Source organism: Drosophila subobscura, chromosome U, assembly GCF_008121235.1.
Source record: "Drosophila subobscura isolate 14011-0131.10 chromosome U, UCBerk_Dsub_1.0, whole genome shotgun sequence".
NCBI lineage: Eukaryota > Metazoa > Arthropoda > Insecta > Diptera > Drosophilidae > Drosophila > Drosophila subobscura.
This window is the reverse complement of record NC_048534.1, coordinates 436,059-500,419: the sequence shown is the minus strand read 5'-3', so window position 1 is coordinate 500,419 and position 64,361 is coordinate 436,059. Positions and strand designations below refer to the sequence as shown.

The following is a 64,361-nucleotide window of genomic DNA, read 5'->3' as shown; positions in this document are numbered from 1 at the left end:
TGACATCATTATACAAGGTCGGGTTTAGAGACTTTACTTTAAGTAGTTCTCTGACTGTGAGAATTTTAGCTCTGTGTTTGGGAGGTAAAATACCAGCCAGAGCAAAAATCAGATGCGTAGATGTTTTTGGAGGCACACCCACGCAACGGCGAAGGCAGTCCGTCTGTGCAGTGTTAAGAGACTTGCTGTTGCTAATGTTAAGGTTCGAAAAACTAGTAATGGCATGTTCCTGCTGAGATCTGATGAAGGATTTGAAGATGTTGGATGAAACCTTGGGTTTGAGTCCCGCTTTGATGGTAGTAACAGCATGCAACAAAAGCTCACTTTTGTCTGATTTGTCCCTAATTTTTGTAATGTGCAATTTGTCTGACATGTTGGCACTAATGACCCTGCCTAGGAAGGTAATTGACTCCTTTATTGGGAAAGTGATATTATTACATGTAACTGCGATATTATCACGTCTTCCCCTACTGCAAAACATAACTGAGGATTTGCTGGGGTTGAAATTGAGGCCTAGATCTTGACAGAGAAGGTGAAAGTCGTTGATCTTTAACTGTAAGTTTTGCTAGCATCATTTATGTTGTTACCTGTTGAGATGATGACAAAGTCATCAGCAAATTGAATAATGGACGTATGTGAATCATTAATTTGATGCAGTCTTTTGGTGTATAGATTGAAGAGTAGAGGTGAGAGACAGGAGCCTTGCGGCAACCCACCATTGATTTCTTTAATGAAGTTACCCAGTTTTAGGAATCTAGACGAAAAGAAATTTACAATCCAGTGAGTATATTGCGTGGGAATGTGTTCATAATCCATTAGCATTTGTAGAGTTTGTAGATTAACGCAGTTACATATATGCATTATCGATGTCTACTACTACAATTGCAACGAATTTTCCCCTTTTCTTCTCACAGGCCATGGTATTGATGAGATCATTTATGCACATGGCTGCTGATTTACCCTTTTGGTAGGCATAAGATTGTCTGGGCATGGTGTTACGTTTTTCTAAGAACATGTCTATGCGACTCTTGATCATAAGATTAAGAGTTTTAGCCAATACCGAGATGAGTGAGATAGGTCGATAGTTTTGATAGATATGGAGATCCTTACCCCTCTTTGGGATGGGAATGACTTTGATTGTACGCCATTGATCAGGGACTCTACATTCTGTAAATAACCTATTGTATTCTTGTAAAAGATTACTCCGTGCTGGGCTCCTGAGGGCTCTTATCATGTCATATGTGATTCTATCTATTCCTCCCGCAGTGTTTCTGCCCCTATTGAGAACAGCAGACAGATCACTTAAGTTAAAGGGATCCATGTTGAGTGAAGCTGGCCTGACAGAGAAGGTATGAACTTTCGCCAACACAGAGACTTGGCTTTTAAGAAAGTCAAGGTAAGGCTGGGACCATTCCGCATTAAAGCTGGAATTAACGGGATCATTAAAGGACTTAATGTTCCTCAAGAAAAGCCAGGCTTTCCTTGAGTTTGGCTTTTGATTAAGTGCATCGATCTTGCGGGCGTAAGCGTTTCTTTTCGCAATTATTACTGCCTTCTTCCATTCTACTCTCAAGTTAACTGCTTTTATGTAGCTTGACAGACTTGGAACTCTTTGTGCCTGAATCTGTGCTTCGGTATATTTAGAATACAACAGTTGCAGTTCTGGATTCCACCAAGTCTTGGGGCATCTATTGCTGCTCAAGGAGTAGGTGGAGGCCCTAATGTTGTTTGTGAAGCTTTCTGTGATGTTTGAAATGTCTCCTGATGGCATAGCACCTGTTAGCCTTCGAAGCAGTCTATTCTTAGCGAGAAAGAACTTGGGCTTCTCTATGCACTCCGGAATTTCTATGGAAATAGGATGATGGTGGCTGCCTCCAACAAAAATTGAATTGCAGCTCCAGGTGACATTATCGGTGCAGTTTGAAAAGGTCAAATCCAACACAGAGCCACTTTGACTGTCGATGTGACGTCTAAAGGTGCACCTTCCATCGTTCAAACAATTATAACCGGAGTTACTCATGTAGTTCTCTAGGAATCTACCCTTGGCATTGGTGACATTGTCACCAAAGCAAGTGTTTCTGGCGTTAAAATCCCCAGCAAAAATCACATTGCTCCTGCCGTCCATTTTTTCAAGTATGGTTTGAATAGCATCTTGAAAGGTGTTAGTCTTCATGGAGGGTTCAAAGTATACTGAGACAATGGTGATATTTTTATTAAGGTTGCATGTCTTGGCTATGATAACTTCGTGCTCTGAACTAAAGGCTTCCTTTTTAAGCTTGATGCCTTTTTTTTTTTAACAGCAATGGCTACACCTCCGTAGCCATCATCTCTATGTTTTTCCAATAGATCGTAGTTGATTAAATTTCTGTATGACATGTCATGGGAGAAAACTTCTGAGAAGATGGCTATGCCATATCCACCAGAGTTCAAGGTGTATTCTATGTCATTTTTGTTGTTTTTGAGTGATTGTACATTAAGCTGTAAAATCTTAGTGGACATATTAGTGGATGAGATTTGTATTGTTACCAACATCATGTTTTCTATGTTTCGAACTGCTCTGTAGGAATTTTCCTTTGATGTTTTGAATTATGTTTGTTCCATTAGCTGACTTAAGCAGTATGGGAGTGACTAATTCAAGAATTTCCTGAACTATGCTGCTACTGACACTGCTAATAGTGTCATGGTTTTCTTTTCTTGGGAATTCATATGCATGATCACTAGAGTCATTTGTGTATGACTCCAGTGAGTAGTGCGGTTTTGCTTCTCAAAGCCTACAGTGCGTTGAATCACTCTGCTGCTATATGAATGTTTTTTTTAATACCTGGTTTGCTTTTTCATTATTGCTTATAACTTGCGGTATTTGCTCACATGCATTTTTTTGTTGTTGTTGTTGTTGTTATTTTTTATTTGTCATTTGAGGAAAGTTTTTGTCATAGTCTCGAATCTGATCATAGTTTTGTTGAAAGGAAAACTGCTTTAGAGCTTCCTTTCTTGCCAGTTTCTTAATGGCCATGATTTTATTTATGTCACCTTCTCTGGCCCACACCTGACACTTGTTCCTTTCAAATGCATTGTGCCCATCACCTTGACATAAGATGCACTTGTTTGTGTTACAATTTTCGTTGCAAGTGTTATTGCCACATTTCTTGCATCGCTTTTGTGACTTACAGCGCGCTGCTGTATGACCCAAGCGACCACAGTTATAACACTGCCTAATCGCAGGAATGTAGTGGGTTACCTTTAAAGAGCAAATACCATAAATCTGAACGGCCGATGGAATTTCGGTACCCGCAAAAGCAATTTTGACTGTCTCAGTTGGGACGAGCACAGATTCATTCATTTCGTTTTTCGTTTTCCTAAAAATTCTTTCCACTGTGTTTATCTTAATAATTGAATCGAGATTGTCCAGCAGTTTCGTATCTGAGATATTTGGTGGGATACCCTTATAACACCCACAGACTCAGTGTAATTCTTTGGGATAAATACGTCGATGTTTAATTTCTTAAATTCCTCACTTAGGACCATTTCATTTGCTTCAAAAGGACCACCGAAATAAAGTTTGTACAGAGTGGCAGCTAGCGGGGTTATGCGTTTAAGACCAAGAAGATTGATGTGTCTAATTTTTTCAAAAAGGTATAGATCACTTAATATTTTTGTTTTTGAACAAATTGCTTCTCTTGGTCGATAGGAGCACACTGGCTTCTCCTTTAAATGAGTGCTCATACAAATTTATATCCCTTTGTTTTTTATCGACTGTGTTATGCACATCTCTAGCGATATTTGCATTGGTATTTGTGCTGTTGACGGGGACATGAACATTCTTGTCCAGATCGTCCTCCATTGTGTTTGTACGTAGAATTTTATTTTCACCTTTCGCATCATTATTAGATTCTGCCAGAAATCTTTTTGAAGCAATTTTCTTGTCTGAACCGGACTCAGACAAACGCTTAACGCCTGACACCGACTGCTCGGCGTCAGCCATCTTCACTGGTGGTTTCACCAGCCTGCCAACGACTTACCCTCTTCGTTTATTTAAAAATAGCTATGGTCGCGCACAAAAAGAAAATATATCAAAAAGCCCTTTAATACAAGAGCAATAGCTCACAAACAAAAACCCGGATGGAAGGAGTGGAAACGAACACTGAAAGGGTGCCCCCTGATAGGTCTGTCACACGCGGTTGCCAAAACGGAAGTGGTGATTGTGATTTGATTTTGCTGTCTGAGTTATAAAATGACTTAAAATTTACTCAAATATACATATTTTTCAACCACAACAGTCTGGCAACTCTGGACAGAGCGTCACATTGAACATTTCAGGAATGGATTTGGGCGTCATTTGAGACAGACTGTCATTTAATTTAATAAACATACACTTTCTTAATAAATATTTATTGAACATTTCTGAAATTTCAATTGCGCAAAGCATCGAGTCACCAAGATGTCCAAGGAAAGTGAAAACTTGTTTAATAAATTCGTGTATGTATTAACTGGAAAGTGTTTCCATAATTTTGCATGCAGTTCAAGTGTTTTTTTTTTTACAGTTCAGCGGCACCAAAAAAGCAATTCAGTGTTCCGCCAATAACTCCAAAGAACCATGAAATAAATGGCAAAATATTCAAAAATACAAATAAAGGTAAAAATTAAGTTTGATTCTGTAAGAAAATGATTGCTTAAAGCTTAAACATTTTAGGGAAAAACATTTTGAAGGGGACGGTGGCTGCTGACAATATTGTCGCTCACCGAGATGATATTGAAATTGGCAAATTATGGCTAATGGCTGCGCCCCCCGAAAGGCAAACGCGCAGCAACAAAGCCATGGATACATTTGATTGTGTAGCAGTTAAGATGGCGCACGTCCAGGCAGAGATACAGCCGCAATTCAGGAACATTGAAAAGACACAACAGGCAGCCTCTAAGGATTTCAATCAGCATCATAAATGTGCACAGATGGAGGCCGCATTCTGCGATTCGGAGGGGCTCATCCGTTCCGCACCTGACTTTCTCACCAAGAAGAAGGAAGCTGTACTGGAATCACAGAAAGCTGTGCCTAAAAGCGTTGTTATTGAGCAGTCTATTGAGTGTTCCGAAGATTCAAAGGATTGCCCTGAGTTCAACCAGCAGCAGCAAGAGAATGCCAATTTTCTGAAAGAAAAAGTTGAAAGCTATGAAAGTGTGCAGGTTCCAAACGAAGATATCAAACAGTTGCCATCAAAGAAGAATCTTCCAGAGGCTTCGGGAATTGAGGAAAATGAATCCGCTGATTTCAATAAAGGGTTAAATGATGGGCTTACGGAGAAAGTTAATCAAGTAAAAGAACAAGCTACTGCTGAAACGATTGCACTGGTAGAAGGCGCAGTCGGTAGAGATTCGGAGCCAACAAAAAAGTCTAAACAGAAACAAAAACCACAGCCAATCGGTGACTGCGCAGAAGTCAAAGTTAGTAGAGATTCGGATAAATCGAAGCCATCAAACAATTTGAAGCAGGAAGAACATCAACTGCAAATAAGTGACTGCGAAGAAGGCGCAGCTGGCAGAGGTTTTGAACAATCGAAGATATCAAAAAAGTTGAATCAGAAAGAAAAACCACAGTCAATCGGTGACCGCGAAGAAGGTGAAGTTCCCAGCGATGATGATTCTCTCTGCAAACCCGACAAAGGGAACGATGCGAAGGGCAACAACTGCTATCAGATGTTCGAGAAGAGACAGCTGACAAAGACTGTCCCCAGAGGCGCCTCAGGTGCGTAAACGTCCTTCCTCACTCATTCTGTTATTTTTTATACCCGGTACTCGAAGAGTAAATAGAGTATATTGTATTTGTGCACAGAAGGAAACGTTTCCGGCCCCGTAAAGTCTATCTTCCATCTATCTATCTATATATATAAAAGAAAGTCGTATTTGGTTCAACACTTATAACTCGAGAACGGCTGGACCGATTGGCATGGTTTTTGATTTGTTGGATTTGTTTCCGTCGCGAGTAGCAGAATACATCTTATGGCCTGTTTGTTGCGGCCTTAAAGCCAAAACTTTATCTTTTTCTGAAGACATCATGTGTGTGTTCAGAAATTTTTCTAAAAAATTCATTTGTTCATTTGTTGTTCATTTGTATTTTTTTAATCATATTTAATATTTATTAAATAGGGTATATTGTATTTGTGCACAAAGTGAATGTACATACATATGTAACGCACAGAAGGAAACGTCTCCGACCCCATAAAGTATATATATTCTTGATCAGCATCAATAGCCGAGTCGATTGAGCCATGTCTGTCTGTCCGTCCGTCCGTCTGTCCGTCTTGTTTGTCGGCTAGTTTTTAGAGACTATAAGAGCTAGAGCCACCAAATTTTGGCTCCAGACTGCTGTGTGCTCACACTGAAACCAGTGTATTTCAACACATATTTTTACCCTTCCGCCTCCGCAAAAGGGCGAAAACCTCCCAAATCTACAATTTTGAAGATAAAAGAAAACTAACGAGAAGGGACGTGTGAGACGCTTCTTACGCGTCACAACTTTTATACCCGGCACTCAGTACTACATCTGCAACTTAGCGGTTATTTGTCAAATTTTACATTTTTTCTTCATCTGTCATCTACATCAACAACACTACTCACGCCAACACGCTCCTTTAGCTCGCCACCCTCCCCTAGAGCAACACACTGCAGACTCACGGCAGAGGCAGAGCCAAAGAGGCGTTGGCGAAATGTGAAGAAAAAATTTAAAATTTGACAAATAACCGCTAATGTACAGATGTAGTACTGAGTGCCGGGTATAAAAGTTGTGACGCGTAAGAAGCGTCTCACACGTCCCTTCTCGTTTTATTTATTTGTTTCATTTTGTATTAATCATTTTAATAACAATGCCGCGTCCTAGAAGATCTAATCTTTCCCAGCGAAGCCGTAATGCAATTAGGCAACGGAATATCGCAAGTCAATTAGCTGATGCAGAAGATATTTTACATCGAATTCGCGTCAGCTCAAGAAATTACGATCTTGAGGTGAATGAGGAGATCCATAACCAGACTTTGCTCTTGATCGAAGATATGTGTTACCTCATGTGCGGCAATTTGTTAGTTAGGTTAGGAATGCCAGCGCCAGATCGCGGAATGAATGACGCATTTTATAGAGAATTGGAACGTGAACGTGAATATGATCCACATGAACTAATCCAATCAGTTCAAACGAACGTACCTCTGTTGAATCCAATGCAGAGGGAACCTATGATACACTGATTAATGCAATTGATGATGGAAATGGAGGCTTATTTTTTGTGGATGCCCCCGGTGGAACTGGGAAGACATTCCTCAGCGGCCACATTGTTAGACGGATGCCGTACGGCTCACTCAGCGTTAAAGTTGCCATTAAACCTTCAAACTACTGAACAACCGACATGTAACATTTCGAAACACTCCGCAATGTCCAAAGTTTTAGTAGCATCAAAAATCATCATATGGGACGAATGCACAATGGCGCACAAACGCGCATTGGAAGCACTAGACCGAACATTAAAAGATCTGCGCAATGACTCGAGATGTTTTGGTGGTGCAATGATTTTATTATCTGGCGATTTCCGACAAACACTACCAGTCATTCCAAGATCTACTGCTGCCGACGAAATAAACGCTTGCCTCAAAGCATCAAATCTGTGGCGATATGTAAAGAAACTTCAACTGTCTGTAAATATGAGAGTTGCATTGTTGAACGATCTTGTACATATCTGCTGATGATTTCTCGAAGCAATTGCTGACTATCGGTAATGGCCGTGTTCCTGTTGACAAATCGAGCGGTTTGATTTCATTTCCTCCAAATTTTTGCAATTTCGTAGATGTATATGACCTCAATCTTAGATTTCAAAATCAAATCGTAGGTACTCTGTATTCATTCAAATCTATCGACTGTGTAACAAACGAAGAAGAAGCTACTAATAATCCAACTGAATTTTTAAACTCCTTGGATGTGCCTGGTTTACCACCGCACAATTTTAAACTTAAAGTTGGCTCGGTAGTCATCATGCTTAGAAATTTAAACCAACCAAAACTGTGTAATGGAACGCGTTTGGTGATAAGAAAACTGATGAGCAATGTGATTCACGCGTCGATACTTAAAGGAAAATTTAAAAATGAGGAAGTTTATATTCCAAGGTTTCCAATGATCCCAACGGATATGCCCTTTGAGTTTATACGAATTCAATTCCCGATTCGTCTTGCCTTCGCCATGACGATCAACAAATCACAGGGCCAATCCTTGACTATTTGTGGCCTCAATCTAGAAAATGCATGTTTTTCTCATGGTCAAAGATCGTAGCATGCTCACGTGTCGGCAAACCATCCGCTTTATTTGTTCTTGCGCCTGACCAAAAAACAAAGAATGTCGTTTACCACAAAGTGCTTGAATGAAAATCCTATTACCATCGCATTGGATCATTGCAACATATAGAAGATGCACAGCATAAATTCTTGCAAATATACTTCATGGGCAATATGGAAGAACAACTTGACAGGCGTCAAGGGATCAACACAGCTACGAAGAGAGCAATTCTCCAAGATCTGCAGCAAATGCTTCATGAACATCATGCATTGGTCAGGCTGTTCAAGACTGCTTTAGAGCGCATGCCAAATGATTGCAATTCGGTCAAGTCAATTAAATACATTTGCAAATATGTCACGAAAGGGAACGACATGGCGGTTTTTGGTATCCAAACATCCAATACCAACGATGAAATCACGCGCTATCAAGTTGGCACTTTTTTTGTTTCTATCTATATAAACATATTATTTTGTATCATTGTCTTACGTTCATCAAAGCCTAAATTAGTTCAGCTAAAAAGTAACACGACATTCATTGACTGTTAGGCGGTGCGAAGTTCGCCGGGTCAGCTAGTATGTACATATATTCTAGCCGATTCTATGTCTGTCTGTCCGTCTGGCCAACTATCCGTCTTGTTTGACGCCTGTTTCTCAGAGACTATAAGAGCTAGAGTCACTAAATTTTGGGTGAAAGCTCATGTGATATCACACTGAATCAATGAAACCCAATTCCTCAGGGAACGGCCATATCAATCAGATTCGCGATAAGATCGGCTCAGATCATTATTATATCCATAATGAACAAATGCATTTGCAGTGGCTACCCCCACCCCGTACAGCAGCTTTGCTTATGCTTGTTGGTAAAGGGTTTCGAGCTAAAAGGGCGTGAATTATTTGAATTATTTCAGTTTCTGGCAATTATTTTCTGGGACTTGTGCCACCTGCATTAATTCCTGCCATCCACTACGAGAAATCGGCAGCAGAGCCGTTCTTCCCACAGCACAGGCCACTTATGAGGATTGGTACGCTGCTGCGGACTCCATTGTTCATTAAGGCATTGCCCTTTGTAATGGAAGAGGTTAAGCAGCGGCAGGAGTTGGTCACCCACCGGACCACTAACACGGTTGGCACTTCAATCACATGGAAAAGCAACAGCAATTCATTCTCCCCTACCAAGGAGAGAGACTTGTCTCGCAGGAATAGCCACAAGGAGACCCACTCCGGTGGCTCTTCCCCAGTTAATCGAATGAAAACCCATTCGCAGCCAGTCCCTGGAAATAAAACCCAATCGCCGGCAGTCACTGCAAAGATGACTCACTCACCGCCAGCTACTTTGCAGAAACCCGACTCGTTGCCAGTCACTTTGAAGAGATCTGGCACCAGATCCGGACTGTCACCCAGTGTATCTCCTCCTAGATATACCAGACACCTTGGCTCATTGAAGGCCGTCACAAAGCGCCGTCGTTCTCGCAGTTCCAGTCGTGATTGTCGAGCCGAAAATCAACGCGCCACTAGGCCGAGTCCAAGACCAGCACATTCGACAAGGAGAATTTCGGATAGACGACTCAGGTACCTGATAGGATCGCCGCATTCAAGTAACCGTCGGTCGGCGGCCCGTCGATCGCTTTGTCGTTCGCCCATAAATCGTCGATCGCCCAGTCGTCCGCCAATGCGATCGCCCAATCGTCCGCCCGTGAGCCGTCGCTCCCCTAGTCCTCCTAAGAGACGTCGATCGCCCAGTCGTTCGTCCATGCGCCTTCGATCGCCAAGTTCTTCCATGCGCCGATCGATCGCCAAGTCGTCATCCCGTGTCGACCGTAGTCGACCCATACAGCCTCGCTGTCCTAGTCCGCCCATACGTCATCGTACGTACAATGCGCCCAAACAATTTTCAGCTATCCGTCGTTCAAAACCACAGATGAATGGGATAGTAGAGCGACGTTTACGAAGTGTATCCCCTATGCTACCACGAAAGCGCAAGTTGAGTGCCTCATCGTCCAGTTCAAATGACACCACCCTAAAAGGATCACCTCCAGAGGTAAGACCCACTCAAAAAATGCCTCGCAAGCTCGTTTTGCAACTGAAACTGGCGCGCTTGAATAAACAAATTGGGGAACCGAAAAGGCTGCGACTGTTAAAGATGAAATTAGCAGCTAAAATGAAGGCTAAATACTGAAGCTAAAACCCAACAAACAACCAAGAAAGATTTTTGTAGCTTTATAAAGGAGAGCTAGAATTCTGCCAAAGAATAAAATCCATAGCGATGCAAACACCCATGTAAAACTAGCCCAGGCGGCAGTGGAAACATTCCCTTAAACCACACAACGGACGAGGGGGGAACAGCAACCACGGGTGGGATTGGTGGTGGCACATAGCAGGCGGGGTGGATGGGTGTTGCCATCAGGCAAGGTGGCGGTGCACAAACAAAACAGGAACAACCATAAGCAGGAGCGCATCTGTAGCTCCGCTCGCCCCCTCTCTCTCTCTCTCTCTCTCTCTGTGCTCTGCTAATATTCTTGTTAATATTATTAAACATTATTTATGGATTTGTTTAATTTGTATTTAGTAACGCTTCGTGACTCCCAACTCTCTGGCTGCAAAGCAAAACTTAAGATCTGCGGTCGTCTGGGTTGCCGAGCAGCCGGGTTTGTCGAGCTGCCGAGTTGCATTGCTGCCAGCTGAGCCACATCCACATCCTGGCTTGTGCTCCTGTTTGCCATAGTCCTTGTTGTCGCTGTCGTCGTCGCCCTGGTGGAACAATTACATGGTTTTTGCCTAATGAATTTATCTGCTCATCAGCATCTCCACAGAGTTGCATGCCACCTCACAGGGGCAGGTCAATGGAGCGGAGTGTGTGTGTGTGTCTGGGTAGGTGGTTTCATAGTAAGTATTATGTAGCTTTTCCCCCCACACGAGTTATGTTCATTTGCCGGCATCTTGCATGTGCTGCCTGTTGTTTCATGTGCCTAAGCGGAGTTTAATATAAAGGGAAACAACTCCACGACACCCCCCAATCTCCCTGTTTTGTATGTGTAAATTAGTGACGGCTAAGAGCTCGATTTTATTGTAATAAAACGAGAAAGAAAAAGAGAAGGGACGTGTGAGACGCTTCTTATGCGTCACAACTTTTATACCCGGTACTCAGTACTACATCTGTACCTTAGCGGTTTCTATCAAACCACAAACACGGTTCTTTAGCTCGCCCTTCCACTGAAGCCGCACACTACACGAAGCAGACGGGGTGGACGGGGTGGGTGGGTTTAGCCACTGAAAATTAATTTGTTCATTCTGGCTATAATAATGATCCAACTTGATCCCAATATGATGGCGATAGTCCTGATCACCGATAGATAGTGATAGATATAGTCCTTCCCAACGGAATTGCGTATTTAGTTTTCTTTTATCTTCAAAATTGTGGCTCTGGGATATTTTCGACCTTTGTGGGGGCGGAAGAAAGCGGGGCTAATTTTAACAGTGCACAATGGGTAAAAAGCCCGTTTTTTTTGGGATTTATCCAAAAAATAGAGCTAGAGCTCTACAAATTGGCATTGAATGTTAGAAGAATTTCGGAAAAAAAAATTTAGTCATTTGGACCCCGCCTACCTCCCGCCACCATACGAACTAGATCCCATTTACGTCGTATTTATTATAAAAAAAGGTATTCAAAAGATAAATTATGAGAAAACATTCTATAAAACATTTTAGAACTTACAAAAAATAGTTTTAATTTACTGATTGAATGATTGTTTGGATAAAGGTAATTTGATTGCAATCGCTCCAACGTACAATTGAATTCCGCTTGGTACTTGTTTAACTAAGCAATAAATTGGATAATTTTCGTTTGAATTGTAATAGTTTCATCTTTAGTTAGTCAGTTTTTGTCAATACTCTTTAAATTACAACATTTTATTGCGTCTGCTTCACGATTGTTGTTAGTCCAGACCTCCAGCAGCGCTGCATCCGTGAACTCATAAGCATCTGCAAAATTTAAATGTTTTCGAAAAGGCGCAAAAACGGGCCAAAAGCATTAACACCACGTGATTCTATAATATTTGGTTAATAACATGTAACTTGAACCTCTGTGCAGTGGTGTGCTGTGCAAAAGTAATATTCCACAGAAAATACGTGTAATTGTTAGTACCAAGCTAAAAAGACACACAAACAAAACATTGGACAATTAAATAACTACACACAACTATACAAAAACAATTATTAACAATTAATTTAAAAACCTCGACCTGTTATTTCCATATTTTTACTTGTACATATATAAACTTTGTAATCGAGCTACAATTAGAGCTCCAAGTTGCTCAATTTTTCCAGCACTTTTTCACAAGTCAAAGCAGCTCAAAATCAGCCGACTTTGAAAGCGCGCAAAACACATATGGTACTAGGTAAAAATCTTCTAAAACCAGTTTTGTTCTATTTGGATATTTTGGAATCAGAAAAGTTAAGTCGCATTCAAATATTTTAAACAAACAAAATTACATAAATGCCAAATATTCGGACATAGTGCATTGTGGCTATAATAATGATCCAATCGGATCCCAATTCTGAGATCTGATAGATAAGATCATTCCCTTAGGAATGAGGCTTTACAATTTCGTTTATCTTCAAAACTGTGGATACCGCAGATTTCCGCGATTTGCGGGGGCGGAAGGGGGCGGGGCGATATATTGAAATACACATGTAGCAGTGAGAGCAAACTGCCATCGGGATACTAAATTCGGTGGCTCTAAATTTTTTAGTCTCTGAGAATCAGGCGCTCAACAAGACGGGCGGACGGATGGACGGACAGACGGACGGACAGACGGACGGACAGACGGACGGACAGATGGACGGCCATACAGACATGGCTAAATCGACTTGGCTATTGATGCTGATCAAGAATAAATATACTTTATATCCACTTTGTGCACAAATACAATATACCCTATTTACTCTTCGAGTACCGGGTATAAAAATGGTCAGCAGTCGTAATTTTTGTTGAAATATAAATGGTTACTGCGGATTTTCAGCATGAATAAGCAAAATTAAAAAATTTAAATGTTATTATAGCTTTTGAGCATTAATTGTGGCAATTTTTCGTAAGGGTTAAAGTTGTAGACAGATGAAACACAGTTTGTTGACTCCCCAAAAATCCCCAAAAATATTTTTTTAATCTTATCCTAAAATATAAATAACTTTTCGGGCACCCAACTCTGTTATTCTGTGATAACGATCTACTAAAAAAAAACATGAAAAAACAATTTGGTGACCCCGAACATAATAGTAAAAGTTTCCCTCACAACTTAATATCTCCTACAACTATTTGTTGCAGTGTGCACACTTCACGCTTTGCTGTTCACAATTCGTCACATTCCGATGGACAGATAAAGGCCTCCCAAATCGAAAGGTAGCTTAGCTTTGTTTCAGCTTTAAGTCCAGTTCTGTTTTTAGCTCGAAATGAATAAGTCACGTGTGCTGAGGGCCACAAATATTGTGCTGATGCTGTCTGGCTATCAGATTTATTGGATGGACTCAAAGACCCAACGATTCCGGTTGTCCCTGCCTGCCATTGTTAATATCCTGGTACTGGGATGCATTTATGCAGTCTGCTTTGCACAGCATTTTGATGCGTCCTCATCGATGCTAACAATACTAAAGAACGTCTCCACATTTCTGTTTGGATTGACAAGATTGCAATTGCTGCTGGGTGTCAAAGCGTGTGTCTATGCGGTATACTCATCCGTGAGAGCGGTGGGAGTAATCAACCCATTGCTGGAGTCTCTAGCTGGAAAGGGAAGCTCATTTCGTAAAGAAGAAGCCGTGGCCTATGCTCTGTTGGTGTCTACTTTTGGGATTCTGCTCTGCTTTGGTTTCTACATTGCCTACGAAATGAAATTCGAGTTGCCACAATTGCAGGATGCCATGATCGGAGCGGCTCTCTTTATGCCACATGTCTGTCTTGCCGGATCGCTGAGATTGTACAATATTTTGGCCTGGATAATGCGTGGAAAGTTGCAGGAGATCAAAACGAATGTGAAGGAGGTCCTCAGTGCCAACTTGAAGAAAGATGAGGTGGAAATGGCTTCTACATGCTGCACGGTGTCTGTCAGTAATTCCAGTCTTGACAATCTCGAGAGTCTGCGACAACAATTGCAGCTCCTTAGAGCACGTTTCGGTGACTTTTTCGAGGCAATGCAGCACTCTCTTTTGTTTCTGGTGACCATGAATGGAAATTGTCTGCTGTTTGGTGTCTATTCGTATATTTACTATCGAAAAACCTGGCATGTTCTCTTTGAGGATCGCAAACGGAGAATTTTCTATGCAGCCAATGCCTCCATTTATGCCTGCATTGCTTGGGATTATTTGTGTTTATTTTTGGTTCAATTCTTAATTGAAAAAGAGGTCAGAAGTGTAACTGAATATTGTTTTTATGAACCCCTGCTTTAATTCTCACTCTCTTACAGCGTCTTGGATTCCTTAAGAACCTTGAAACCTTTCTATCGAAAAGAAGTTCGTTGTCCAAGCGTTTTCGCTCTGTGGCTAAGGATGTTAAAGGCACTTTACTGAACACTTCCCAGCACAAATTTCTCTCCATTTGGCGCTTTGATGTTCTGCATTTCATTTTGGTATAGTTTTGCACGGTGATAAGATATTTTCCCATATTTCTAAACAATTTTTCCTTACAGCTGCTATTCTTTCAATATCTTTTAATTGCCCTCATTGTAATGTATCAATATTTGAATGATGAAATTGCGCAGTTGAAAGAACAATTTGATTCGGCAGATGATGAATAAATAAATTAGCAAAATGCAGTGATTTGTGCTACGTAACTAGCCATTAACTCCATCGGCACTCTCCAGCGTTCTTTGGGGCAACAACTTCTTATAAATTATCTTCATATGCAAAACTTAATCTATAAATTTATCCGTTTGCCTGAGCCCAACAGTTTGGGACAACAAATCACTATTAAGATGATAATAAAATGGGAGATCCGGCTGCCCAATCAAAGTTAAATGTTTGTGGCTTGCGTTAGAGATGAGGAAACTTGGAGGAAATCACGAGAAAACTTGCTAAAATATGAATAATATATGAAATCATTCTATTTCTAGTGTTCGTTCGGCAAACAACTCTTTTTTGAGTTCAAAATTTTTAGTAACATTTGTACCTGGTCAATGCGGACTCATCGTCTGCGACGAATGAATATTTTTGAATAAATTAAATGTACTTAAGGTTGACTTTTATAACTTCATCGTTCAATTACAAGCTTTGTTTATTGTGATGAACATGGACTTTTTGTTTTGTTTGACTATCATGGACTATTTCTTGTTGGATTTATTTTTTGCTGCTAATTAAGACTAAACACTTAAGATGGAGCCACGCACTCTTTACGATGTGAAATATTCTCTTAATCATTAGAATCTGTGAAACCCTAGTCCACGATTAATGCATAAAATATACATATTTTACATGTAAATTATTGTTAAAATACCAGTACATTAAGATAATGGCTTTAAAGTTAACACAATTTGACCAATAGAGAGTTTTCATGAGAGTGACAGATCATCTTTAGGGAGTTGTGCGTTGTGTTTACTTTACTGGCTTCTTTCATTCGAGCTACTCTAGCTTCTTCTCTATCACGTGCACATACTTCTGGATGGCTTCTCCATCTAGCATCCTCAGTGGTTTGTTGTGCTACATAATGGCCACCTCCAGATTTTGTTGTCCCGTGTGAGCCACCTTTAGAAGCGCGCGAACTGCCAACTTGACGACACCCCGCTCGCTGGCCACATTTTCCTCGCGATAATGCTTCTCGAAGAATTCGCGCCTTATCCGGCTTGAGCGACCCGTTGCATTGCCCTTGTTTTCATTGAAAATACCCGAAGGTTCCGTTTGATACCAATGCGGCGTGCCATCGCCGTCAAAGCCGCCAATTAGACAGGAATTACCAAAGGGACGACGACTATTGCTCTGCGTGTACTTCTGCTTTAGCTGGGCAACGTAACGCGCAATGTACTCCAGCGACGGCTCACCCTCGACATTGAGGCGATGGGTCTGGCACTCCACTTGGGTACGATTAATCAGAATACGCGCATCGGCAGTGATACTCGCAAAGGCCATGAGAATATGTCGGTCGAGAAGGCAAATTTTTGGCAGTGTGCGATCCACCTACAGCTTGTCCACCGATCTCTTCTCTGCGGCCAGCAAAACGCAGCTGCCGCCACGCACACCAACCTGGGGGAGGATTTTGTAATTATTTAACCGAATGTTAAAATTTATAAGTTTTAACGCGGTTGATCCCTTGCGTACGGCCTCTTGTGCATATTGCACCTGCAGCAAATGTCCATCGGGGGAGAAAACGGAAACTGCGCGATCGTAACGTGAAGACATCTCTAAGAATGATTATTTACAATTATTTTAAACGTTATTTGACGTTCACCAGAATATTTACAGGCAATGTTTTTTTTTGATATTTAATCGCTACAGCGAAATTGGTTGGTCGCAGAGATGAGTCCGCATTGACCACGTACTTCAGTTTTGTGTTGAATATTATAAAAAAGTTACTGAAAATTTTGAACTCAAAAAAGAGTTGTTTGCCGAACGAGCACTAGAAATAGAATAATGATGTTTTTTCGACAAAAAATCACAAAAAAGTAATTTCACGACACAGAAAAAGTTTTGCTGTATCGAGAACTGCTTCGGTTCGCTCCATTTGCTTTGCGACAACCAACACTGGACTGTTCATTCAGTGTTGATTGCCAGCTGATTTGGATTTATTATACCCGGTACTCGAAGAGTAAATAGGGTAAATTGTTTTTTGTGCACAAAGTGGACGTATGTAACGCACAGAGAAAACGTTTCCGACCCTATAAGGTATACATACATATGTAAGTATATATTCTTGATCAGCATCAATAGCCGAGTCGATTGAACCATGTCTGTCTGTCCGTCTGTCCGTCCGTCTTGTTCAGCGCCTGGATCTCAGAGACTATAAAAGCTATACTGGGTAAAAAGCCCGAATTTTTGGCATTTATGTAATTTTTTTTGGATAAAATATTTGAATGCGACTTAACTTTCCTAATTCCTAAATATCCAGATAGAAAAAATCTGGTTTTAGCAGATTTTTACCTAGTACCGTATGTTTTTTGCGCGCTTTCAAAGTCGGCTGATTTTGAGCTGCTTTGACTTGTGAAAAAGTGCGGCAAAAATTGAGCAACTTGGAGCTCTAATTGTAGCTCGATTACAAAGTTTATATATGTACAAGTAAAAATATGGAAATAACAGGTCGAGGTTTTTAAATTAATTGTTAATAATTGTTTTTGTATAGTTGTGTGTAGTTATTTAATTGTCCAATGTTTTGTTGGTGTGTCTTTTTAGCTTGATACTAACAATTACACGTGTTTTCTGTGGAATATTACTTTTGCACAGCACACCACTGCACAGAGGTTCAAGTTACATGTTATTAACCAAATATTGTAGAATCACGTGGTGTTAATGCTTTTGGCCCGTTTTTGCGCCTTTTCGAAAACATTTAAATTTTGCAGATGCTTATGAGTTCACGGATGCAGCGCTGCTGGAGGTCTGGACTAACAACAATCGTGAAGCAGACGCAATAAAATGTTGTAATTTAAAGAGTATTGACAAAAACTGACTAACTAAAGATGAAACTATTACAATTCAAACGAAAATTATCCAATTTATTGCTTAGTTAAACAAGTACCAAGCGGAATTCAATTGTACGTTGGAGCGATTCCAATCAAATTACTTTTAACCAAACAATCATTTAATCAGTCAATCAAATATATTTTTTGTAAGTTCTAAAATGTTTTATAGAATGTTTTATCATAATTAATCTTTTAAATACCTTTTTTTATACCCGGTACTCGAAGAGTAAATAGGGTATATTGTATTTGTGCACAAAGTGAATGTATGTAACGCACAGAAGGAAACGTCTCCGACCCCATAAAGTATATATATATTCTTGATCAGCATCAATAGCCGAGTCGATTGATCCATGTCTGTCTGTCCGTCCGTCTGTCTTGTTGAGCGCCTGGATCTCAGAGACCATAAAAGCTAGAGCCACCAAATTGTGCATCCATACTTCTGTATGCACACACTGTTACAAGTGTATTTCAAAAATAAGCCCCGCCCCTTCCGCCCCCGCAAAAGGGCGAAAACCTCCCAAATCTACAATTTTGAAGTAGGGAATGACCATATCTATCAGATATACAAATTGGGATCCGATTGGATCATTATTATAGCCACAATGAAGAAATTAATTTGCAGTGGCTAAACCCACCCCGTCCCGCAGCTTATATATGTTTTTTACACATTCTCTCATTCACACTCTGCTTCGCACAGTTTGTGGCCTCTGCCTCTGACACGTCTCTGCTTCTGCCGCGTCTCTGCCCTGACTCTGCAGTTTGTTGCTCTAGGGGAGGGTGGCGAGCTAAAGGAGCGTGTTGGCGTGAGTAGTGTTGTTGATGTAGATGACAGAAGAAGAAAAAATGTTAAATTTGACAAATAACCGCTAAAGTGCAGATGTAGTACTGAGTGCCGGGTATAAAAGTTGTGTCGCGTAAGAAGCGTCTCACACGTCCCTTCTCGTTTATAATAAATACGACGTAATTGGGTTCCAGTTTGTATGGCGGTGGGAGGTAGGCGGGGTCCAATTGACTACATTTTAATTCGAAATTCTACTTTAGTTTAACGAACATTCATGCCAATTTTTAGAGCTCTAGCTCTTTTAGGTTGGTTAATGCCAAAAAACGGGCTTTTTACCCATAGTGCAATGGAGAAATTCATTTGCAGTGGCTAAACCCACCCCGCCCAGCAGCTTTTTTGGATTTTGCACATTCTCTTTACACTCTGCTTCGTGTAGTATGCGGCTTTAGGGGAGGGGGGCGAGCTCATAGAGCTTGTTGGCGTGAGATGTTATATAGATGTAGATGACAGATAAAGAAAAAATCTAAAATTTGATAGAAAACGCTAAGGTACAGATGTCCTACTGAGTACCGGGTCTAAGAGTTGTGACGCGTAAGACGCGTCTCACACGTCCCTTCTCGTTTCATTGTTAAATTAAATCTTCCAAAATCAAACAAAAATTTTAAAACTCACCGCCTTTCGAAAGAGTACAAACTGTTAATTACACAGATATCTTAGAACAAACTACACCCTTCTAAAGAATTTGAAACAATGAAGCCGAAGAGTCTTAAGAAGTTCACCGCTTCACAACGCACCGCACAAGTGCCTGTGTTGGCTACAGCATCGCGTGCCAAGTCAACAGGTTGAGTTAGAAAATTCTAAATTCCCCGAGTTAAATCCATTTAACTTTGTTTGCTTAAAACTTTGTTTAGCTTCATCCCACTCCCACTGCTTACTTGGTTAATTAAAATGTGTCTCTTTGTTCAAAAAACGTGACGGCACCTTAACAAAAGAAATGAAAACTACTCGGTTAAACGGAAGGCATCTCGCAACTATGCACCTACCGGGAATTGGATGGGGGTGTTCAACAGCGAGATAGCGCATAGGACACAATTTCCCATGGAACAGATGTGTGCGTGTGTGGGTGTGTGGGCTTCGTGTCAACATTTGAAATTAGAAACAATTAAAAAGGCAGCGCCGACTCAAATATTTGCACATTTGCACAACTGTGTAAAATCTTAGAGAAATTAAGACAGCAGCTGCTGCTGTTGGTTATGCTGCGCTTCTTTCATCTGCCACCTTGCGGTTGTTGACTTTTGGGGTACACTTTAAATAGAGGACAAACAGTGCGTGAAGCAAATTAAGATCCGATGGAAGCAAGAGATTGCAATGAGATCTTCTAGGGAGAAATTAATAGGAAATGTTCCCTCCCCTCTAACATAATATTTCAGTTTTTATACCCAGTACTCGAAGAGTAAATAGGGTATATTGTATTTTTGCGATTAACGGTTGTATGTAACGCACAGAAGGAAACGTTTCCGACCCCATAATGTATACATACATATTCTTGATCAGCATCAATAGCCGAGTCGATAGTCGAGTCGAGTCTGCCTGTCCGTCTGTCCGTCCTGATGAGCGCCTAGTACTCAGAGACCAAGCTAGAGCCACCAAATTTTGGCTCCAGACTTCTGTATGCTCACACTGTTACAAGTGTATTTCAAAAATAAGCCCCGCCCCCTTCCGCCCCCGCAAAAGGGCGAAAACCTCCCAAACCAACAATTTTGGAGATAAAAGAAAACTAACTATCAGATCATCAAATTCATTATTATAGCCACAATGAAGAAATTAATTTGCAGTGGCTAAACTTACCCCATCCCGCTGCTTATATTTTTTTTGCACATTCGCTCATTCACACTCTGCTTCGCGCAGTGTACGGCCTCTGCCTCTGCCGTTAGTCTGCAGTGTGTGGGTCTAGGCAAGGGGGTCGAGCTAAAGGAGCGTGTTGGTGTGAGAAGTGTTGTAGATGTAGATGACAGATGTAGAAAAAATGTAAAATTTGACAAAACACCGCTAAGGTGCAGATGTACATACATATATAGTACTGAGTGCCGGGTATAAAAGTTGTGACGCGTAAGAAGCGTCTCACACGTCCCCTCTCGCTTAAATTTAAATTCCTAAACAAAGGCATTTACCCATTCTTAATTTTTCACTCCTCCTCCTGCGCATCCTGCTCCAGGTTCTCCATCATTCTTCATGCCCGTATTTCATTTGCAATCCCCGTTTGTTTGTACCTTTTGTGTGGCTCCCTCTCAAGAGTCGTAATTCAATAAATAAATGCACGGCTGACATGTGGACAGGCCGCCAACATATCGCATCGAATGCACTCAAAAATTGTGCACAGGATCTCGCTGCTGCGCCTGCCCTTTTGTCCCCAGAAAAAATGAAGTAAAATTTACGGCCACTTTTTGGCCAAGAAAAAGTACAACAAAGCTGCCGAGCCGATCCGCCATCACTGGAGCATCCTGTGATTATATGCCATTATTTGGTGTGGGTTTGGTGCTCCAGGACACGTTCAGGACACCGTACAGGTATTGAAGCACTGCAAATCTATTAACGCAGCAGTCAGGCTGCAGTTGGGCAGAGACACCCACTTTGGTCATGCTGTTGGCTTTTGATGGGGGCTACCACTGTTACAGCCACTGGTTGGGCATGGCATGTATGTATGTACATATGTACATGCATATGTACATACATGCATATGTACATACATACATACGTCATAAAGTGTGGGGGCATGTTGCATGTAAATGATGCGCATTGGGGTAAGTCAAATGTGATTGTACGGGAATATACATATTTGGGGATTCAATTAAATTTTGAACGATTTTGGGGTAACTAACTCCTTAACTAATTAACACAAAAACACTGGAGAAAATATGCCTTTGAAAGCTTACAAAAATTCCATTTTAATTCCGGAATTCCGACCAAAAACAACTATTGACTAACCCTAATGTGTAGATTTGTCGTTTACGGTCTTTGTTGGATGACTCTTCCTTCTCTTCCTCTGCGTTTTTTTATTACCCATGTGGCTGCTACGCATACCCTGATGATGATGATGATGTGTGTGACGATGATCCAGTTCCAGTTCCACAGCTTCATAGCCTGTGTCCACGAAATTATGATGCATTTTTATGGATTTTCAATGTTTATGCTTTGGTGCAGTTTTTTCCCAACTTGTTGGGGTGGCAAGGATTACGTTTCGTCAATGGGCAGCCCAAAAAGAGCTGAGGGATTTTTTTGTGTGTGTGTGCGGCCTGCTTCCGAGCGGCAGCTACGTGTTTTTGTTGTTGGATTGGCTGCTGCCTCCAAACTGATTTATGCCTCTTGATGGACGTCATGATCGGGCAATGGGCGAGCGGCGATGAAAGCATCGGGAGTGCAACAGAACAACAACAAATAACACAAAAAAAGCAGCGTGCGAAGTTGAGGGCGAATAAAAATTTATGCATTTTCATTGATATGCAAAGCGTTGTTGCAGCAGCAGCAGCAGTAGCAGCAGCAACCAAAGCCTGTGCCAGTGGCAGTGGCACAGTCAAAGATGAATAAGAGAAGAACTTGTGTGCTCGTTTCCGTTTCCGCCGCAATGGGAATCGAGTTTGGTAGGGGAAAGGAAACTGGCATTGGAGGTGGCGGTTATGCGTAGGTCGACATGTTTGGCGTATTGTCGAATTGCATAATATGCACTTTTTCATCGGCCATCCGCCAAAAATGTACAGCCCTACACACATCGATTTATTGCCTGACAATTGTCCCCTTAATCCTCCCAACCAACCAGCAGGCCAACCAACCAACAATGGGAATGCCATCGTCGACCATCGCCCAATGGATTTGTGTCCATGTCCATGAATGTCCTGTCCTGGTGCTGGTCCTGGTCCTGTCCTGGCGCCGAACAGCTCTGAGTTATGAGTCGCAAGCGAATGTTTCTGGCGACCGATTGAATGCGATTTCCCCGCTGCAACTCACAGTTTTCAATTCGTTTCGGATTCCATCAGCGAATTTCAATAAAATTTCAGAGAGACACACATCCTTTGGACACATCAGCGATATGCTTCCGATATCCATTGACGCCAATTCGTGTGAAAAATAATGTTTTTAATATTTGACAAAAACATGAAAAATGTGAAAACAATAATCGTAAATTTTTATTAATAGCAAGAAAAAATCCAAAAACAAACACACAAAAAATGTCACAGTACAAAAAGTAATCACAGTTATGGAATGCATCTCTTTCTCGCTCTTCCCATCAAACCAAATCCCGTTGTTCGTTTTTTGTGCTTTGAAAATAGAGCATAAAAAAGTGCACAAAATATGCAAGAATATATCGAACCTTTTCATGTGAATCGGCTGATTGTTGCGGAAGTGACTCATCAATTGAACGGAAAAAAACGGATGAAAGATGTTTCTATTATATTTACATTGTAGGCACTTATTGGGTTGGGTATTAATTACGCTACCCGACAAAATCTAACTTTTTTTCTGATAGACTGAGAGCTTTAAAGTTTTGTTATACTCGGTACTGGAAGAGTAAATAGGGTATATTGTATTTGTGCACAAAGTGGATGTAAGTAACGCACAGAAGGAAACGTTTCCGACCCCATAAAGTATATCTATTCTTGATCGGCATCAATAGCCGAGTCTACTTCTGTACGTCTGTCTGTCCGTCCGCCCGTCCTTCTGTCCGTCTTGTTTGTCGGCTAGTTCTTAGAAATTATAAGAGCTAGAGCTACCAAATTTTTCTTCCAGACTGCTGAACGCTCACACTGATACCAGTGTATTTCAAAAATTAGCCCCGCCCCCACAAAGTTAGAAAATATGCTGTATCCAAAACGTTGAATATAAGAGAAATTCCGTTGGGAATGACCATATCTATCAGATCACCGAATTGGGATTAGATTAAATCATTATTATAGCCAGAATGAAAAAATTAATTTGGAGTGGATACCCCCACCCCATCCAGCACCTTTTTTATTTTTTGCACATTTTCTCATTCTTTGAACATTCTATCGTGCTGTGTGTGCCTCTGGGGGAGGGGACACCTAAAAGAGCGTGTTGCCGTGAGAAGTGATGTAGATAAAATATGTAGAAAAAATGTACAATGTTAAGAGTAAAATTTAAAAAAACCACTAAGGTACAGACGTTCTACTGAGTTTCGGGTATAAAAGTTGTGTCGCGTAAGAAGCGTCCCAAACGTCCCTCCTCGTTTTTTGTTTTGTGTTTTTGCAGCATCAACTGGCAATTCCAAACAAACGATTGCATTCCAGAGGATCATCTGGCGGAATTCTTTTTGCTTAAAATATATAAAGCTACCCCCAGGGAGACTGTATGCTGGGTGGCGAGTACAGGACATCTTGCAGCTGCCTTTTGGGGTAAGTGTTGCTGCCGCTGTGTTGTTGCTTTGCTGTTCTGTTGGAGATGCGCGCGCGTTCTAGAACACATCATCATCGTAAATCATGGTGGGGCTTTCTCTGGTCGTCGTCTTTTGCTGGGCGAGATGCCTCGGACATATTTCGGACTCGGTTTTCTCTAAAAAAAAGTAAATAAAAGGCTGACAGGGGCTTTCGCGCAGGACCTCGCACTTGGACAAGCCGACTCGACTTCGACTCGTACATATATCTTTTGCTTTTTGTTTTCTGTTTATTTTTTTCGAGTGTTGCACACAAAAAAATTCGCATTCGAGAGGGCTGAGAATTTTTGTTGCAGTCAAGAGTTGGTTGTTGTAAATAATAAACAAGGAGAAAAAGAGAGAGAGAGAGCGGTAAAGCGAGAAAGCGAGGCGCAGCAAAAGGATTTCATAAAATTTGCGCAATTTAAAATGTCACAACATAAATTCTGTTTGCGTTTTCGTTATGCAGGCAGCTGGGGGATGGGTATATGGCTGGCTTGCTTCGGTGGCAACAATACGAACGCCAGGCAGGGCACTATAAGCATTAAATTTTGTTAGAAGGACCTCCTCACAGACAGACACTAAGGGCTGCGAAAATGTCCTTCGAGGGTGGACACCCCTCATCAAATCCATGCTACCCTCCTTAAAGGCCCAACAAGCCTCTCCCTTGCAGAGAAGCTTGCAGAGGCCACCCAAAAGATGGGGCAAAACTTGGCGCTGACGCCGCTGACTGGCTGTCGAGCGACTGAACGAAATGGCAAGCGAGGAAATAAAAGAAATCCAAAATTCACACACACACAGAAACCACGAAAGCTACAGGACACCAGAGCGCACCCAGACAGGACACTCCGTGTGGCAAAACGAATGGCGCAGCGCAATCGCCTATCCAGGAGCTGTTGGGGTTGGAGAAGGGATCCTCCTTTGTTAGGTGGCATGCCTCTGGCTCGGTTCTCTGTGTTTCACGCTCGTCAGTGGAATCATCGTGGGGTTCTCTTCGTTGTCCTGGGTGCTACTGCTACGGCAACTCGCAATGTTCTCGTCGTCGCTGTCGTCATCGTAAGTTTTTGTTTGCTTTTTTTAGTTAATTTCTTTTTTTTTTCATTTTTGTGGCAAAAGAACAAGGAATAGCAAACGGAGTCCTTTTGGGCAGGAAACTTGTTCAGGCTGAGGCATCAACTACAATTTCTATCAGTGAACATTTTGTGCAGTGCTCGTCAGTGACATAAATCTCAGGAAAGTGTTGGTGAATGTCCCCCTCTATGTGTTGGTATGTGTGTGTTCAGCCGACTTGAAGCAAACGCCCATTGTGCAACACTTTCTTTTTTTTTGCGCTCTTTCTCTTTGCTGGCTTTCTTTCATTCCTTTTTGTTTTTTTTTTCTCTTTTGGTTGGCTGTTTTCCCACTTCCCATTTGTCGTGCGAGGAGTGTTGCCTCAACGTTGTTGGGCGCATCTGTGGGTTGCATGCTCCAGCCGCAATCCCCATCCCTCTGTGTGCATCTGGGAGTGTGTTCTGTCTGCTACTACTCCCGCTGGCGTCCTGACACTTCACATTCGAAGCTGGAGTTGTCCTTCTGTTGGCCGTAACTATTTTTGCTCCTGGTTGGACATAATCGTGTCTGCATTATTGGTTGATGTTTGTTGTTGTTTTCCTTGCACACCACCCTACTGCACTTTGCATATAAAGAGAGCACCCCCCATCCACACTCTGCTTTAGTAGGTGTTCTGGTTCCCGTTTTGCTCGGGTGGCACTACGTTTATCGCCTAGCAGCGTGTTGCAAGTTAGGTGGCTTGGAGACATAAATATTTTGTTTGTTCATCCTTTCCCTCCACAGTTGTTCTCCTCTAGCGCTGCGCTGCGTTTCGTTGTTTTCCTTTTTGAAGATTATGTGTGTTTTGTTGCCTGACAGGGATCAGCATAAAATGTTGCAAGCTGAGCATTTTTTTTACTCCCTCAGTATTTCTGGGCAATTGTAGGGTGTCTGGAAGGGTATAAACGGGTTCCAGGGAAGGTTGGAGAGGGAATAGATTTATGATCTGTGTAGATTCTGATAGTTTTATTCATTACTAGATGACCCGGCGAACTTCGTACCGCCTAACAGTCAATGAAAAAAAAAAAAAAATAATAATAATAATTAAGTACTTCAAACTCATGTCAGAAAAAAATGATTGAAAACTATGTTGTGCAGATTGGGAGTCCAAGGAGTTTAAAAATTCAGTTAGATAATTCTTCGTTTGTTACACAGTCGATAGATTTGAATGAATACAGAGTACCTACGATTTGATTTTGAATTATAAGATTGAGGTCATCTACATCTTTATTTTTAGCGGCCAAAATTGCTCGCTCACTTAACCATTTAGTATTTTTGTGGTTAGCAATGATATCCGGGAATACTTTGTTGATAAGCTCGTCTTTTGATGATACGAAACAATTTGGAGGAAATGAAGTCAAACCGCTCGATTTTTCAACAGGAACACGGCCATTACCGATAGTCAGCAATTGCTTCGAGAAATCATCAGCACATACGTACAAGATCGTTCAACAATGCAACTCTCATATTTACAGACAGTTGAAGTTTCTTTACATATCGCCACAGATTTGATGCTTTGAGGCAAGCGTTTATTTCGTCGGTAGCAGTAGATCTTGGAATGAATGGTAGTGTTTGTCGGAAATCGCCAGATAATAAAATCATTGCACCACCAAAACATCTCGAGTCATTGCGCAGATCTTTTAATGTTCGGTCTAGTGCTTCCAATGCGCGTTTGTGCGCCATTGTGCATTCGTCCCATATGATGATTTTTGATGCTACTAAAACTTTGGACATTGCGGAGTGTTTCGAAATGTTACATGTCGGTTGTTCAGTAGTTTGAAGGTTTAATGGCAACTTTAACGCTGAGTGAGCCGTACGGCATCCGTCTAACAATGTGGCCGCTATTCCAGAAGAAACGATTTGTACCGCAATTTCGGATCTCGCACGTACAGTGGCCAAAATCAATGACATGAGGAATGTCTTCCCAGTTCCACCGGGGGCATCCAAAAAAAAATAAGCCTCCAGTTCCATCATCAATTGCATTAATCAGAGTATCATAGGTTCCCTCTGCTTAGGATTCAACAGAGGTACATTCGTTTGAACTGATTGGATTAGTTCATGTGGATCATATTCACGTTCACGTTCCAATTCTCTATTAAATGCGTCATTCATTCCGCGATCTGGCGCTGGCATTCCTAACCTAACTAACAAATTGCCGCACATGAGGTAACACATATCTTCGATCAAGAGCAAAGTCTGGTTATGGATCTCCTCATTCACCTCAATCGTAATTTCTTGAGCTGACGCGAATTCGATGTAAAATATCTTCTGCATCAGCTAATTGACTTGCGATATTCCGTTGCCTAATTGCATTACGGCTTCGCTGGGAAAGATTAGATCTTCTAGGACGCGGCATTGTTATTAAAATGTGCACTCGCATAAAACCACCAAATATAATAACAGTGCCTGAATTAAATAATTAATAAATAATTAATGTCTAAAACAAACAAATACAAATGAAAAACAAATGAACAAATGAACTTTTTAGACCAATTTCTGAACACACACATGACGTCTTCAGAAAAAAATAAAGTTTTGGCTTAAAGGTCGCAACAACCAGGCCATAAGTTGTTTTTAATATGTATTCTGCTATTCGGGACGGAAACAAATCCAACAAATCAAAAACCATGGAAATCGGTAAAGCCGTTCTCGAGTTATACAAGTGTAAGTGTTGTAACAAACACGACTTTCTTTTATATATACAGATATATCGCTATTAAAAATTTCACATTAATCTAATGGCCAAACAGCGGGGTTTCCTAGCCTGGAAACTGCTTTGGCAATCTGTCAAGGGTTTTGCCACTTATAAAATCAATCAAATAGAAATTTGCAACTCAAAAATGCTTTATCTAAGAGGTAACTCCCGAGTCGTTCAAACCCCAAGTATTTTCAACACATTTTTTCTCTCTATATGTTTGCTCTCGCCCCTAAAGGTGTTGCTGTATCTTGTATGTGTGTGTGTGTGGGAGGTATGGAAATTATCCAGCGTATGGCTCGAAGGTGTCCAGTGCCAGGCAAAAACGGGTTAAATGTTGTGGCGAATTTGTAATTAGAAATTGTCGCTTGGCGCAATTCATTCTGTTTGCTTGTTTGTTTGTCTTTCGTTTTCGTTTTAGATTGTACTGCTGCTATTTTTGCGTACGCCAGGCTTTAAATATTTCATTCAAGCTCGTAATTAGGTCTGCCTTCTGGGGAAGATTTCAAGCCAAAAGTAAGTACAGTGAAAGCAATAGCCAGGCCTGTTCCATAATCTGTAATTAATCGAATGATTTACCATGTTCCAGCCACCCACCCCAACAGTCGCTCTTTTTTCTCTCTTAAATCATTTCTGGTAATTTACTTGGGCATTGAACATGTACCCTCAGCGACCTCAATATTTTCATTAAATCATTTACTTTCTGCAACGAAAATATGTAAAAGAAAACGAGAAGGGACGTGTGAGACGCTGTACTAAGTACATCTGCACCTTAGCGATTATATGTCAAATTTTACATTTTTTCTTCATCTGTCAGCTAAATCTGCAACACTTCTCACACCAACACGCTCCTTTAGCTCGCCGCCCTTCCCTAGACCCACACACTGCAGACTCGCGGCAGAGGCAGAGGCCGAAGCAGAGTGTGAATGAGAGAATGTGAAAAAAACAACAAAGGCTGCGTGACAGGGTGGGTTTAGCCACTGCAAAGTAATTTCTTTATTCTGGCTATAATAATGATCCAATCAGATCCCAATTTGGTAATCTGATAGATATGGTCATTCCTTACGAATTCTTTTCTTTTATCTTCAAAATTGTAGCTTTGGGAGGCTTTCGCCCTTTTGCGGGGCGGAGGGGGACGGGGCTCATTTTTTTAAATACATTGGTAACAGTGTGAGCATACAGAAGTCTGGATGGTCTCTGAGATAAAGGCGCTCAACAAGACGGACGGACAGACGGACAGACATACAGACGGACAGACGGACGGACAGACAGACATGGCTCAATCGACTCGGCTATTGATGCTGATCAAGAATATATATACTTTATGGGGTCGGAAATGTTTGCTTCTGTGCGTTACATAAATGCACTTTGTGCACAAATACAATATACCCTATTTACTCTTCGAGTACCGGGTATAAAAAAGTACAGCCGAGCTCCGCTTTATGAATGAAATTTCATAGCATGGCTGGTCTTTTCGCTTAAAAATTTCTGACTTTAATACGCAGATTATAAAGGAGACCAAATTCAGCGGCGACTCTCTCAAAAGAATTTATAACTGGAACGCGACACATTAAATAATGTTGTTCATTTTTATTTTATGCCTTACATATAATGTTAAACTTTACGATCATAGTATATGTCCAAAACGGGTTTTTGATTTACAACGCAAAAACTTTTGTGCTTTCAACGAATGTTACGTAGACCTTTAACAATAAAGGTGGTTTAGTCTTTAGAGATGAGAGCTCAGCGTTAAAGTGGGTTGAAATGAGTCCTCACGGTTAAGGCTGGCAGATTTAGACTTGTGAATCTCTGTGGTACAGACGACTGCTCTCTTGCCACCATTATTTTGCTTCAATAACACTTCTTATATAAGTGTTCTCCCATCATCCCAGCGAGGCATCAAGTGACTGTCCTGACATGCCCAGCAAACTGTTGTATATGGGTGTGGAAAACAACCATTTCAAGAGCTGCATTCCAGGTGCAATATATTACCATCTCAGCACAGCAGCCACCATCCAGCGTTTGTGTGTGTGCGTGAATGCATCTTGAGTCGTCCTTGCAACGACATCGTCATCATCGTCGTCATCATGGGTGCTCCAACGCCAGCTCCAGCGTCAGCTCCATGGGCCACGGGCTGCAGCACCTGCTGTCATGGTATGGGATCTCTCGCTCTGATCTATAGACTAATGGAACGGCAAACCAACCCAACGCTTTCGTGCTCGACTCGCTGGGTGACTGTACCTCTACCACCTTCTCTTGCTGCTTGAGGGCCCGCCTCTGCGCTTCTCCTGCAGCTTTTGGAGTCCTCTTTTGCTGCTCCCACAGCTTGAAATTTATGAGCATCCCACATGGAGCATGGGTGTTGAAGGCAGCAGCCAGCAGCCTGGAAGCCGGGCTTTTGGGGATTTTTCTCTCAGTCGCGTCTCGGTGGCAATGGTAGGCTGCGTACTTTTTCTAGTTATATTTTCGCGACTTATCTTACATGATTTTTTATAATATTTGTTTTAATGATTTTTAAATTAGTTTTAAATGCCGTAGGAATGATCGATCTAGAAACAATTTTTTTGTGTGTTACAATTCTTGCTGTTTCTTAAGAACTTTCTGCAAAATTTTCAAGGTTTCAGGAATTGCTTTATCTATTCCGTTAAAAATTATTCAAAACCCTCCACAAAAGAAAATATTCTTCCAAGGGTATCCCAACCTTCGACTCTCGAATCTTTCGCTGTTTTCCCTATATTTATTTTGTTTACTTTTGTTTTTGTATTTATGGATTTTCATTGGCGCAGCAACCAGCAGTGGTGGTGGTGGTGGGGGGTAGCCCTGGGTGGGGACTGGCGTGTCAAAACGCAAATGATTTATTGAACTGACAGCCAGAGAAGTGAGTTTTGTCGAGTCAAGTCGCACGGACACGGACAACGATGCGGAATCGTCGGTGGAGTCGTCGTCGTCGTCCTCGTCGTTGAATGCGACACCGTTGAGGCAAAAGGACGAGCGAGGCATCTCCTTTGAGTATCCTCTCCCGTACACATCCTTTCGTCCGTACTACCTCCTCCCTGGCCCAGTACTTTCCTAGTTTTGCCGCCATTTCTTGTTTCGATGTTGTGCACTTTTCCTCGTCTCGCTTTTTGTTGCAACTTGCAGGCGAAAGAAAGCGACAGAGAGATGTGGCATAAATGGGAGGAGTTTTCCGCTCAACTCAACTGAAAACTGAAACCGAGCGAACTGAGAGGCCCGGGCGCAAGAAATGGCACCGATGTGAAATGAAGTTTTGATTTAGTTCAAAATTTTTATCAAAAGAAACGCGTTACTGCTGGCTGCTCCTGCTGCTGCTTCTGTTTTCCTTTTTGCACCTACCTCCCTCCCGCTTTACGTTTTCTCCTCTTTCGGAGGTTTTTCCCTTGCAGTTTTTCTAATAAATTACAGCATGGGTTGTGTCTCCTGATATGGGCGGTGGGCGGACCTTTCGGGCGTAATGGTATTTTGATTTATGTCTCCACCAACCATAATGCAAAAGTTCTCAACATATACACACAGACTACACACACACACATACACATTCCCATACATATATCCATACCAGAAATATTTGCAAAATTATTTCTAAATTTTCCAATATTTTTAAATGCGCGCTCAACGTACCGTATACGTGATATTTGTTAAATTAATAGATTAATGAAAACTTATCTTAACGGGGAAACGTTAAAACTGTTTAAATTTTTGGGTTCATCTGTTAGATTGCCCTTGAACAAAAAATATAGACGATATAATTATTTTTGAGAATCAAAAGAAGGTACTGAATAGTTACAATTATGTTTAAGAATATTACCGAGCTGTGCGTGCAAATATATCATATTTAAGTTTAATATATTAACTTAAAATTAAATAATATTATATTTTCAAATATTTAATTATATTTTTGGGTGTGTTTATTGATTTTTTATTTTAATTGATAGCCCAGGAAAAAAGAATAAACACTCTTGTACATTTATTTGTAATACCTAAACTATTCCCTTGAGCAAACGATTATTTTTCAGAGTATCTAGGAGATCTCGAAAAGAGTATTCGTAGTTATTTCGGTGGAACAAAGTTGGTATTAAATTATTTCATTTATGTACATTTGTATGTATGATCGTAAAAAAAACAACAAAGTAGAAGCTTCTAAAACCTCTAGATAATTTTTGACATATTAAAATTTTTTCAGGGATATACATAAGTAACTTTGGGACTTAAGCAGCCTTTCGCTCGAGAAAACTCAAAATAGTGTGTAATAACAGAGAGTCTTACAGGATTATATTTATGCATGCATTAAAAGTTGGATTAATCAATAATTTACAGCTTTTATATCTTCTCAAGTATTTCTCACCCTTCATTATTATATTCCTGTTCTCCATTTTCCGTTCTCTCATAATATTTCAACCCTTCTTTGGGACTAAGTGAATGGCCTCCACTGTCATAGATCATCTTTTGGTGTGCTGCAGGAAATAATCAGTCCATTCTCCAGTTTAATAATTAAAAAATTGCAATTACTAGAACAGGCTTATGCTGTGCCCCATTCTTTGCGCTGGAAACAATTCCAAGATTTTTCTTTTATTCACGAAGACATCTTCAAGATACACGCCCACCCGGGACCAACACCAACCATTGCCATATACAGATACAGATCCACACGACAACGAAGAAGAAGACTGCGACGATGATTATGATGATGACGATGATGGCGATGGCGATGCAGAAGCTGAAAACAGAAACCAGAAGCCTTGTCAGGACTAATGAGTCTTCGACCAGAGGAGCGCAGGGCAGGAGTGGGGGCCCAACGCCTGCGCCAGTGCAAAACTTATCCGAAAGTGTCAAAAAATGTGAATGTGATTGGGGCATGGTAGCTGGGTGGTGGAGTGGGTAAACGGCAGCAGCAAACTAGATGAATGATATATCTCGTCGGAGTGATGCATGAGTCGCATTGGGGGTGTCGGTCTGTCGGTGTTGGTGTCGGTGTCGGTGTCAGCCACCCACACGGCTGCTCCTTTGGTGGCTACATGAATTCTGACGCTTCATTCGCCAGGATACACTACCAAACTGGGAGGTGGAAGATGCTGCTGTGGCATCCACATGTAAGTTGAAAAGAAGTGTACGAGACGCAGGCGTGGAGCAGCAGCGAATGAGCATGCGAAAACACTCAGATACTTATACACACATCTGTACATACACACACGTGGGGTAAGGGAAGCAGGAAAACATATCCAACTCGAATCTTGTCTACAATAAATCAAATTTTATTACACTTTTCTTTATGCATGCCACAGGATATATGGGAAGCGTATGGCATGGCTCTACTGATGAGCACACAGAGACACACACACACACAAATACCAAAAAAGAACACACAGATACACACACGAAGTATCTCTGAATGTGCACTGAGATTTCTCGCTCTGGCTCATTTAGTGTTGGGGGAGAATTCTTTGTCCTTTTGCTGTTTTTGGGTGGCTGGCACCCACGGGCTTTTTTGTCGTTTTTTGGTGGAATTATTACACAGCTTGACATTGCATTCTCAGACATTTAAGGTTATCAAAATATGGGGTTTATTTTCTATATATTCAGTATAAACTAACCTGAGAAATATGACCTTGGTTCAACGCATTTGCTCTGGGAATAGCCAAGTGGAAGCCAATACCAGCTTTAGCGCTGTCAAAAAAGAACGTACCCAGAGGGTTCAATAACACTACTTGACACTAATCGAACATTTTGTTTCCTCAAGGAACCAAACCAACTGTTTCTTAAAGATTTAGAGCATTGCAATTTTTTTATGTTTCTTTTTGTGTATGGCATACCTTTTTTATTTGTTTATTTCATTTCTCAGAGGTAGAGGTTCGTTTTTCACATAACCTAAGTATCTTCTGGATGTAAATACCATTGCCATTTTGAAAAGCTGATAAATGCATGCAAAGTGTATCCAAACTGGGAAATATTAGGTTTTCAAAAGCAAACATTATGCATTTTGATCGGTTTTTTAAAAAAAGTTGCTTTTCAAAATGCAGGAAAAGTCAAACATATAGTATGTCGTTTAATTTTTTATACCCGGTACTCGAAGAGTAGATAGGGTATATTGTATTTGTGCACAAAGTCGATGTGTGTAACGCAGAAAAGGAAACGTTTCCGACCCCACAAAGTATATATATTCTTGACCAGCATCAATAGGCAAGTCGATATAGCCATGTCTTAACAAGGCGCTTAACAAGACCTACGGAAGGACAGATAGACATGGCTAAATGGACTCGGCTATTGATGCTAATCAACAAAATATATATTATACTTTGTGGGGTCGGAAACGCCTCCTTCTGTGTGTTACATTTTTTCCCCACAAACACAATATACCCAATTTACTCTTCGAGTACTGGGTATAAAAACCTTACCAAAAAATACCAATTTTTAAAATTCTTTAAAAAAGTTCTGCCTTGGAAAACAAAAATTATATCATCAGACTATTTCTCAGCCCTATATCTTTCAGAATAAGTTTGGTGGCTTGGGGTAAATGAGTGTCGGGTAATGCATTTTACCAATTAATAACGTACTAATAATAATAATACACATCACCAATTTAATTAGAAATAACTAAAAATTGTCTTAGTGTTTTTAATTTCTCACTGCATATACATACATAAATTATATTGCAGATTTCAGTAGGTAGAAAGCACCATGGAGGACTATTTGAAGAATTTATAGCTCTAATTCAAAATATTCAAAAAATATTAAATATCGACCGAGGGGTCTGCCGCTTCACGCGCGGACCCCTGTAACCGAATCAATAAAGAATACATTTTCCATATATAACTTCCTTTCAAACTTACGCTTCCCCAATATATTCTTCATTTTCTGATATTGACATTGTTACTTCTCATATGTTTATTTGACTTTCTTGTTCTTTGGCCTAAAGCCTTTTTGCCCATACCTAAAACTCTCTAAAACACTTCCACCCACACACTCCCCCTCTTCACGCTCTCGTGTCTGTGTTGGCTTATCAAAAGAGCAAAAAAGTAAACCGCTGTGCGATGCATGACACTTTTGAGAATTTATGTGTTTGTATCTCATTAAGCGGTGGCAGCAGCAACAGGGTGGCAGGTCCAGCCCAAAGATGTCCCATTCACACACACACATACTCAACACTCACACAACTTTTTGGGGGGCAAGAAAAGCCACGCTCCATTTCACTCCACTGGAAAAACAAGCCATCAATGAAGCTTGAAAGCTGAACAGTGAACTGAGGCTGTAGATGGCGCCCATACAAAACTTTTTTGAAACATTTTCCAAAAATTATCTTTTAACATAAATGTGACACCCAGCACATGCCCATGTAACACCACACCCCCTGGGGCATATCATACACTCCCGTATACATACGAGTATGTGTTTCTGAAGACATAAACGAAGCGAACACACACACATATCATAAATTTTGAGTGAAAATGAATCCTTTGACTATTGAAGTTTTCGAAGGGGATTGGTCGGTGTTTGGCGTTGGAGCCTCATCAAAATCGTTGGCTATGAGAAAAAGAGAGAGATAGATGTGGGGCCATAGAAAGATATAGATGGAGTGGGTGGGAAAGCGGTGGAGAGTTCGAGAGTGTGTGTGGAACTTCCTATCGGTATCGCTCTCTGGATGCCGTTGTCTTAATCCTTTGTTGGCCATAAATCAGCGAATCGCGTTCACATTTCGCCCATGTTCCCAAAACAGACTTCCATCCTCTGAATGGGGGCCACGTGCCCCATAATTCAGGTTTAATTAACTCTGTGTGTTTATTAGCAAATATTAGTTTACAATTCGATATAGCATGTTATTTTGTTGAGGGCGGACCAGCGCACCCAGGACACCTCCAGCTCTAAACGAGATTTCCTGCCGCAGTTGGGGAGCAATTGAAAAGCGAGATTAGACCGAAAGCCCAGAAGCGTTTGGGCTAATAACAAAATGGAGAACATTAGTTTCTGGTTCGTAGCTTACTAGGAGAAAATTACAACTATTATATCCCCAAATGTTAGTACATTTTTGTTAAGCATTATTCAATATTTATACCAACAGTCAGTGGATTGGTCATTTTTTTAAGAAACATGCCATAAATCCTTCTGTTATCAACAAATTCAATGGTTTTTTATGTGAAGTTTGACGGCTGCTAAATTGTAATACCCACTATACACAGAAAAACCCAGTAGATCTTAAAAAAGTTATTTCTCTTGAAAGTAACAACCCCAAAAATTCACCACTTTATTTTCAATAGGAAACGTACATCTTTTTATTGAACTCTTATTTTTCCAACTATTTTTTTAATTCTTGAAATTTTCTTTGTATGCCGCAGAGTGTGCGCTAATTTTGAAGCAAAGTTTTCCATTTTTTGTGTGTTTGTTTTTTAGAGAGAGAATAAATGTAAAATCATGTAAATGTTATTTTGAATGCTGCGCCTTTATTGCATTTATTACATATATCTATATAACTTAAACTTATATTTCTAAAGGATTTGGGCGGTTTGTGTGGGTTGTTGGGTTGGTCTTACAGGGAAATAGGGCTGTTAGGGGGTTGGGGGTCATGGCGAAAAGGAATCGAACGGTTTCGTTTTACAAATAATATCACAAAAACTCAAATACAAGTCGTATACATAAGTGTTTATATCGCATATCCATATCATTTTATATGTAAACTATTCCCAATGACAAATGGTTGATGTTGTCCATAATGATAATGATGCTTGAAATGTTTTACATTCTCTGTAAGGATTTTCCTCTGCTCCAACGTTGAGTGGTTCTACTCTTAGGTTTAGTTCTTAGGTTAGATATTCAAGATTCTTCTTAGTTATTGTTTGAGATTGGAGTTGCTGGTATACATGGGTTGCATATAGTAGTATTTATATGTATATATGTATATGTACATATAATTTGTATATAATATTAATATAGTTTTTTTAGTTGTTAAAATTTTGTTCCGTATACATGCGTTGCTGTTGCTACATTTTGATTTCGACTTTCTTCAAGAAGACATAGCTTTTAACATTATCTTCAAGTAAAGATATAGCTTTCCATATCTTTCAAGATAGATTCATTTATATATATTTTTTGTAAATAGTTTTGATTTTTTTTGGAAGGAAAGGGCTATTTGCTTATTTACATTTTTATAGTGCAATGTTTTTTAGTTCTATTTTTTTCTTTTTCTTTCTTTAATATTTGTTTCGGGTTAACTTTGTGTTTTTGTTTTAATTTAAGTTTTAAGTGTTTTCCAAGAGTTTTACGTATACTGCGTTGCATTTGTTTTTGTAAATTGCTTAAATTGTAATGATATATATGTATATATATGTATATACATATATGATATATATTGTATAATTATTTTTAAGTTTTTCAATTTTGGTGTTTGGCACGCTTTTGTTTTCTGTTTTAGTTGACCAGGAACTGCAGCATAAACTAATTCAAAAAAGGGAACGATGTGGTAAAATAGTTCCATCAATCGTTCAAAAATATGTTTACATATTGTTTAAGGTGTTCGTTTTTTTTCTTTCACTCAAATGCCGCATCTCTCATTCGCACTCATGAGTGTTGGGCTGTCCACTCGAAAAACCCGTTCCACTCAATTGTTCTGTTTCCCGCGCTCTCTCTCTCTCTCTTTCTCGCTCGCTCGTTCACCCCACCTATTTTGTTGTTTTTCCTCTCTTGCTTTCGCCTCCATCCAATCCAACTTTGACGAACTCGTGTCGTCGCCTTTCGTCAAACGGTTTGCGCCAGCACTATGGTTGTCTCTTTTTGGCTCGCATTGCGTCGCCGCCTTCTTTTGGTTGATGGACAGTTCGTCAAAGTGGTGGTAATTGAATTTCGCACGTGCGACTGCGATGGCATGCTTTCTGATTGAGAAACAATAAAATCGGACAACACACACAGAAGGAGCTGAGAGTGACGTCACTACGACAAGAGAACCCAAAGAGCATATGGCACAAAGGGGCCACAGACTGTAGCACTGGCTGGAGAAATTTTATGCTGATTCAGCAAAAGTAGGGGAAATATTTTGTGCAGAGAGAGAGAGGAGAGCGAGAGCTTTGCAAAATTCAAGGGAGATAAAGAGTGTGGCATTTGGGAGCGTAAATTAGCTGCAGATTCTTAATGTAATGCTCCACTCTCTTCCTTCCATTGATCTCTGAAATGAAATCAAGGAACAAAAACTGGAATCGGTTCTCAGCTGATATTTTGTGGGAGGATTTACACTGTGCAACAGAATAATGGTAATAATAACAGAGAACTGTTAAAAATACATTTTTTTTTGCTAATTAGTTTAACGGCCGCAATAATAAATGTTTTATAAATACAGCTTATATATAAAGCTCGCTTGGGCGGACAGAAAATTACACATTGCTTGGAAATTGAATTGTTGAAACAAAATTTGTATTAGTAAAAGTTATACAACTTATCAAGTTAATGGAACTGCTCTTACTATCAAAATCAATCAGACTTTAAAAAAAAACTAACTAATTGCTCCATTTGAGAATTTAGCAGTGTTATTGCGGTATTTTTCATAGATTGGGACTAGTAATAGGTTATGGAACTAAATTTGAGTGGATAGATTATGGAAAAAAAAATAATTTAAACAGGGTTTTCGACAATTTTCTAGGCAAGAAAGCAGTCGAACAGTAAGCTATTTGAACCTTAATTTATAGGTTTTTATATCTCTCTAGGTAGATTAGGGAGACGTTGAAGACTCTTCCTACAAATGTTGTCCAAGATATCTTTCCGCCCGAAGAGCTTTTCGCTGAATAAAATACATTCTAAATTTTCACAATTTGTCGCCACTGGTTTCTTGCTGCTTAATTTAGTACTTTAGGCATTCTTCGATGACAGCTGCTTCGCCAATTCGGTGTACTTCAAGAACTTTGACTGCGGACTCTCGTCGTACGGATTGACGGTGGGCGATGGCGCTAGCTGCTGGGCCGCCGCCACCGCCACTGCCGGACTCCTCGAAGCGGATCGCTTTGGCGAAGTTATGGGTAGGGACTTTGGTGACTGTGCTGCAGCTCCTGGCGACTTCATAGTGGGTGAATCCTCGCCATTGTCCTTGACAAAGTGCACCTTCGAGAGGTGATGGCGATAGGCGCCCTTCGAACCAAACGGCGTATCACAGATCGAGCACTTGATGATAGACCCATCGCCACCAGCACCACTGCTGGCACTCAGCACCGCCTCGTTGCAGGCCCAACTGAAGGCCACCAGATCGTTGCCACCACTGCCCACGCCTCCAGGTGCAGAACCAGTTGTTGTGGTGGTTGCAGCACTGCGTGTATTGGAGGCTGGTGGATCTGTCGTGTCGCAGAGCTTCTGCAGTGCAGCCAAGGGATGTGCCTTTGGTTTTTTAGAGGGAATATTGTTCGAATTATTGTTGTTGTTGTTATAACAGTGTCCTGGAAGGTAAGAAAATGGTTTTAAAAAATTATTTAACAGGGGAAGATGGAGAAGCATAGATGGATGTGACAGATCTGTGGTGGCGTATTGAAGAGTGAGTGCTGTAGGTTAATTTTTTCCTTGAAATTGTTTTGATTAATCTGTAAAGTGTGCAAGAAGTTAATCATCTTGCATTCGATTAAATGGGATACATTTTCTCTATAAAAAGAAAACAAAACTGTGGGAAATTTCACTTGAAATTGATGGCTGGAGCTAATATAGGAACGGAATGGCTTTCTATTCCAATCTACATAAAATGATTACTCCTGTAATTTACACAGCTTTCAACTTAATTTATTCAAGCTAATAACCTTCGTGTACTAGTAGATCTAGCAATAATTTCACCTCTATACATTCCCTCCACAGATCATCTCAAGTAATCCCCATCTAGAATAGGACTATCTTATCTTCACTTACCCGTATTATTATTATTATTTGCTTCCACTCCGCTCAGCTGGTCAAACATCGAATTCAAAGCCAATAAGCTGCAACTATCCGATCCTCCCGTGGCTCCTCCTGCAGTTCCCTGCGGCGATGTCGATTCACTGGTAGACCTGGGACTCTCCCGTAGATTTCCAGCAGCTGAATCCATGCTAAACTCCTTCTTCACATTGATGTGCTGCCGCGGACTGGTCTCCGTTTCGCCATGGTCCAGCTGTTCCAAAGGTTCCGCCTTGATTATGGGTGGCGGCGGAGGAGGAGCTACATGGGCTGGTGCTGGTGCTGGTGCTGGTGTGTCCGGTGTCCTTCGCGGTGTGGCGTGCTGCCGATCTGGCGTGTAGGCCGACTCCACGCGACTTGCGCTGCTCGATTCGCTAGCACTGCGGTCCCGCGAGGCGTAGGAGGAGCGCAGCAGGTGCATCGCATGGGCATCCATCAGGGGCTTTGTGTAGTCGCTGCTGTCGTCGATGCCCAAACGCTTCAGGATGCTGGCACCCAGTGGAGTGCCCATATCGGAGTATCCGCCGCCGGGGTGCAGGCCTCGCGATCCCCGCGATTCGAAGCTCTTCTCGATCAGCTGCTCCAAGGCATTCAGCACGGATGGTGGCTTATCGCCCGTCATCCCCGGACTCGGCAGTCGATCCATCGACTCACTCTGACCATGCGGACGCCTGGGCGGTATGGGTATGCTGTCGCCCAGGCACTTGCGTATGTGCTCCACAAACAGGGCCGTCTCGATCTTGCTGCCACATTTTTCGCAGGTGATTTTCGTGGCGGCAGCAAAGTCCCTCAGTGGCTTCAGGGCCGAGTCCAGACTGGAGTTCGAGCCGGAACGCTCCAGCTCGAGGAGTTTCCTCACCGGCAGCGATTTTTTGCGCTTTTCATTGCGCGTTTGACGTCCGCGTTTGGTGTTCCCACCGCTTGCTCCTCCTCCTGCTGCCCCTCCCGCTGTGGCCGGCGGTGCTGGTGGCGATACCGAAGAGGATGAGGACATGGCCGAGGGTGATTCCTTGTAGTGCGACTGCTGGGCCATGTGTGTGCTGAGATCCTTAAGCGTGGAGAATGCCTGATCGCACACCTTGCACGTGAGCACCGCACTGACGCTGGCCGCTGTCGAGCCACTGCTGGCCGCTGGGGGGGGAACTGGACCGCCTACCTCCCTGCCATTGGGCGCTGCATTGGGTCGCTCGCGTTCCCGTTCGTCGCCCGATTTCCAGGAGATGATCTGCTCCTGCGATATGATGTTCGTGTAGTGCTGCGTCTCCTGCATGTGGCTGGTCATCTCGGCCAGCGAACGGAAGCTCTGTCCACACCACATGCACTTGAGGATCTGTCGCGTCTGCTCTGCGCCCTTGCCCAGCCACACGTCCTGGCCGCGAACCAGTTTCCGGGGCAGCGGCATTGTCTCCTTGATGAGCATATTCAGTTCCGATTTGGATGAGTTTGAGCTCGTGGTGGAGGTGCTGCTGCTGCTGGAGCACGCCGATGTCGAGGTGGATGTGGGCACACGTGGCATAGCCTGAGGATGTGCTGAAGCGGCGGAGGAGGATGGTGATGGTATCTGTACACCGCAATGTTGCGTCTCCTTCATGTGGGTCGTGAGGCTGGCCAATGTGACAAAGCTCTGCTTGCACCACACGCACTTGAACACATCCTTGGCGGCGTCGGCACCTTTATTAAGCCAATGGGATTGCCAGGCGCTGTGTCGTCCACCTGTACCATTGCCTCCTGCTGCCGTTCCGGATGCTGTCACACTCCTGTGGCTACTGTGACTACTGTGGCTGACACTACTGCTCACTGGCGGTGGCGTCTCCAGGCGACTCATTTCGCTCATCTTCTCCAGCGCTTTGGAGGCATCACTGGGCGTTATCTTCTTGGCTGCCACTGCCGCCAAGTAGGGATTCAGAGGTGGCACCCAACTGCCCGGCGGTAGCGGCGACTTGTAGTCCGTGGCACGAGGCAGCTTGCGGACGGGTGAGTCCCTCCTCCGCTCCTCCACCGTTGTCTGTCGCGTCCTGGTGCTCACCGACAAATCCAGTGGCCCATTGTCGCTCGATTCCGCCTGCTCTTGCTCCGGCTCCTCCTCATCACTGGGAAACGGCTCTTCCTCCGCGCTGGAGGGTCGCTTTCTGCTGAAATCCAGTGCAGGGGTCTCCTCCTCGGCCACCATGCTGCCGGGTGAACCCATTCCTGCCGCCTGTTGCGTCGCCTGCTGCACCAGAGAGGCCGCTGCAGCCAACGGATTCGTCAGCAGCAGATGATTTTGTTGTGCAGCCGCCAGGTATGCGGCCATAGCTGCCGACTGTGGTGGCAGCAATGCTGCGGCAGCGCCTGGCGCCAGTGTCGCCGTCAGCGGATGCCCCACTGTGGGGGAGGTGGGCGTGTGTGTGGGCGTTGGTGTGGGCGCAGGCGTGAGGCAATCATTGGCGGAGCAGTGCGACTCATTCGATGGACACCTGCCATCGCCTGGTGCCGCTCCAGCAGAAGCATTCGATTCGCGAGAATGACAACGCGGACTGGCCAATTCGCTGGAAATGAATGAAATGGGAAAAGGGGTTTATAATGGAAGTTCCATAGCAGATTAATGGGAGGAAGGTTCTTTCTTGAACTTATTGGAAGTGAAGGCAGAAAGCCTATTTCCTCATCATATAATCTCTCTAAGGATTCTACTCCTACCTTTTTTTAGGAACCTTTTAAGATGCTGGCAGATCTGCTGACTGGACTATATAACCTTTGAAGCCATCTAAATAAGCTAGATATAGACTTCAGGGTTCTATGACCTTAAGGAGCTCTCCCCAATTTCTTTAACAAAAACGAAATCCCTTAGGCACTTTCATATTCCCTTTCATAGGTTTATCATATTCAATTTCAATAATTTCTAAATAATTTACGAAGTAATTGCAATCAATATCATGATTAAGTAACAACACTCTTGTCTGTCTCTACAGCACCCAGGCACATATCTACAGCATTAATCAAATATTTTATTAATAATTAATATTTATTAATATTTTTCACTTGACAAACTGGTACTTCACTTCCCTTGTAATTTATAAAGATTAATATTTCAATTTAGAATTATAATTTATAATGATGTAATTTCTCAAACTGTCAATCTACTCGATGCATTATTTTCTAGAACCACGTTTGCGACTTTCATTTATAAATCTATGTTTTTTTTTTTTATTTCCTAGAACATACATACAATGTATGTACATGTATTGAAGCTTCTCTAAAGAAATTCTCTTCTAAAAGGTCAAGGATCACTTGCATTGCTGATGTTCTAGACATTTAATTGTGTGAGTGAGTATTTAAGAACCACTAATTTTCTACTACTTTTTTCCATTGAAGAAAGTTCCTATCACATCACCTCACTTCACATCACAGCCTTATAAAACTTTAACTCCTCACTATTACCCTTAAAAAAACCTCAAAATAGCAAACAAAAATATATAATTCTTTAGCAATTCACACAAAATAATCATCCTTAATGCTCCACTATTTTCCCAAACCATCAAATAATTATCAAAACCAAAACTCATCTTTGACCCGAAGCAATCTCTATATATATTCAGAAATAAAAAAAAAAAAAAACTTTAAGCTTCTCCACGCACAAACATGCATGCCCCAAGCTCTGCTGCCACATTTCACCAGCATAAAAGAGGTAGGGGTAGGTAGGGGAAACACTCACCTCGCACTCAATGCCTGGCGATAGATCTCCAGCATGACAGCCTCGTGCAGCATCATTTTGTGGTAGAAATTATTTATATTTTTTGGGGGGTTTCACTTTTCTTCGTTTAAATATTACTTATTTATTTAATTATTGAACTAGTGTGTAAGATTACATTACTGTTGTTTGGTATTTAATTTCTTCGCTGCCATTTAAATGAAGGTTCTGTTCGTTTTTTTGTTGATTTTTGGATTTGTTTTTGTCACACTTTTTCGAAAAAACATACATGTGTGCATTTGCGAAAAACGCGTTGGATTTTTATTTTTGTTCGCCCCAAGAAATTAGAAATTCTTAAGCACAGAGCGGGGGGAGGCAGAGGCAACACAGCGGCAGAGCCCCTCCTCACGCATATGTATGTGTGGCTTCGAGTGTGTGTGTGAACGTGTCAGTTTCGTGTTGAGCTTCTATCAAAAACACACACACGTCAAATAAATCAAATGTCACAATGGCAAGGGCCAGGAGCCACGGGCACGGGACCACTGCAGGGGAAGGGGAACGGGACGGGGGACGGGACGGAGACTAACGACAACGACTGATGACGAACGCGTATCAATGTGTACGTTTCTCTGTGTGTGTGTTGTCTTGTAGTTGTTGTTGGTGCGGTCAAACTGCCGCCAATTCCAAGCAGAAGCAGCGACAGAGCAGAACTTCCTTCTTCTCGTCCACCCATACACCAAAGCAGCAACAACAGCTGTGTGTGTTCGGGCTATTAATTTAATGTTTATGAATATTATTTATTTCAGTTTCTGGCACGATTTTTATACGATTCTTTATTGTTTGCTTTGGCGACTAGAATTCAGTTCGGGTTTCGTTGTTGCTCGTTGATTATTTTGTTTGCTGATTGACGGACAAGCGCGCTCCTCGTTCTTGCAATGTGTGTGTCTAGCACCGCGAGTACCGTTACAAGCGCCACTCTAACTGTGATTGTCGCCACCGCTGTGATTTCGTGCGATAAAAAACGCTACAAGCTACAATCAGCAGCGACATGATGTCTACGCTGAGCCGAACGAAAAGAGACAGACGTCTCTCGATGTCGACGCGGAGCTGACAGCAGCACTAGCAGAAAGCAGCAGCAGCAACGGCCGACAGCTTCGGCAGAGCGTCGCAGCGAGAGAGCAATCAAATTGAGAGATGATTGCAGCAGCGGCGGCAGCAGAAAGCGTGAGAGAGCGAGAGCGAGAGCACACAACACAACGGACGTTTTCCCCATTAAATTGATATATTGAGAGAGCGGAATGATAGAGGGAAGGGAAGATAAAACGCATGCGCGCTGGCTGTTCAGCAGCAGCTGCTGCTGCAATGGTTCGGTGTAGAAGAAGAACGCTGTTATAGCGCGGAAACGGAATAAACAGCACTGTTATGGCTGTGGAGAGCAAACGATAAAACTTCCCACTTCCTCACCTGTGTGTGAACAAAGTTCTGTGAGAGAGCATGGGGCAAGAACTGCAATGGGCCGCTGAGAGCCGTAACTGCAATGCCTACAGAGAGAGCTTTGCCAGAGAGAGCGAGAGCGATGTTAGCGTAGCGAATGTGACAGGTGTTTGTGTGTGTGGGGGCCGGTCTGGCTGCTGTCTGTGGCTGTCTCTCTCACTGTATGGGTGTTGGAGCTGTGTTTGTATTGCAGCTGGTCAAAACGATTGCCACGCGGGTGGCGAGGAAATGGAGACTACGCTGACGGCGCTGCTCGCGTCGCTGTCGCTTAAATCAAGGTTATTTATTGAAATTGAAAATGAAGCAATGCAATGGCAGGGGAGAGGGTGGTGTTGGGCAGGACTAGGGTTGGAGTGTCATGTAGTCGCACGCATTGCTAAATGTTAAAGAGTTGCCACAGCACGATAAAGTGAATTAATGCCATTATTTTGCATTTGACTAAAAGTTTTCTACTCGCTCTCTCTCTCCACCACTAAATGAGTGAGAAAGGCGAGGGCACAATTGTTGCATGCAGGAGAATAAGAGGAATGTGTGTCATGTTAGAGAATGGGATTTTTTTGCGTGAGGAAATATGTACATACAATGTACATGCAAACTGGGCGGAATTGATACAGGTGTGGGAAAGAGATGTCGGGCAGCTTAAACTTTAGTTGTAGAAGGTTTTACTCTGAAATGAACCTTTGCTTTTTGAAGTGGTTCATTATTTACCCTTTTCTCTTCATTCTTTCCATTCCCTCTGTTTCTTTTCATACGCTTTTCTTATCTTTTTCGCCTACCATAATTATTTTCCGATATTTGTGCGCAGACTGCCATTACGCATCTTTATTAGTTTCTGTTTCGTCTTCAGAGCGTTTCATAAGTATCAAGTCGGGGGAAAAAATAAGAGAAACAAGCTAATTTTGGCCGAAACCCTATTTGCACATAAACGAATTTTCCAGAATAAGGTATAGAATTATAGAAATCTTTACTGAATTAGAAATGAATCTTCAGCTATGTATACATATGTATGTATGTAAATACCCTTTCAGAAGGGTATACAAAAGAATTCTTAGGCAACCATCCGTTGTCTGACTCTCTTTCTTGTTCCAGTCTCATTGTTTCATTAAGTATGAAAACCAAGAGTGAAATAACCTTCAGAAAGAGTATTATATATAATAATGCATCCCTACTCGTTTGCTCTATTTCTTGTTCCCTTTTCATTATTCCACTAAGCCATAACCCTAAATAAGGTTAAGTATACGCAGGGTTGCATTTTATGTGAGAAACAGGATTCCTCGCAAGGCTTTCCTTTGGCTTGCATTGCAATCCATATTAGCTCCCCAAAACTCCCCCATATTGCAGCCGTTTAATTTAATGCGTTAAAGCCACCCAACCCCATAGCTTCCGTTCGTTTACCCCTCTCATAACCTTATTCAACAAAATCGAATTTTTTTCCCGCTTCGAACCCATCCGATTTTTTCTGATAGACTGAGTTCTTAAAATTTTTTTAAAGAAGTATGGTTTTTTTTATGGCCGATTTTTTTGTTTAAGAATTTTTAAAGTCTGTTATTTTTTGTAACGGGTTTTTATAGATAGCACTTATTTTTTTCACATTATTTAAGTATCTTACATCTGGTTGTGGTGAATTTAGCAATTCTGTAAAGCTGATAAATACATCTATAATGTATACCCAATCACGTTCGGTTTGAACAATTTTAGCTGAGCCGTCTCTCCATAGATTTTGGAGAGCAATACCTTAAACGACGCCCAATTAATAGACCTATTCATAAAAAAATAGTGGACACATGATTTTTTTTTTCGACTTTTCCCGAGTTTTTGAATTCAATAATTCGTTAAGAGTACCTCACCAAAATCAACATTTTTTCATATCCAAGCTTAATATTTCACAAAAGATAAGCTAAAACCACAAAGTGTTTGGGTACACTTTATAGATGCATTCATCATCTTAATAGAATGACTAAGTTTATTACAACCAGATGTAAGAGTTGAGATGTGTGAAAAAGAGAAGCACTATCTCTAAGAAAGCGTGAAGAAAATAGCAGATTTTTTAAATTTTATAAAAAAAATTCTGCCATAGAAACAGAAAATATTTGTATCAAACCATTTCTAAGCCCCATATCTTTCATAAAAAGTTAGTCTGGATCGAAGCGGCAAAATCGTGTCGAGTAGTGTAATCAGACACTATTCGACCATTAATAGAATATGTACAGATATGTATGTGACTCAAATCGGATTGACAGGCGCTCGAATATCGCGTCACCTGACAATTGTGGCCAAAATGCAGCGCCAACTGCTGTCACCCATCAAAACTTGGACACGCTTTGCGGATTTCTCTGTGTGAGTGCTTTTTTTACCCGGTACTCGAAGAGTAAATCGGTTATATATATTTGTGGGGAATAATGGATGTACAATGTAACGCACAGAAGGAAACGTTTCCTACCCCATAAAGTATATATATTCTTGATCAGCATCAATAGCCCAGTCTATGTCTGTCTGTCTGTCTGTCTGTCCGTCTGTCCGTCTCACACTGTTACAAGTGTATTTCAAAATTGAGCCCCGCCCCCTTCCGCTCACACAAATTGCGAAATACTCCCACAGCCTCACTTTTGAAGATAAAAGAAAACTAACCATTCCGTAGGGAAGGACTATATCTATCAGATCGCCGAATTGGGATCAGATTGAATCATTATTGTAGCCAGAATGAAGAAATTAATTTGCAGTGCCTGCGCCCGCCCCGTCCAGCAGTTTTTTTTTGTTTTTTGCACATTCTCTCATCCACACTCTGCTTCGTGTAGTGTGCGGCTCTAGTGGAGGGGGTGGCGAGCTTAAGAAGCGTGTTGGTGTAAGAAGTGTTGTAGATGTAGATGACATATGAAGAAAAAATATAGAATATAAAAAAAACCGGTAAGGTACAGATGTAGTACTGAGTACCGGGTATAACAGTTTTGACGCGTAAGAAACGTCTCACATGTCCTTTCTCGTTTTTATTGGTTTTCTTTTTTGTAAGATTGTGGACTAGAAAAGTGACATAACGAAATGCAAACCCCACTTTTGAAAGTTGCAACAATGTTGCAAAAGATGCATATGGAGAGCTGAAGGAGGTAGAATCGCATCGGATCAAATCTGTGTAAGTTTTTCTTCAATTTAAATTCAATTAATTTGTGTGTTTACATTAATTTTATGGCTTCTGTCTCCCAAAAAATTCCTTTAATTGAATCCACAGCCTAATGAAAACCTCCCTTCAAATTGAAATTCCTCTTTATTCCAACATGAAAACTCCTACTCTCTCTTCTCCCTCTCGGAAATTCCTTGCACTCACGAGTTTGTTGGAACACTGCAGACGGCCGACCATCCACTGGAAGCTGCCAATTCGCTGCCACAAAATGTCATGTATCGCGTCCGTTTTTTCTATTGCAATAGCAGAAGAGGGGAAAAATAAAGAATTGGTCGATCCCCGCTCCCATCATTGAGTAGCGTTTTTGTTGTTGTTGTTTAGGATGCGGTTAACGTCCACAAATCGAATTGACACATGGATTTTTATCACAAGTTGCATCTTCCCGTCCCGGCCTCCTCGTCCTCCCCCGACTTGCACCGTTATGGCATAGCCATCTCCAGTCCATCTGTCAAAAAATGCAGAATGCAAAAATGTCCCCCAACACCTATCTACCCATCCAGGCAGCGCCTGGTGACGGACATCCAGACGACAACGAGAACCGGAACGACCATAGCGACGCCACCATAAAAATCCAGGCGCCAGTTGTTCCTCTGTCACCCGCTGACTCGTCATCATCTTCCCCACAGCTCTCTCTTTCTCCTGCCCCTTGCTCTTTATAAATTTAGATGCAGATGCTATAAAACTCTCAGATACATTCTGCATATGGACAACATTTTGAATGGCACGTGAGAGGAGAAGCAAAGAGAAGTAACAGTGGGAGTTGGAGTCAAAAGTTAAATATAATCTATCCAACAATTTACACACACAAACGCATGCAGACAGACAAACAATTATTTTTTTTTGGCAATTGTTTATGAGTTGTGGTTAAAAGTATCTGTCAGAATTTTAGGTAAATTTTTGTGAACAGCCGCGGGTTGTTTTTGTACCATACAAATTTTCTACTTCCTCTCCTACTTTTCAATGGAGATTTCAATTAATTCTGTTACAGATGGCTTACCATGTTGATGTAAGGAAGGTTTGCATTCACCACGTGTCATCTACTCTCTGTAACATCAACAGTGTACGATTTGTGTGTGCTACTTTAAGATACATTTAAGGTTATGTTTTTGTAGGTATTTACGTTGAAATATTTATTCATACGCTCAGGTATATTTTTTATTATTACGGAAAAACTTTAAAGTATTCTTCAAATAATTGTTAGTTATAGTTTATACATTTTCTAAGATTTCTTGTGACATTTTTAAACTATTTGTTGGATGACAACTTTTTAGGATATTTCTAAGATTTTTACTAATTTAGACAACTTTATATATAAAAGAAAGTCGTATTTGGTTCAACACTTATAACTCGAGAACGGCTAGACCGATTGCCATGGTTTTTGATTTGTTGGATTTGTTTCCGTCCCGAGTAGCAGAATACATCTTAAAAACAACTTATGGCCTGTTTGTTGCGGCCTTAAAGCCAAAACTTTATTTCTTTCTGAAGCCATCATGTGTGTGTTCAGAAATTTGACTAAAAAGTTCATTTGTTGTTCATTTTTATTTGTTTAATCATATTTAATATTTATTTTATTTATTTGTTTAATTTTGTATTAATCATTTTAATAACAATGCCGCGTCCTAGAAGATCTTATCTTTCCCAGCGAAGCCGTAATGCAATTAGGCAACGGAATATCGCGAGTCAATTATCTGATGGAGAATGAGAAATTGCACGAGAACAGCGCCGCGTTAGTATGGAGCAAAGAAGGGCCTTAATTCGTGCTTCTCAAACACAAGAGCAAAGAGAGAGAAATCGTCGAGCTTATCGAACAGATGAACAGAGGAATAATCTTCGAAGTGCAAGAAGAAATGGTTCAAGTATTGATTTGAATCGAGCAGTGTTTCTGTATGATTGCACCATCGACTACAGCTTGCATCGTTTAGTTTGCATTGGTCCAATGGACGTTGTTAGCCAGCATTGTGGAGCATTGAAGTTTGCTGGTGAAACGCCTGGTTTGTGCTGCCTTAGTGGTAAAGTGAAATTTGCCATTATTGGTCCCGCCACCAGAGCCATTGTGCTCCCTGCTTTATGGCGAAACACTAGAATCACGACATTTTCTAGCGAACACTCAAAAATACAATGTCTGTTTCCAAATGACTTCATTTGGGGCGGAAATTATCGAAGAACACAGATAGAATCCGACATTTAAGGTAATCTTATATCTATATATGTACATATATAAAAGAAAGTCTAACTATAACTATGGTTTTGACTTTACAGATTCAAGGCCATATTTACCATCGCATTGGATCATTGCAACCTATAGAAGATGCACAGCATAAATTCTTGCAAATATACTTCATGGGCACTATGGAAGAACAACTTGACAGGCGTCAAGGGATCAACACAGCTACGAAGAGAGCAATTCTCCAAGATCAGCAGCAAATGCTTCATGAACATCATGCATTGGTCAGGCTGTTCAAGACTGCTTTAGAGCGCATGCCAAGTGATTGCAATTCGGTCAAGTCAATTACATACATTTGCAAATATGTCACGAAAGGGAGCGACATGGTGGTTTTTGGTATCCAAACATCCAATACCAACGATGAAATCACGCGCTATCAAGTTGGTACTTTTTTGTTTCTATCTATATAAACATATTATTTTGTATCATTGTCTTACGTTCATCAAAGCCTAAATTAGTTCAGCTAAAAAGTAACACGACATTCATTGACTGTTAGGCGGTGCGAAGTTCGCCGGGTCAGCTAGTATAATAATAAAATTATATATTATATAATACTTCTTAAATTTTCAAAGATGAATAAACATTCTTCCAGAAATTTTTTATAATATTTTATTTATTGGTTATGTTTTTTTTTATTCTCTCTTTTTTATTAAATTCTATTTATTTTTATTTTTTTGCATTCCTTTATTTTATCGAAAGAATGCCCATTAAATGTCCAAGAAAACTTCATTTAAGATTGACAATACTACTCCCAGAAAACACAACCAAGCCCCAATTATCGATTGGCTTTGTATATTCGGTCGGTAAAACAATTTAGTTTCAAATTATACTCCACATAACCACAACTTATAGTCACATTATGGAAAGCTTAGCAAACATTTCGCCACCATTCATCAAACAGCAAAAAGGATACCCAAGGATACAAGTATATCCACTGCATGCCGTCTGGCAATCCAGAATCCAGAGCCCCGACAAAAACACAGCTCAAAATACAATTCATCTGCATAAACATTTGTGGAGCAATTGAAAAACAAACAAAACGAAGGAACGAACGAACAGAGGCAACAGCTACAAGACAAATAACACAGGCCCCCCACACACCCACTAGAAAAAATGGAGCCCCAAAATGCATGTGAGTGGTGCAGAATAGAAGAGTAGTTGAATTGCCATCTGTAGCCCCCCCAAGCCCTGCGCATAATAAGCCCAAGTCCCCGGCCCAACATCTATCGCTGAACAAATTAACAGGAACACACAACATCAAGGAGTTGAAGAGTGCCCCGATGAATGGGTGTATGTGGTGTGTGGCCATTCATCAAGTGTGTGGTGTTCTGGCTTCTGGCTGGCATGGATAGTTGTGACCGTTAACTATGCAATTGCCATTGCCAAAAGACAATGGGAAGCAAGGCGTTTGGAAGGGAAAGTTTATGTTCCACCTCCCCTCCAGAATGTGATGAAATTCAAATGGTGAAGAGGAGCGTGCCACAGATGAGGGTGAGGCATGCAGCAGAAGTGAGGAGTGGAGGGGTTGCATATGCATCGCACACATAACGAGCCCAAAACACTAAACTCCAAAACTGAATGAATGAGTGTCAAGTGTGATATATCACCGCAAAAACAAGACCATAAGCATGAGTGATAAACGCTGTTGAGCTTCGGTTAGCGCACTGCAGAACACACACAGATACGCACACATATGCACTGTCAGAGAAACACACACACACCATCGCACATATGGAGGCAGTCATAGACATGTCAACATGTTGATGATGGTAACTAACTAGAGCAAGAGCTACAGCTACATCCCAGTGAGAGACGAAGTGGAGACCGGCTGACTGCTATCCAGAGGCTGGTGGAATTTTTGGATTGGTGGGAAGAGAGATCCCGGCCCAGTGGCTGTGGAAGTGGTACTACCATCCAGAGGCCGGAGCCAAAGCCGAGGCGCGATAAAGCGATGAGGACAACAGTCAGAGGTGGCATGGCTGACATTCAGAAGGGGGGTAGAGCATTGTAGAGGGAGTCATGGTTGGCAGGCAGGCAACAGAACGAGGCAGCTCTAAACACATTCAAAGTGGTGCACAGTGGTTTAAAGTCGGTAGGGAGTTGTCAAAGACTTCGGGGACGGCACACTGCAAACTTATCTTCGTCTGTCTTGGGCTCTAAATCCAGTAACAAAATACACAATCTTTTTAACGCTTAAAATTGTGAAATAATCGTTTAAATAAATAAAGGGCAATGTAGTTTACAGATTACGCATTCATTTTAGAAAATAGATTATATTTTCTGGAGTGAGTTTGGATACAATCTTTGATTGGAGGACAGGATGACTCAGAGACGCTTCAAACGCTCACATCCCAAGCCAAAAAGCAGCCCCAACCGTGGTTATCTGCCGAATAACGCGCTGCACTCATTTGCCATTCATTTCTTTTTTAATTTGAAACCACTGTTTGGGCCCTGTGCAATGTTGTGTGCAACATACTGCGGCAATCACAAGTGATGAACTGCAAAATGTCACAAAGCGGAAATGGGTTTTGAAGCGAGAGACAGAGGTACAGAGAGAGAGAGAGAGAGAGAGAGAGAGAGAGAGAGAGAGAGAGAGAGAGAGAGAGAGAGAGAGAGAGAGAGAGAGAGAGAGAGAGAGAGAGAGAGAGAGAGAGAGAGAGAGAGACGAGGTTTTGGAATAGAGGAACGAAAGCCGAGGTTTTGGAATAGAGGAACGAAAGCCGCTGTGGCCGCTGTTGTGTGATGCCCTCTGATGGCTGCCTGTCCTTCAGTGTTATTCCGTGTTCTAGTTGTTGTTTTTTGGTCGTGACAAAAAGGCGTCAAGGCGTTTAAGCCGCAAACAAAAACTGGAAACTAGGAATTCATTGGCCAAAAACAATGCAATTAATTTCACTTACCCGTCACCACCGTCACACAGTCACCATCATACAGTCACAGCGAATGATGATGATGCTGCTACAGTTGTCTGTTGGAGTTTTTGCATCTACACCGTGGAAAAGGGAAACATTTTTGGGGGTGTTCATGGAGTGATTACCCACACATATCATAATAGTTTTGCTGAGTGTAGCATTGCCCTGATCCAAATCCAGTTGCAATTTTATACACTCGTCCAAAAACTCCAAAGCGAAGCGGAAGTGTCAACGAGGCTGGGCTTTTCTACTGCTACGACGAGGAGCGGTGATGAATTTCATAGTCGTTGATTTTATGATTGCCTGTTGACGGTTGTCGGTTGTACTTGTAGTCGGTTCTTGCTGTTTGCTGCTCTCTCTCTCTCTCTCTCTCTCTCTGGCTGGTTATTTTCTGTTGTTTTAGCTGTTAGTTAGCCATCAGTGTACAGACTGGGGGCAGTTCAGTCCAGTCTCTCACATGTGCCTTGACTTTTTACAATTGTCAACTTCAAGTTTATTGCTGCTCCAGACTGGTGGCTGTTGTTGTTGCTGCTGTTCTCTGATGCTTTTGCTATCCTTGTTGCTGTCAGCACCAGTTTTAGTTTTGGCTTTTATACCCGGTACTTGGAAAATAAATATGGTATATGGTATTTGTGGTGGAAAGTGGATGTATGTAACGACCCTATAAGGTATATATATTCTGGATCAGCATCAACAGCCGATTTGATATAGAAATGTCTGTCCGTCCGTCTGTCCGTCTTGTTAGACGCCTCGTTCTCAGAGACGATAAGAGCTAGAGTTACCAAAGTTTGTGTTAAGACTCATGTAATATCACACTGAATTAAGTTTCTCTCAAAACTTCGCACCGGCCATTCCGCCCTCACAAAAGGTGAAAATCTGCTGTATCAATTTTGAAGATAAACGAAATTAAAAATGCAGTTCCGTAGGGAAAGACAATATATATCAGACCACCAAACTGGGATTAGATTTGATCATTATTATAGCCAGAATGAAGAAATTAATTTGCAGTGGCTGCCCCCACCCCTTCCAGCAGATTTCCTCATTCCGTTCCTATTTCTTTCTTGCTCGCACACTCTGCCTCATGCAGTGTGCATCACTGGGGGAGGGTGGAGAGCTTAAAGGGCGAAGGAGAAGTGATGTAGATGTAGAACACAGATGTAGTACAAATTTAAAATTTTAAATTTAAAAAAAAAACTACCAGGTTAGAGATATACTGTCTGAGTACCGGGTATAAAAATTTTGACGCGTACGAAGCGTTTGACAAACGTTCTTACTCCTTTTGTATCCATACCCAGTAATTGTAGTTCTCTGGGGTGTATAGTGGATACTTAGGAGTGTATGCAACAGGCTTGCATACTCGTAATGGGCAATAAGAACTGCATATGTTGTTGCTCTTTTTCAGTAACAGAAACGCTAGAAAAGCTGTGGTATCCACAATTTTAAGGATATGGCGTTCCATTGTGTCAGAGCAATAAATAGAAGAAAGTTGTACATCAATATCCAAATTCATTTTAATTGGTTAATGTTTACAGTTGGAAAAACGTAAGGCCGCTTTAATATTCAATACTTTTACATATAAATATTTACAAATGAATACATTTTGCAGCCGTATATTAAAAAATTAAAACAATCTTCAAATGCTTAGCTTTAGAAATTCCAAATGTCCACTAATATTTCCTCTTATATTCCTCCTTTTCTTCCTGCTTTTCACTAATATTTCCTCTTATTTTCCTCCGTTTTTGTACATATATTTGAACTCCTTTTAAAGGGTATCCTTTAATCCACACAAATGCTTAGTTTTCCTATTGTTTTTGTATACCCTTCTTTTGTAACACACAGAAGGAAGCGTTTCCGACCCTACAAAGTATTTATACTCTTGATCAGCATCAATAGCCGAGTCTATTGAGCTATGTCTGTCTGTCCGTCCGTCTGTCCGTCCGCCTTGTTGAGCGCCTGGTTCTCAGAGACTGTAAGAGCTAGAGCCACCAAATTTTAAATCCAGATGCCTGTATGCTCTAACTGTTATTTTATTTTCCTTGCGCCCCCGCAAATCGAGAAAAAAGGCGGCATCCACAGTTTTGAAGATAAAAGAAATCTACGCCACTCCGTAGGGAATGACCATATCTATCAGATCACCGAATTGGGATCCGATTGGATCATCATTCTCTCATTCACACTCTGCTTCTGCAGTGTGCGGCCTCTGCCTCTTCAGTGCCTCTGCAGTGTGCGGCTCTAGGGGGGGGCGAGCTAAAAAGGCGTGTTGGCGTGAGAAGTGATGTAGATGACACATGTAGAAAAAAATGTAATATTTGAAAAAAACCACTAGGGTACAGATCTCCTACTGAGTACCGGGTATAAAAGTTGGGACGCGTAAGAAGCGTCTCAAACGTCCCTTCTCGTTTTTCTTCTATATTTTGTTTTTTTTTTGTCTCATTTGTTTGTCGTTTAGCTGTGGAGCACACAACATTATGGCCGCATGTCAGGGGCGGACGGACATTGTCACATCGTGAATCCTTCAACGCCAACTGTGGACAGGCGACACCCATCTGGTTGGTTGGTCAGGTGTCCTGTCAGCTTGTGGGTATGGGTATGCGATCGGGTACAGGGGTAGGGGTATTAAGGCACCATGTCGAGTGTCGCTTTGTGGTCTAAAGGAAAATCTAAGCCATTTGCATTGTTGTTGACTGTTGACCGACCTCAAAGAGCCGCCTTCCTGCCTGCCTGCCATAAACCTCTGCCTGCCACCGTTCTGATTGTTCTTGTCATCAGCATTTGAAATCAACATTTCCAACCATACTCTGCGTCATTGTGGGTTGATGTTTTTGGCGGATAAACCCAGTTTTCGCAGCGACATTTGATTTGTCAAAGAGGTGAAAGAATAGTTTGAACAGGAATTGAAAACGATGAAGGTTTTGTGATTGATTTTACGTGACTTTGGGCGTAGCTTGAAGGTGTTTGAAGCAAGGTTTAGCTTTCTTTTTTAGCAAACAGGTCTGCCAGAGCTGCAGAGCCTAAAGAGAGACCCGTCAAAGTATTAAACCCATTGTAATCTCTAGTTACAATGTCATCCTCTGTGAACTTTTGTGGCTTGCATCTAATATTTATAGACCACAGTGTAAAGCCTTCCCCAAAGACCTGGCTATGGGGTATTAATTTCAATCATAAGATCACCGCCAAAAGAGAAACCAACAGAGGCCAGATGCAAAGATCCAAAGCGACTCAGACAACACACAAAAAGGTGACAAATGACATGCTGGACTCAAAGTAATTTCTTTCAATTAGACGATTTGCAGGCGCAAAGAGATCTTTCTGTCGTCTGTGTGGCTGTACCTGGGCGACAGTGGCTACTACTGAGCACTTTTGTCTGTCGTTGACATTGACATAGCGCGTGCAGCGTGATCGTCCAGAGGACTGAGTCTCGGTCAGGTCTCTCCTGATGGCACGAATCAAATCAAGCCCCTCTCTGGCTGGTAGTTATTTATGTTGCACATTTTGCGCCTTAATGGCTAATTCAAAAGTTGACAGATGTGCGTAATTTATTCGCACCTCTCTCTGTAGCTATTCCTGATCCTTCTTCTGTGTCTTCTTAGCGTCCTCCTCCTCCTCTCTGTGGCACTTGATAAACGATCCTCGTATTGTGGTGTTGAAAAATGTTGCAGGCGCAAAAAATAACTAGAAGGCAAATATGATGAGGCCATCACGATGGCCAGGCTGCAGATAACCAATGAGACATGGAACCACAAAATGAAAGAGAAGAAAGATCTTTTGAGTTGAAAAATATCACAATATGGCAGAGGAATAATTGGAAGCAGCGAAACGATTACTAAGGGGAGAGATAGCCCCGTCTTTAAGCGAATAAATTGTGAAAAAATATTCTGAAGGAATCCATCATTAAATTTTCAACATATTCCATGCAAAATAAAACCAAAATTAAACCAAATGTTACCATTTCTATTTCTTAAATTTCCGCACACACATACTTAACACTTTCTATTCCACATTTTCAATGAAATTTTACGCACATTAACAATTCCACTAAATGTGCTTTTCCCCATGAATTGGGCGCATATTTAATGCAGTCAAACTGAGGTGAGTGCCTGGGGGCTGAGTGGTGTGTCTGTGGAATTGCTAATTTTGCCATCAGGACCAGTTAAAGGATGGAAAAGAGCGTAGAGCACACTCCAAATTAAAACCAGAGTGGCTACAACTTAAATTAAGACGCTCAAAAATGATTAAGAAATGCGCAAAATGAATGGGGAGCGTGGAGGGAAGTGCGGGAAAAGTGAACACAAAAGCAAACATAAAAAAAAAAAACCAAAATGAAATGGGAAAGAGATCCCCAAGACCAAGACCAAGCCAAGTCAGTGATGGAGCAGATGATATGCCCGCGGGAATTGCTGCTGCTTAAGAATATGAGAGTAGACCAAGGACCAAGAAGCACAAGGAGGGGCTGGCAAACCTTCCTTCAAGCAGCCAAAAAGAAAACCAGGAAAAATGCAAAAAGCCAAAAGAAAAACGAACAACCAGTGGCAAATGAGAGGAAAAACATTTTGTAATAATTTCATTTTGCAAATGACGTGCGAGTAACGAAACAAAAGAAATTAAATTTAACATACAAAGGAAAATGTGAAGAAAGTCTCTCAAAATAGCAATGAGAATTAGGGAATACGAACGGGGAATGGGAATCGCTGGCATTGCCTGGGAGCCTTATGCATTATGAATCGGTATGTCTTGGAAGCTTGCAACTTCGGGGCGTTAACAAAAACTATTTCTGCAGATGAAATGCCGAACGCGAATTGCCTCTTCTGTTTTTTTTTAATGTCAACGCCGAGTGCACAGAGAGTGGGCGAGACATTTAGAATTATATTATGAAGGAAATAGAAACAGCAAACAGCAAAAGCGGGATATGGAGGAGGGTGTGGAGAGCAACAGCTCTATAGTAACAGAGGTGCAATAAAATTGTTGTTCACTAATGTGGTCCCCTGCCGGACCCGTACCGCGGCCCTCTCGCCAATGACCTCCAGATGTGGCCACGGCGATAGCCCACAGATAGACGTTGATAAAAACTCATTTCAACGGATGGCCCCGAAGTCCCCAGTGTGGAGTGCCAGCCATTGCATTTTTTGTTTGTTTTTGCTACTAACCAAGAAACGGTGGGCGAAGGCTACGAGAAGTATTTGAAAAACTATGTGAGAATTTTTAATTAATTTTTAATTTTTAATGTTATTTTTGTACTTTGATTTTAACTTTGTAATAAAGTCTTTCTGCATAGACTATTTATTTATTTTTTATGGCAGACTTTCTGTTTGATAAATATAATTATATTATTATTAAATATAGTAAAACAGTAAAACCCTAAGCAATTTATTTCTGAATTAAAATTGTAAAATTATTATGTTTATTTAAACAGCTATTCCTTTAAATTCCATAAGTAAATATTCCCTTTAATTTTAAATCTCTAAAATACTTTTTCCAAATTAAAAACTGTTACTTGTCATTAAATTTCCTTAAAATCTTCACATTTTCTTCCCATTTCCCCTTCGGATCCACTATTAGTTATACAATTAATTCAATTTTCTATTGCCTTTGTACCACTGTGCACTGGGCAACCAATGGACCATGGACTCCTTTTGCTTGACGTACGAATTCTGGTGGAGGGTACACTTTGACGACTACTGACATGACGAGTGTGAATGCCCAATACCAGTACCAGACGTTGCCTCGCCCAAGACCCCATGCTACACACACACACCCCTTGCCACACTTTTGCTGCTCCTGCTGCTGCTGACGTTGGCAACGTTTCTTGCTCTGGTTCTCGTTTTGGTTGTTCGTTGTTCTGGTCGTCGTCGCCATCGCTGCGTTATATTTTAATATATTTGATACAGACCATTACTTTTAACGATTATTTTCTAAAGTAATTACGTTTCAAGTACGAGAAATATGAAGAAGCAAAAGGCGGGACAGCGGACAGCGCCATCATCAACTCTATAGACGCAACCCAACCTCTCACATGGCCTCACAGTCGCCGCATTAAAATGAAGAGAGCTTAGAGTTCAGATCTCTCTATAGCCTCCTGGCGCTGTGCCTGGCTAACGACAGCATTACGAGGCCCAAACCCCAAGCCCCTTTGACGAACCATGAATTAAATTTGTAGACAAACCCAAAAAAATGAGAAGGGACGTGTGAGACGCTTCTTACGCGTCACAACTTTTATACCCGGCACTCAGTACTACAGCTGCACCTTAGCGGGTATTTGTCAAATTTTACATTTTTTCTTCATCTGTCACCTACATTAACAACACTACTCAAACCAACACGCTCCTTTTGCTCGCTCCCCTTCCCTAGACCCTCACACTGCAGACTCGCGGCAGTCGCCGCACACAGCAGAAGCAGAGTGTAAATGAGAAAATGTGAAAAAAAAAACAAATATAAGCTGCGGGACGGGATGGGTTTTGCCACTGCAAATTAATTGTGGCTTCATTGTGGCTATAATAATGATCCAGTCGGATCCCTTTTATCTTTTATCTTCAAAATTGGGATTTGGGACGTTTTCGCCCTTTTGCGGGGGCGGAAAGGGGCGGGACTCATTTTTGAACAGTGTACACTTGTAACAGTGTGAGCATACAGAAGTCTGGATGCAAAATTTGGTGGCTCTAGCTTTTATAGTCTCTGAGATCCAGGCGCTCAACAAGACGGACGGACAGACGGACAGACAGACATGGCTCAATCGACTCGGCTATTGATGCTGATCGAGAATATATATACTTCATGGGGTCGGAAACGTTTCCTTCTGTGCGTTACAAACAACCGTTATTCGCACAAATACAATATACCCTATTTACTCTTCGAGTACCGGGTATAAAAAAACAACAAACGAGCGAGCCAAAAGATAGGTAGAAATTCTCATCAAGTTGCTGGGCTCGTTTTTATGAGCATTCTTAATTAATATTGCTTTCGGTTGTTAGTATTTGATGGTTCAGAAAACCCTCTGCTGAAAGTATTAGTGGAATTAGCTAAACGTCCTGACACCTGAAGACACTCAAACTATTTTGAGGAGGACTTTATTAGCAATTGAGTTGGTGAATGTTTTGATGTGAGAACAGGTCATAACTGCAGTTGGTTTTGGTAACATTTTTTTGGTGTATTCAAAGCTCAAATAGTAAACCTAAATTGTATAATTTGTTTTAAGAATACCCATAAATTCCACCACTTTAATTTCTCATATCGATTAATTCCAGGGACCGCAAATAACAGTTATGGAGGGTAAATTGAAGTAAATAAATCAATGTGAAGGAATTATGTTAAAGCAACGTAACATATACCGAAAATTATATTTCAGTCATAGCTATCAATATCAACCAAAAACTATTTACTATAGATTATTTTTAATTTTTATTTTTAATTACTTAGTTTTGATTTTTATTTTAAAAGTTGAAAATAAAAATTATTCCGTAACTTTTATTTTAAAAGTTGAAAATAAAAGTTAAATTGATTATCCTTCGGTGGATCCTGAGTGGTTATCATGAATGTATGTACATACATATATTCCTGATCCTTGAGAGACGAATTTTCCTTGATTTCTCTTATTTTTGATTTTTATTAAAAAAATCATAGTTAACTCTTTATTTTTGATTTTAAAAGTATAAATTAAAAATAACTATTATTTCTGATTCATTGAAAGAATTAAAAATAAGTGTTACTCGTAACTTTTATATAAAAAAGTTAAAAATAATTCTCAGATTCCAATTTTTACTTTAAAAGTTATAACAATTGCCACTGCCCAAAAATCGTTCGCCTCAGTTGACGGGTCATCCCTCAAGTGAGAGCTGACAAAAGACCCATAAAACTGAACATAACATAACATAAAGAACATAAAGAAACAACTAAACGAGAAGGGACGTGTGAGACGCTTCCTACGCGTCACAACTTTTATACCCGGCACTCAGTACTACATCTTAGCGGTTATTTGTCATATTATACATTTTTTCTTCAACTGTCATCTACATCAACAACATCTCGCCACCCTCCCCTAGAAACACACTTTGCAGAGTCAGGGCCGAGTCGTGGCATAGGCAGGGGCAGAGACGTGTCAGGGGCAGATTCCATAAACTGCGCGAAGCAGAATGTGAATGAGAGAATGTGTAAAAAACAAATATAAGCTGCGGGACGGGGTGGGTTTGGCCACTGCAAATTAATTTCTTCATTGTGGCTATAATAATGATCCAGTCGGATCTTTCTAGTGATCTGATAGGTATGGTCATTCCCTACGGAATGGCGTTTTTAGTTTTCTTTTATCTTCAAAATTTTAGATTTGGGAGGTTTTCGCCCTTTTGCGGGGGCGAAACGGGGCGGGGCTCATTTTTTAAATACACTGGTTTCAGTGTGAGCATACAGCAGTCTCGTGCCAAAATTTGGTGGCTCTAGCTCTTATAGTCTCTGAGAACTAGCCGACAAACAAGACGGACAGACGGACAGACTCTTTTTACTCTTCGAGTACCGGGTATAAAAAAATACGAGTATGGGCTGGGGAAAAAATAGAAACAAAAACGTATGCGGCATGGCTTGCAAGTCTCCGGAATTTGATGCAATGGGTAAGGGATAGATAGCCAAAGGACTAACAATGAAGGAAGCATCTAAATTATACCGCTGAGAGTAATTTACATTGCTTTCCTTCTTTATTATATGTACGGCACAAGCGAGAGAGATAGTCCAACAACAACAAAATAACCGAAACGAACTCCGAACCCTTTTTACCCACAACTTCGTCCAGTGCCAGTTAGTGGTCCAAACATTTCATGATGTATTTGTTGTCCCGTCCAGGTCCAGTCCGGGCATGCCAGCCTCACCTCAAATGTCCATGTCGATGTCCATTACCTCTCCTATAGCCGCCTGTGTCTGAGTCTCTCGCTCTCTTTCTGTCCCCTCTCTCTAGGGTGGGGGGAGGGCGACGATTTGGGCTTGGGTGTTGTTTATGGTTGTGTGTTGTGGGTGATTTACAGACCCTTTGACGTCCGTCCAGGGTGACGCTTGACCCATTAGTGGGCGAATGCCCAAAAGAATCCACCCTTGACTGGACTGAAGGTTGTCTTTTGTTGTGTATGAATGGATTCGTATGTCGAGCAGAGACTGTAGAGTGTAGAGGCCAAATCATGAAATCATTGTTCATGATGATGACCAATACATTATCCATTCAAACGGACCTCAAGCGAGAGGTTTTTGCTGTTCTACAACTATGCACGAAACTGTCTGTGTGTTATGCTTTGTCCTTCTGACTGTGTGTGAGTCAGTGTGAATGATTTCAGCTGGCGTCGGTCCTACTGGGACATATTCATCAATAATTTAAGTACTGTTTTGCAACCGTTCTGCTGCTGGTGTTGCTGTTCTCTGGTGCTGAATACTCGTAAAAATACTCAACAGAACTCTGAATAATAATTTGAAATAAGTTTTTGGATTTTATAACTTTGGCCCAAAATGCCAATGGTTTTTGAATAAAACGAAGTCTATATTTGGCTTAAAAATAGTGTACCAATATTTATAAAATTTGCCAAATTATTGAAATATGAAAAAAACTCAACTGGACACTCTTAGCTGAAGGAAATATTTTTAGACCCACTTCCAAGGTACATTTACAATCAAAAATTATTTGTAAATAACCCTATATTCCTAGGAATTTACCACCTATTTGAAGTAGTTTAAAACTAAGTCTTAATTATACCCGGTACTCGAAGAGTAAATAGGGTATATTGTATTTTTGGGGAATAACGGATGTACATGCATATGTAACGCACAGAAGGAAACGTTTCCGACCCCATAAAGCATATACATATATTATTGATCAGCATCAAAAGCCGTGTCTATATATCCATGTAAGTCTGTCCGTTTGTCTTGTTGAGCATCTGGATTTCAGAAACTATAAAAGCTATAGCCACCAAATTTAGTGTGAAGACTCTTGTGATATCAAAATGCTACAAGAGTATTTCGAAATTTTGCACAGCCTCCTTCCGCCCCCTGCTTCTGCAGTGTGCGGCCTCTGCCTCTTCAGTGCTTCTGCAGTGTGTGGCTCTAGGGGAGGGGGGCGAGCCGAAAGGGTGTATTAGCGTGAGAAGTGATGTTGATGTAGATGACAGATGAAGAAAAAATGTAAAATTTGAAAAAAAACCGCTAAGGTACAGATGTCCTACTGAGTACCGGGTCTAAGAGTTGTGACGCGTAAGAAGCGTCTCACACGTCCCTTCTCGTTTTGATTAAAAATGGTGTAAAACTAATTATACAATTCGCCAACTGATATAACTTCAGTTGAAAGCAACAACGATTATTTACAATAAAATACGAGTAGGGACGTTTGTGAGACGCTTCGTACGCGTCACAACTTTATTACCCGGCACTCAGTTTATGTAATTTTACCTTGACACGTATGCGATATAATTTGTGAGCATTTGGTTGGCTGGGTAGTGTGATACATAAATATGTATTTAACCTCACGATTTTTTCAAATTTTACATTCTACAATTTACATTTTTTCTAGGCATGGGGGCTAGCCACTGCAAATGCATTTCGTCATTCTGGTTATATAATGATCCAATCTGATCCTTGTTCGGTGATCTGATAGATTTGGCTATTCTCATCTTTCTCTTCTCTAAAATTGTAGCTGTGGGAGATTTTCGCCCTTTGTTTGGGCGGAAGGAGGCCGTGCGAAATTTTGAAATACGCTTGTAACATTGTGATATCAAAAGAGTCTCCACACTTAAATTGGTTGCTATAGCTTCTGTCGTCATTGGATCCAGGCGCACATCAAGACGGACAGACTTACATGGTTATATCGACACGGCTATTGATGCTGATCAAGAATATACATATGTATATGTATACTCTATGGGGTCTGTGGTTTGCATATATACACTTTTCACCACAAATACAATATACCCTATTTACTCTTGGAGTAGCGGGTATAATAATCAGTTAACAACATTATAGCCCATGGATTCTCCCACCCATCCAAAGTACTTAAAAGAAAGGTCTAATTCCAACAACATTATACAACAACATTATAGCCC

At 41.2% G+C, this 64,361-nt stretch overlaps 3 protein-coding genes and 1 pseudogene across 3 annotated transcripts; 2 read left to right on the top strand and 2 right to left on the bottom strand.

Annotated features, from left to right (window-relative positions):
* Positions 1-4,304: 4,304 nt before the first annotated feature.
* LOC117901024 (serine/arginine repetitive matrix protein 1-like) lies at positions 4,305-10,476 on the top strand. Its single transcript, XM_034811627.1, has 5 exons — positions 4,305-4,476; positions 4,542-4,633; positions 4,691-5,737; positions 9,209-9,914; positions 9,999-10,476. Exons 1-5 carry the CDS (start codon positions 4,439-4,441, stop codon positions 10,474-10,476), a joined length of 2,361 nt encoding a protein of 786 aa, XP_034667518.1. The 5' UTR covers positions 4,305-4,438.
* Positions 10,477-13,734: 3,258 nt separating this feature from the next.
* On the top strand, positions 13,735-15,094 carry LOC117900799. Its single transcript, XM_034811284.1, has 3 exons — positions 13,735-14,690; positions 14,753-14,914; positions 14,975-15,094. Exons 1-3 carry the CDS (start codon positions 13,746-13,748, stop codon positions 15,080-15,082), a joined length of 1,215 nt encoding a protein of 404 aa, XP_034667175.1. The 5' UTR covers positions 13,735-13,745; the 3' UTR covers positions 15,083-15,094.
* Positions 15,095-15,875: 781 nt separating this feature from the next.
* LOC117901015 lies at positions 15,876-16,706 on the bottom strand (annotated as a pseudogene).
* A 20,913-nt stretch (positions 16,707-37,619) lies between these two features.
* Positions 37,620-44,602, bottom strand: LOC117901067 (protein tiptop). The gene is made up of 3 exons (XM_034811679.1): positions 43,530-44,602; positions 39,815-42,366; positions 37,620-39,357 (listed from the first exon to the last, which is right to left on the bottom strand). The coding sequence occupies exons 1-3, from the start codon at positions 43,583-43,585 to the stop codon at positions 38,780-38,782; spliced, it is 3,186 nt and encodes a 1,061-aa protein (XP_034667570.1). The 5' UTR covers positions 43,586-44,602; the 3' UTR covers positions 37,620-38,779.
* Positions 44,603-64,361: the final 19,759 nt, after the last annotated feature.

What these genes read in the sequence shown, in the direction of transcription:
- LOC117901024 (XM_034811627.1), top strand. Translation starts at nt 4,439, where the DNA reads ATGTCCAAGGAAAGTGAAAACTTGTTTAATAAATTCGT. An exon ending in AACTTGTTTAATAAATTCGT is followed by an intron (nt 4,477 to 4,541) that starts GTATGTATTAAC and finishes TTTTTTTTACAG; the next exon opens with TTCAGCGGCACCAAAAAAGC. An exon ending in AGTAACCGTCGGTCGGCGGC is followed by an intron (nt 9,915 to 9,998) that starts CCGTCGATCGCT and finishes TCCGCCCGTGAG; the next exon opens with CCGTCGCTCCCCTAGTCCTC.
- LOC117900799 (XM_034811284.1), top strand. Translation starts at nt 13,746, where the DNA reads ATGAATAAGTCACGTGTGCTGAGGGCCACAAATATTGTGCTGATGCTG. An exon ending in AATTCTTAATTGAAAAAGAG is followed by an intron (nt 14,691 to 14,752) that starts GTCAGAAGTGTA and finishes ACTCTCTTACAG; the next exon opens with CGTCTTGGATTCCTTAAGAA. An exon ending in ATGTTCTGCATTTCATTTTG is followed by an intron (nt 14,915 to 14,974) that starts GTATAGTTTTGC and finishes TTTTCCTTACAG; the next exon opens with CTGCTATTCTTTCAATATCT.
- LOC117901067 (XM_034811679.1), bottom strand. Translation starts at nt 43,585, where the DNA reads ATGATGCTGCACGAGGCTGTCATGCTGGAGATCTATCGCCAGGCATTG. An exon ending in CGCCAGGCATTGAGTGCGAG is followed by an intron (nt 42,367 to 43,529) that starts GTGAGTGTTTCC and finishes ATTCATTTCCAG; the next exon opens with CGAATTGGCCAGTCCGCGTT. An exon ending in AAATAATAATAATAATACGG is followed by an intron (nt 39,358 to 39,814) that starts GTAAGTGAAGAT and finishes CTTACCTTCCAG; the next exon opens with GACACTGTTATAACAACAAC.